At 46.5% G+C, this 52,936-nt stretch overlaps 3 protein-coding genes across 4 annotated transcripts; 2 read left to right on the forward strand and 1 right to left on the reverse strand.

Annotated features, from left to right (window-relative positions):
• Positions 1-8,495: 8,495 nt before the first annotated feature.
• Positions 8,496-21,946, reverse strand: LOC310747927 (keratin, type I cytoskeletal 17-like). The gene is made up of 9 exons (XM_083583361.1): positions 21,210-21,946; positions 17,665-17,793; positions 17,244-17,326; positions 14,326-14,482; positions 13,402-13,563; positions 11,967-12,092; positions 10,662-10,870; positions 10,382-10,410; positions 8,496-8,751 (listed from the first exon to the last, which is right to left on the reverse strand). The coding sequence occupies exons 1-9, from the start codon at positions 21,447-21,449 to the stop codon at positions 8,654-8,656; spliced, it is 1,233 nt and encodes a 410-aa protein (XP_083439487.1). The 5' UTR covers positions 21,450-21,946; the 3' UTR covers positions 8,496-8,653.
• Positions 21,947-35,729: 13,783 nt separating this feature from the next.
• EIF1 (eukaryotic translation initiation factor 1) lies at positions 35,730-38,964 on the forward strand. Its single transcript, XM_083583737.1, has 4 exons — positions 35,730-36,243; positions 37,527-37,690; positions 37,881-37,982; positions 38,254-38,964. Exons 1-4 carry the CDS (start codon positions 36,213-36,215, stop codon positions 38,296-38,298), a joined length of 342 nt encoding a protein of 113 aa, XP_083439863.1. The 5' UTR covers positions 35,730-36,212; the 3' UTR covers positions 38,299-38,964.
• A 4,399-nt stretch (positions 38,965-43,363) lies between these two features.
• On the forward strand, positions 43,364-47,703 carry LOC310747232 (gastrin/cholecystokinin-like peptide). 2 transcript variants are annotated; one of them, XM_083581569.1, is made up of 3 exons: positions 43,364-44,019; positions 46,067-46,315; positions 47,472-47,703. In XM_083581569.1, the coding sequence occupies exons 2-3, from the start codon at positions 46,075-46,077 to the stop codon at positions 47,564-47,566; spliced, it is 336 nt and encodes a 111-aa protein (XP_083437695.1). In that variant the 5' UTR covers positions 43,364-44,019; positions 46,067-46,074; the 3' UTR covers positions 47,567-47,703. The 2 variants fall into 2 exon arrangements, with proteins under 2 accessions (XP_083437695.1, XP_083437696.1); XM_083581570.1 differs by lacking the exon at positions 43,364-44,019 and adding an exon at positions 45,066-45,235.
• The last annotated feature ends 5,233 nt before the right edge of the window (positions 47,704-52,936 follow it).

Genomic DNA, 52,936 nt, shown 5'->3' on the forward strand with positions numbered 1-52,936 from the left:
TGCCATTTTGCAAAAGAGGACTGGTTCCCACTAGCCCACAAAGGACAACTGCCAAATGCCCAGTGACCCAACATAGATCATCCTCACAGTCCATGGTCTGCCGAGTGGCGTAGCGTGGAGGGTGCAGGGGGGGCCGGCCACACCGGGCGCAACATCTGGGGTTAGGGCAAATCCACGGGTTAGGGGGTGCAAATTACTTGCCTTGCCCCGGGTGCTGACAACCCACGCTACACCACTGGGTCTGCCTCCCTCTGCTCTGCAGATACCTTGGCTGGATGCATCTATTTTAATTATTTTGTTTTATTTTAATCCTGGCCACCACACCTTGTTGCCAGAAGGGCTATAATACATCAGCCTGGCCCCGATCCCTATGACTGGGGCTTCCTACCTCCCATTCCAGGGGGCAGAATCGCCCTCTCCTTGAGAAAGAAGTAAAGGTGCTGCCCTGCTAAGGAGAAGAAGAAGGGTCATAGCTCGGTGGTAGAGCATCTGTTTTGCAGGCAGGAGGTCCCAGGTCCAGCCCCCAGGATCTGGGACTGTCCCTTGCCTGAAACCCTGGAGAGCAAGTGCTCTTCAACCTAGGGTCCCCAGATGTTGTCCAACCACAACTTCCCAACCCCTGGCTATGAGCTGGCTGAAGACCATGGGAGTCCACCAACACCAGGAGGCCAGGGTCAAAGGGCCCTGGTGCAGGGAACACTGAACTAGAAGGGCCAATGGCCTGGCTCAGTGTAAGCCAACTTCCCACATTCCTAAATTTATGAAATGGTCAGCCGAACCCTTTCCATATCTCAGCCTCGGCATCTGCTAATGAGGAAGCCTCTCAGCAGCTTCTCTTTGCCAGGGTTGGGGTTGTCTCCTGCAACGCCCTACTCAGAGGAGAACCACTGAAATTAATGGGCACAGCTCAGATAGGTCCATTAACACCAACTGGTCCTCCTTCTCTCTCTGAGGAGAAGGGAAAGAGGAACGAGGCCAAAAGGACTTTCCAAGCTCTTTTCGCCCCTCCGGACAAACAGGCTGGAATAAGCAAAACATGGTCGTGCAAATGACTGGACTTTTTTTTTGCCTCCTCTTTTTTCGCCTTTGCTCCAGTTTGGCATGATCCAGGCAGAAACAAAGGGTGTCTGCCTTAACATGCAAGATGAGTTGAGTTCTTCGCCATTCCTGCAGGGCCTGGCTGCCAAGGAGGAAGGGAAGAAAACTTGGCTCCCACCCACACAGCATTTTCCCCCCTCAGGGGCAAATAGTGGCAGCCTGCCAGACACTCCCTTTTTGCGAGCTCTTGTGTGTGCAAACACCAGTCCCGCCCGGCGTCTGAGGAGAAATGCGCGCAGCTCACCAAGAGTCCGCTGAGGAAGGCTTTGCGGCCTGTTTTTTCCTCCCACCCCGTGTTTTTCATAGATAGCACTTGATGTCCCTGGTGTGAAATGGTATTGTGGGCTTTGTTAAGGAATTTTGGAAATGAAAACTAAGAGCATAATAACACTAAAAGGGCCTGCTAGATTGGGCCTAGTCCAACATCCTGTTGTCACCGTGGCCAACCAATGAAAACCCAAAAGCAGGAGCCGAGCGCAAGAACACTCTGCTCATGTTCAGAAGCACCACTGCCTCAGGCCGCAAATCAATCCTCGTATTGTGGGAATAATCTGCTCCAACTGCGCAGCTAGCTGATACGGACAGCAAACCAAGCTAAAATTGCAACTTTGCTTTAACACTGCCATGGTGTTGCAAATGCAAATAGGATCATGCTTCTGTAACCAATGGAAATGTGCATATGTGCTGATGGTGCCTCATGTTGCTTATGCATAGTCATAACATGTGCTGTTCTCATGAAACTTTTGCAGACGAAATTGAGCTTTTGTGCCTTTGCGTGGTGCGCAGAATCTTGGGAGTGTTAACTCTCTGTGCCTCTTTATCGCTTAAGCTTGAAATAAACTTTTCCCCCCCTATCTTTCTACCCCTGGCAGAGATTTTATTGGCTTTTGAGTCAGCCCACTACACAGCAAGGGGCAGCAAGCAAGCAGGGTGGGTGAGTTGCTTTGTGTTTCCTGGGGCCTACACAACTAGGGTTGCCAGGTCAGCAGCATGCCAGATACTTTAAGATTTCAGGGCCCAAACCTGAGAGCTAGGGGGAGCCCCTGGTGATGTCATGGGATGGACCCCGGAGGCTGAGAGGGGAGCAGAGGAGGGCAGACAAACAGACACACTCTCCCAAGTGTCTGTGCCATAGTTTGCAGCCGTCTCCTGCCAGGGTGAAGCTTGCGAGCCTTCCTAATAATTTTGTCGTTATGATTAAAGGCCCTATCTCTGGCCTGGAGACCCACCTGCCACTCATCCACTTCAGGTCAAGCCCAGAGGCCTGGCAACCCTCTACATGATACTGCCATTCAGTCTGCTGCTGCAATCAGCCGTCTGATTTCTGGCTTCTCCAGGTTTTGGAGGGGCAACAGGAAGCCAGCCTGAAGAAGCACGCAGAGCCCAAGGTTGACCAAGAGCTTCCTGTGTCCATCACAGTGAACCAGCTGTAAAGTGTGAGATTTCCACAGCATCCGAGGAGCAGCTGACTCCCAGGACTTCCAGAGAGGAGGGTGACCAGATTGCATGCTTTGCATCTGAAAGTTTCATATGTGGTCTGGGCTGTGTTTCCCTTGCCTCCCTGCTGCAGAAATTTGGGGAGGGCCATAACTCAGTGGAAGAGCATCTGCTTTGAATACAGAAGGTTCCAGGTTCAATCCCCAGCATCTCCAGGTCAGGCAGAAAATGCCCTACCTGGCTGAAACCCTGGAGAACCACTGCCAATCGCCATAAAGACAATTCTCAGCTCAATGGCCTGACTCAGTATAGGGCAGCTTTCTATGAGGCCACATCCACACCCTGCATTTAAATTGCACCTAATGCACATGGCTTCCTCCATAGAATTCTGGGAATTGTAGTTTGTTGGGGGCACTGTGGGAGTAAACTACACTTCCCAGGATCCTTGCAGGCATCCTAGGGATTCTGCTTCCATAGGGAATAAATGGGGACGGCAGCAACAATCTATAGGAAAAGCTAGAAGGGCTGTGACTCAGTGGCACACCATCTGCTTTGCATACAGAAGATCCCAAATTCAGCCCCCATGACAGTCTCGCTCTGCAGTTCTGATTTACTCAATGGCATTTCCGAGTTGCAGTTTAGGCCCTCCGTCCGTTGTTTTCCTGAGCAACTGGAGGCTCCCTGGCATCTGCAAATGGCTGGCTCTGAGAGGGCGGGCAAGCAGCGCCAGGCCGGGCTCTGCAAACACTCTTGGCGCTTTCCTAGCAATCGGTCCAATGCCAAAGCTTTGACTCAGAGGCACCGGCTGCCAATTAAAATATTGACTCAGAGATGCAGAGAGTGCCCCAGCTCTTCGTCACCCATCTCAGGTGCAAGAACCTTGTCTCTGCCGCCAATTTAGCAAGAACGGCCACCATCACCTTCCTCCTGGCAATGGCCTCCAACCTCCTCCTTGACCTTTGTGTCCAGGATCCTCAGCAGAAAGCTGTATAGAGCAGGGAACACACCAGGCTTGCAGCCAAAGCTCCTTTGTAACCAAATACGAAACTGGGAGAAGGTTGTGGCTCGGTGGACGGACCGCCAGCAGTGCAGAAGGTTCTCGGTTCCATCCCCAGCATCTCCAGGTAGGACTGGGAGAGAGACCTCCAGTCTGAAACCCTGGAGAGCTGCTGCCAGTCAGTGTTGACAATACTGATCTAGATAGAGCAATGTTCTTTGGACTTGCTATAAAGCAGCACCCAACATTCCTATGTTCACAGCTTGGGTCAGCTCTGGGAAACGTCACACGTTTCTATGTGCCTTAAGAGTAGCCAAAGGAAACCCACTGCCATGCTTACTTTGCAAAGAGAACCCAAGACAGACGCTCCAAGTGTCCCTGCTTTCCAGGGACATCCCTGATTTAGAGAAGCCGTCCCGGTTTCTGATTTGATCCTGGAATGTCCCGCTTTTCCTTAGGACATCCCTATTTTCATTGGAGAAAAGTTGGAGCAGATGGAGTTATCTGACCCCCGAACCATCTGAAGGCAGTCCTGTATTAGGAAGATTTTTAAAAAATGTTTAATGTTTTATACAGTATTGAGTCAGTAGCTCATGTGCTTCTGGTTTGCACTCTTTATAAAGATTTGAGGAGTGAGGTTATTACCCCTCTATTATTGTCCATTCCAGGTCGCTCAACCATTGCTACTGTTTCCTTTCTTTTAGCAGATCAAGATGATCAGGTGACAGCAAAAACTGCAAGGTTTTTAGCAGGGCCAATTAGAATAAGATTTGTTATTTGATTATGGATGTAAACCCCCCCCCCAAATGTATTTTCTATAGTTAAGTTTTTACCTCTTATCTTCAGTACATTTTATTTCATTTTATTGCTATGGCTAGTGACTGATGCAAATAAAGATTCTTCTGATTCTTTAATGTTTTATCATGTTTTTTATAAATGTTGCAAGCTGCCCAGAGTGGTGGGGGCAACCCAGTAAGATGTGTGGGGTATAAATAGCGAAATTATCCTTATGGAATAGGACGTCCCTATTTTCATCGGAGAAGTGTTGGAGGGTATGTCAAGATGATCAGAGGCAGCAGAAACCAGCTGTGGGTTTGAGGGAGCCCTCACCAAAGTGCCTTCTAGTGAGCCCCTTCCCACATGGCTGAGCCTAACATGGCAGCGGCAGGCAGCAAAGCGACAGCCGCTCTCCAATCAGCAGCAGGCAGCTCGGCCTGGGAGCTGCCATTTTCATTTCCCACAATGCCTGCAGTGATGTGACTGTGGAGCCACCGTGGGGAATTAAAATTGTGATTCCTGGACCCAGCTGCCTGAGTCTACTAAGAGCGTGGAGAAGAGGGGCACCTCATCTGTTCAGAGTGCCTTGTTGGAGAGTGAATTAAAGTGCCCTTGCAGCTGCCTGGCCCTAGCAAGTGCTGGTACATGAGAGAGAGAGAGCAGAGGAGATTTCCATTTTCATTCTTCTCTCCTTGCAGGCAAAGAGTGCGTCTTTCGCAGGGACCTCCTGGATCCTGCAACTGCCCAGCCAGAACTAACCAGGTCTCAGTAGGGGCTGGGCTGGTTTCAGGAAGAGGACATGTCTGAAGCACCAATAAAGCGACTCAGGATCGGAAGTCCTGTCTGTTTTAACTTGCTTTTTATCATTTAAAAAACAGCTGGGGGGAGTGGCCTCCCAAATTGGATCTTCCCTTCCCCCTCTGTGCGGTTCCGTTGCAGAAGGTAAATCCTTGGGGGAAAGAGGGTGAGATTTAGGGGAGAGGGTGCGATGCAACGCGAGTTCCCCCAACAGCTGCTTTGAAAAGGAATTATTAGACCATTGACTGGTCTTGTTTGGCTCCGAGAAAGTCTGCTCGCTTGAGTCCCGTAGGTGTAGCTTATTAGATGCATTCCTTGTCCTATTGCACCCCTAGATGGTGAGCTGTCCATGGTACAGCCTGGTTTCCATCGGCACTTCCCCCCACCCTCCTTAACATGCAGGCTGCACTGACATCTGGTGGCCACACATAGAACAGCACCCGACGACTCTATCGCGGATTGTATTTTTATTTCTTTTTTTTCTCCGGGAAGTTTTTGAACTTCTAGATGCTTTAAGAACACTGAACGTGGAACAGACTCAGAATGGGTCATCTAGCAGTGCAGTGACTTCCAACGGGGGTCATGTTCTTGCCTATAAAAAGCTCATGCTGCAGGAATCGTGCAACTTTTTAGACTTTTCGTTGCTTCCACCCACCCCCACCCAAAGAGAAACTTTTTAAAAACCAAACCATTCTTCCATCTACCCCGTTGAAAGAACAGCTGTTTCAAGCCAAGAATGTTGCAAAGAAACTACCTTTAACCCTTGCAAGTCTGTGCAGCAGCAAAGTGCAGTGCAGACTCCATTGTTATATCCCAGTTGGTGGGTGAGGAATCTTTGGTCGACCTGATGTTGCTGAACTACAACTCCCATCATCCCTGGCCTTTGACTAACTTTCTGGCGGGAGTTGTAGTTCAGGTCCCTCTGCACCTGCTAGAGACACTCTCAATTACCTAGAGATTGAGCGGGTTCCTAGGATGGATTTTGGAGCTTCTACTGCCACCTGGTGGCAAGAAGAGTATATGGCCAAGGATGGTCGGAATTACATTGGGGTTTGCCTATGACGCACAGGGAGCCGAGGTGCTGATCTCAGATGTCTGCGGCGCATCATAGTTCAACAACTACTCCCTGACCTACAGTAACTGAGGGCCAAGCCAGATGCCACAAGACTATTAATCGCATGACTGCTCAGTTCACATATAGTGGGGGCAGGGAGGGGAGAATCTTTCTCCCTTCCCAGTTCTGATTTTTATTCATTTATAGTTGGAGAAAAAACATAAACAGCTCCATCTAAAGCTCAAAAACAACAATGTGGTATATCAATTAAAAATACAGATAAAATCCGTGACTCTTTAAAATAGCTATATAAATTATGTGTCTGGATAGGCTTGCTGAAATAAACTTTTTTGTGGGCCTCTAAAATATTATAGCAAGGGTGCCTGCCTAACATTAATATCTGGTATCACTGCAGAGAAGGTTCCCCATGCTCTGTCAAAGTAAGTCCATCCACTACAAACTTTATATGTGAATGGCATGGGAAGTGTGTAATGGAACCGTTCTGTCACTGTCAACAGTGTGACGCCGCAGCAAAAACAGCTAATACTATTCTCTAGGCTGCATCAACAGAAGTGTCCTGATCAAGCGAGGTAATAGCGCCACTCTATTCTACTTTGGTCAGACCATACATGAAATACTGTGTTCAGTTCTGGGCACCACAATTTAAGAAGGATACAGTGGTACCTCGGGTTACACACACTTCAGGTTACAGACACTTCAGGTTACAGACTCCGCTAACCCAGAAATAGTACCTCGGGTTAAGAACTTTGCTTCAGGATGAGAACAGAAATCGTGCAGCGGCAGCACAGCGGCAACAGGAGGCCCCATTAGCTAAAGTGGTGCTTCAGGTAAAGAACAGGTTTCAGGTTAAGAACAGATCTCCAGAACAAATTAAGTACTTAACCCGAGCTACCACTGTATTGACAAGCTGGAACGTGTGCAGAGGAGGGCAACCAAGATGAGCAAGGGTCTGGAAACCAAGCCTTATGAGGAACAGTTGAGAGAATTGGGTATGTTTAGCCTGGGAACGAGGAAACTGAGAGGAGACATGAGAGCCATGTTCAAATATCTGAAGGGCTGCCACGTGGAAGATGGAACAAGTTTGTTTCTCCTGTTCCAATGGATTCAAATCCCAAGAAAGGAGATTTCGACTAAACATCACGAATAACTTTCTGATGGTAAGAGCTGTTCAAGGGCGAAATGGGCTGCCTCAGAAGGTGATGGACTCTCCTTCACTGGAAGTTTTTTAAACAGAGGTTTGATGATCTTCTGGCGGAGATTCTTTAGGTGCGATTCCTGCAACGCAGGGGCTGGACTAGATGACCCTCGGGACCCTCTCAACTCTACAATCTCACGATCCCTAAATCAGATTTTAAAGCAAGTTACCACATGGAATAGGACCAGCAAGTCTGGTGTTCTCTCCTGATTGTTGGACTCCTACTAGCCCCAGACAGCGTCACCAATGCTCAGAGATGATGGGAGGTGAAGTCCAAACATTATTTTTGCCCAGGGAATATAGAAACCTGTCAGACCATTAGTTCATCCAGCCCAGCATTGTTTACACTGATTGGCAGCAGCTTCTGGCAGGAGTCTCTCCCAGCCCAACCTGGAAATGTCAGGAATTGAACCCGGGACATTCTGGGTGCAAAGTAGATGCCCGACAATGGACCTACAGTCCTTCCCCTGTGATGTTGATGGAAGAAAGGTAGTCAGGTGGGAAACACCAGAAGGTGCCTCATTCCAAGTCAGGCCTGTGGCCTATTGAGCTCAGTATTGTCAACACGGACTGATAGCAGGGTTTCAAGTCAGAAGCCCCTCCCACCTCCCTACCTGGAGATGTCAGGAATTGAACCTCTGCAAAGACCATGTGCTCCATCATCAAGGCTCAGTCCCCAACCCCCAGATAAAAACATAGCAGTGGAATATAATGGAGGAGACAGGACCAGAGAGCTGGGAAGTCAAAAGGGCCAAAGAATGACCCAGGAAGAAGAAGAAGACGAAGAAGAAGAAGAAGAGTTTGGATTTGATATCTCGCTTTATCACTACCCGAAGGAGTCTCAAAGCAGCTAACAATCTCCTTTCCCTTCCTCCCCCACAACAAACGCTCTGTGAGGTAAGTGGGGCTGAGAGACTTCAGAGAAGTGTGACTGGCCCAAGGTCACCCAGCAGCTGCATGTGGAGGAGCGGAGACGCGAACCCGGTTCACCAGATTATGAGTCCACCACTCTTAACCACTACACCACACTGGCTGTGCAGGTAAAGGAGAAAATGTCACATGTTGACTTGAAGGCCCTCCCCCAAACCCCATCTCAGAAACCACAGCAAAGCAGGTCCTTCAGCAGAAGCGAAAGACTCATTTTATTTGAAGACAGAAGTCTAGGCTTGTATATAATCAGCTCGGCAGAAAAAGTCATGCAGAATCGTGGCCCCAGCGCCACCCGCCACCATCACCCGTCTTCTGCCAGCCCTTTCTGTGGCCAAGATAGCCTCGTTCAGAGCTGGTGCTCCACCTCCTCCACCCGGGAAGAGACCACCTTGCCATCCACCAGCTCTTCAATGAGAGTCTTCACCCGGCGGCTCGAGCAGGGCTCTGTAAGGATGGGAAGAACAGCCAAGTTAAGTTTTTCTCATTTTTTCAGCCTTAAGTCTAGTTCTGAAAGACCTACATTGGCTCCCAGTACGTTTCCGGGCACAATTCAAAGTGTTGGCGCTGACCTTCAAAGCCCTAAATGGCCTCGGCCCGGTATACTGAAGGAGCGTCTCCATCCCCATCGTTCAGCCCAGACACAGAGGTCCAACGCCAAGGGCCTTCTGGCGGTTCCCTCACTGCGAGATGTGAGTTTACAGGGAACCAGGCAGAGAGCCTTCTCAGTAGTGGCGCCCGCCCTGTGGAACGCCCTCCCATCAGATATCAAAGAAATAAACAACTATCTGACTTTTAGAAGACATCTGAAGGCAGCCCTCTTTAGGGAAGTTTTTAATGTTTGATGTTTTATCATGTTTTAAATATTCTGTTGGGAGCTGCCTAGAGTGGCTGGAGAAACCCAGTCAGATGGGCAGGGTATAAATAATGAGTTGTTGTTGTTGTTCACATTGCCATGTCAAATTGCAGGGGAATATTTTTCTTTTCTTTTTTAAGTCCTCATGAAAACTCATCAGCATTTTAGTGTGAATTCCTCCAGCCATCTGCACATTTGTATGCAATTTTGGCTAATGCACAAATTTATTTATTTTCCTCTGATCAGTGCATCGGCGTGTGCTATTTCCACTGCAGTGTGCATTTCTGTCCATGCGTCACCCTGGCAGATGCGTCTTCTGACACATCGCTTGGCTGGAGAGCTGCGATGCAAAATCCAGAGAAGTGTGTGCACTGAAGCTATTGAGAGACCTGTCCCTTTGGCTCATGTTCCAAGTCAGGCTGTCTTTAGAGTCTGGAAAGATTCCCCACCCCCCAACACACACACACACAACCCCAGGACAAACTGCTTAGATAATGCCTGATGGCTTGTTGTTGTTTTTCTCTTCTCCTTCCACAGACGTGTGGCTTGACTCCCTTGCTCAAACCGTTGTGCTGCCGTACTCCTGATCTCAGCTTGGGTCCTAGACCAGTGTTTCCCAACCTTGGGCCTCCAGCTGTTTTTGGACTACAACTCCCATCATCCCTAGCTAGCAAGACCAGTGGTCAGGGATGATGGGAATTGTAGTTCAAAAACAGCTGGAGGCCCAAGGTTGGGAAACATTGTCCTAGACTGTGTAACTGCAAGGGGCTGACAGAAGGAAACGGCTGCCTTTTAAGGTTGGCTGTATAACATGGTCTTCCCGCATCTTCCAGGTATGATGCTCATATGATGCTCATAGGCAAGACCAGGTTGGTAGAGATTGCACTGCCATCCTATTTGGAGTGGGGACACGCTGCCCCCTGGTGGACAGACAGTGTTGCAAAAACACTGACTACTATGATCTGATTCATTCCAGGCCGATTTATTTATATTGTGCAGGGAAATCACCATACACTGATTTCATCAATGGGCTTTAGGTGTGCCGTGTGTTTTACTCCAGACCAAAGACTAGGGCTGCATTCCTAGCCCCGTTTAAATGGGAGTAAGTCCCGCTGAATTCATTTGTGAAAGATATGCTGTCCTGGTTTGCAGTTTCTATGTATGCAAAGATATGCAGGTTTTCCTAATGGGCAGCCCTAAAAGCCAAGTTTTTCTGCTTACCTGGGGTAGGCGGTGGCTCAGGCTCTGACCTAAAGGGAGCAGAAAAGAACACTGGGTCAGTTAAAAGAGGCTAGTTTCCCCTAAAGATCTTTTGCACTTCTTCCAACCCTGGAGTTCTCCCGAACCTGCTGCTACCTCCCTCTTGCATGGGGGGGGGCTCCTGTTTCGGCGACATAAAGATCCACCCTCACCCCTGAACTTCAGAAACAGAAGGAATGATGACCAGCAAGTCCAGGGAGACGGACCCTTGTTTTTGTTCCCCACCCCCATATCCTCATACCCTTCCAGGAGGTGCCGATAGGTAGCAATCTCCTGCTCCAGCCTGTTCTTGATGTCCATCAGTCGCTTGTAGTCCTCCGCTTGGTTCTGGGCATCAGATCTGAGCTGGAACAACTCGGCCTCCCTGGCGCTCACCAGATCACGCAGGCGCGAGATCTCTATCCCGTAGCGGGATTCGGTCTCAGCCAGGGAACCTTCCAGGGCCACTTTCTGGAAACAGAGAAGGAAGTTGCTTTGTGAAAGTCCCAAGCAGATGGCCTTTTGTTGTCTCAATTATATATCCTGTCTTTCCTGCAAGGCGCTCAGGGCTTGAGAGCACCACAGCACCCCAACCGATCTCTGGTGTCCAAAGTTGTAGGGACACATGAATGGTTGCACACTCCCATCATGCTTACAAGGGAACATGTGACGGACGACTCTCCTTCTCCGAAACCAAATCACTTCCCCAAAGTTGCCTAAATTCTGTGCCAAGGCACCTTCTGGGACCCGTATACATTGTGCGAATTGAATTATGTGTCCCCTAGCCATGGGGACAGGCTGTCAAGGACTGGGCTGAAGAGGAGGAAGAATGGTGAGGGGTCTCCTCACCCCCTTCTCCTGTAGGTTCCAGAGAGGAGGAAGGCAGTGTTGATTTACAGGAGGGCTTGGAGGGAGATAACAGCTCAGAGATAGGTGAACAGCAGAGTTAGGCAGAGTTAGGAGAAGGTGGAGGGGAGACAGAGCAGCTAACTGACACGTCTCTGGACAACATAACCGACCCCCCCCCCTTTTCCCAAAAAAGTGGAGTTCATTAATGGTGTAAGACCGAGAGACAATTGTCCACGGACGGACACCATAGAAGCAGGTGTTGTCGCTAGAGGGGGAAGGGGGAGGAGCTCAGTGTGAGCAACTCCATTATGGAGGAATGACCGAATTCCTTGTCTTTGGCGTGATGACTGAATAAATCATACATAAGAACTTTCTTGTTTCCTCCCTGCCTCTTGGTGCCATCAGCAGGGAGGGAGAGGATTCCTCAAGCCTGACACAGACTAAGAGATATGCAGTGTGCTGGAGTTCTGTCTCTCTCTCCTAACTGGGAACTCTGTTCAATGCACACATTCACACACCCAGATTGCACATAGACAGTCGAGGCTGTGGTAGCAGACTTAAGGGCCAGAACTTGATTTTGCGTTAGTTTAAAAAAAAGAGGAAGCGAAAACAGAGATTTCCAAATTCATTGGCCAACATGAGCAACCACGAAATCCACTCTGGCAATGCTTTCCAATGCGCAGCCTCTGGGCAGCATGGGAAAGTGGCTGGTACTGACCATGCTGCGGAGAGACTGCAGCTCAATCTCCAAGGCCTGAGCCAGGCGCCTGAGCTCCGTGATCTTCTGCTGAGCTGCCTGCAGAGCTTCGTGGCTGACAGCAACCTCCTGGTTGAGTGCATCCATCTGCAAGACAGAAGAAGACCTTGTTTCTGGTGCAACCTCCCTGCATCCTCTTCCAGCCGGACAGCTTAGGTAGAAGGGCCTTATGTGTTTTTTTTAATCAAATCAAAATTCTGCATCAATGTTAATTCAGCGTATTTTTTTAAAATGGCAGAGTAATTCAGCATTCCGAGCCAACCCATCTCCCCAAGCTTCCTCACACTAAACAGACAATGCAAATTAAATGCATTTGTATGTGTTTGTTTCTCTGTAATTTTGCTCCCAGGGAACAATGGAGGAAACCGAATGCAAAGCGCTTAAACTTATGTTATTCATCAATTCTGTCTGCCCTTCCTTCCTTTGGCATCAGAGATTTTGCAAAACAGTGGGCACTGCCCAAACATTCTTAAGCTTAAACTCAATAAGGACCAGAAACTTTGGGAGGCGTAGGAAGGAGGGGGAAGTTATCTGAATACTCAGCATTCGAATATGTAAATGTCAAAGCACAGAAAAGGAAGCTGGAGCTGGAGCAGACTTCAGCACATGACGTTGCTACTCTTATCTTCCAGAAATGGAAACAGATCCTGAATCAGATCTGAAGTTTGTGGAATCACAAGGTCTTGCCATTCCTGCCAGGAGAAGCCCACTCTGAACTTCATCCCTAAAAGCTGCACGGAAAGAAAACAAGATGTTCTTGCCAGCTAGATTTCTGGAAGGGAAAAGTATGCCGTGTTGTTTTGGAACAGAACTACACTTCCTTAAGGTAACGGTAAAAGGTAAAGGGACCCCTGACCATTAGGTCCAGTCGTGGCTGACTCTGGGGTTGCGGCGCTCATCTCGCTTTATTGGCCGAGGGAGCCAGCGTACAGCTTCCAGGTCATGTGGCCAGCATGACTAAGCCACTTCTGGCGAGCCAGAGCAGCACACGGAAACGCCATTTACCTTCCCGCCGAAGCGGTACCTATTTATCTACTTGCACTTTGACGTGCTTTCGAACTGCTAGGTTGGCAGGAGCAGGGACCGAGCAATGGGAGCTCACCCCGTCACGGGGATTCGAACCGCCGACCTTCTGATCGGCAAGTCCTAGGCTCTGTGGTTTAACCCACAGCGCCACCCGCATCCCAACACTTCCTTAAAAAGGATGCTAAACCCATGCCTTCCTTGGCCAATAGTCATGGATGATAGGGGCTGTTGCTCAGCAACATCCAGAGGGCACCAGGTTGGCATAGGCTGAATATTTACGTGCAAATGCATCCCATTAGCAAGCCGCCACCTCCACCACCTTTTGCCCCTGAGCCGTTTGACCATCTCTCCTCGCCGAGCCTCTCCTAACCTGGGACTTGTGCAATGCCTCGGCTTCCCGGCGGTTCTTCTCCGTGACGTCCTCATACTGGTCTCGGATCTCAGCCAGCACTTTCTGCAGGTCGGCGCCAGGCATGGAGTCCACTTCCACGTTGACGGTGCCCCCCAGCCTCCCCTGGAGAGAGGTCACCTCCTGTGGGGCAAGAAGAGAGGCGAGTAGGCACATCCGTGGGGAACCAGCCAGAAGCCAGGAAGGGCTGTGAGTCTTGAAGGCTGCTCCCTGCAAGGCCCTTTCCACCTGGCCTAGGGGGCGAGGCCCACACTCACCAGCTCTACCAAAGAGGCTCCTGGTGAGACCAGAGGGACGTTGCCATGCCTGACAACAAACCCTAACTGATTCTTTTGCCCCATCTTTTTGTGCCTGCCAAACAGCCGTGTCTTGCTTATGATAATATTCTATTCTCTTGTTAATTATGCTGTTTTCAACGTGCAGTTTATATTTGACTTCACTTAGCAATGTCATTGTGTGTGTTTTTTGAAATGTTTAAGTTTTTTGTGTTAAATTTGTTTGTGCTAAATATGTATTCTGCAGTTGACCTCCTTTGTAATGTTTTATTTTGAAATCTTTAAGATAATATTCTAGTCTTCTGTTAATTATGTTGTTTTGACTGTATACTCTATATTAGACTTTCTTCGGTTTGTTTTATTGATCTTTTAATATGCTGTAAACTGCTTTGAGATTTTTCTTAAAAATATAAAGCGGTATAGAAAATAAATAAATAAGGGCAGAGACTCAGAGGGAGCAAAGGTGAAATCTGCATCCATTGCTTTCTCCGCTGTTGCCTCTGGCTTCAACCACCGCTGGCATGCGGCTCTCAGAATAGTTGAAAAAGCTTCCTGCCGCTCGTGTGAAGGCCCTGTTGTTCCTGAGTCCCTACGCCCACCCAGCTCTCACCTCCTTGTGGTTCCTCTTGAGGTAGTCCAGTTCCTCTTGGAGGTTGTCCACTTGCACCTGCAAGGTAGCCCGGCTGGTGTTGAGTTCCTCCAGGGCCTTGCGCAGCCCACCGAAGTCCCCCTCCACGGACTGCCGTATGGCCGCCTCTGTTTCCAACCTGAAATGGGCAAATAGGGTCTGTGCAGCATTTTTCCAGCCAAGGCTCTGCAAAACCACATAACTGAGGGTGTACTGGGACAATGCTTGAGGTTGGAAGCTGCCCAGAGTGGCTGGGGAAATCCAGCCAGATTGGGAGGGGTATTAATAAATTATTATTATTATTATTATTATTATTATTATTATTATTAGCCCCTAATCTCAGACCCTCCAAGTGTCCCTATTTTCCAGGGACAGTCCTGAATTTTCAGAAACTGTCCCAGTTTCTGATTTGATCCTGGAATGTCCCGCTTTTCCTTAGGACGTCCCTATTTTCATCGGATAAATTTTGGAGGGGATGGAGTTATGCGACCCCCGAGCCAAGGAGATAAGTAACCATACAACCTCCCTAAATCCCTAGATCTGGAGCGGCCCTAAATCTGCTGTTCAGCCTTAACCTACAGCAACGTGGATCATCTTTCTTTTTCCCCCGATGGTGACTTTTCAGCATCTTGAAGTTTTTATTAAGCTGGATAAATTGCTATAGAATAAGGAAAATTCTAACAAGGAAAACCTCTTTTTAACTTGTGCCTCTATGGCAGCAGATCCTTCCCATCTTCCAAGGCCCAGGGCCGATATATGTCATCAGCTGGGTGGTTGACCCTACGGGGATGTGGGGTAAACAGTGCAGCCAATTTGTTTCATTTCTTATTATTTTTACTCCCAGGCCAGTTGCCAGAATTTTTCCTGTGAAAGCCTGGATTTAATCCCTGCATCTCTGGGTGCCGGCAAAGGCACTGGGGCCGTTAAAAAAAACACGTTGCAGGCCACCCTCCTTTTAAAAGGAATAATACTGTGTATAAGATGTCAAAGAGGTGTAACAGATGTCAAAAAGAAAAATAACTACCAAACTTTTAGAAGACATCTGAAGGCATGTTCCCTGTTTAGGGAAGCTTTTAATGTTTAATAGGTTATTTTATTTTAGTGTTTTGTTGGAAGCCGCCCGGAGTGGGCAGGGTATAAATAATAAATTACTATTATTATTATTATTATTATTATTATTATTATTATTATTATTATTATCATCATCATCATCATCATCATCATCATCAACCTTTTGGAGTTCATGGCTCCCTTGACCAACTGCATTATTTCTGTGGCACCCCTGTGGAACTCAGGAGCCCAGTTATGTCACCCCTTGCCTGCAGAGCTGGTAGCCTCTCAACCCTTTCTTGAACACCCTCCCTTGTGGAGTGTTCTCTCAGCCTCCTCTCCTCTCCCCTCCCCTTGGGAGTCCTCTGGACAGCCACAGCTGCCGCCTCTGGTCTCTGAACTGCCCCGCCCCAAAAAGAGATGCCTCCTCACACTGCCCCACAGCAGCTGAGAAACGCACCCTGGCCAGCCCCAGAGACACCATTCGCCTGGGGAGCTTGTAGCCAGGGCTGCTGCAACCAACAGCTGTGCAAGCCTTTGGGAGACAGAGACGCTGTATATGCATGATGTGTATCCAAACAATTTAACTCCTGTGTTGCAAACAATAGTCAGTAATAACCAAACCAACACGATGACCAAATACAATGATCCGATATCAATATACACTCTTTCTATAATATGAAATACAGTATATTTTGCTCTATAAGACTCACATTTTCCCTCCTAAAAAGTAAGGGGAAATGTGTGTGCGTCTTATGGAGTGAATGCAGGCTGCGCAGCTATCACAGAAGCCAGAACAGCAAGAGGGATTGCTGCTTTCACTGTGCAGCGATCCCTCTTGCTGTTCTGGCTTCTGAGATTCAGATTTTTTTTTTCTTGTTTTCCTCCTCCAAAAACTAGGTGTGTCTTGTGGTCTGGTGCGTCTTATAGAGCGAAAAATACGGTATATGAAATTGCATGAACAGAAAACTTACGAATCTCTGAAAGTCACAAAATATGCACTCTTGATGGATTCTCTTGAAAACATAAAACCAAATAAACTTATAAAGTCTTATAAGTCTCTGAAAGTCTTTGAAGACAATGCAAGTCTCTGAAAGAAGCAATGTATCAGATTCTTATCTGGGGAAAACAGGCTGTAAAGCTTTGTTTATGGCATCCAACGCCGCCGAAGTAGTTCGCAAACAGACATTGTGAACAGTGATCCTGGATATACCCACTGTTTCGTGGACTTCTTCTTCAGCACAGCAGGAGGATACAGAAATGCTTCAGAAACCCATCTATATGGCGAATGGAATTGTATAACAACAATTGCTATGGAGCAGTGGTCATAAAGTTATGTTACGTTGCTTCTTTCAGAGACTTGTATAGTCTTCAGAGACTTTCAGAGACTTCTAAGACTTATGTTTATTTGGTTTTATGTTTTCAAGAGAATCCATTAAGAGTGCATATTCTGTGGCTTTCAGAGATTCATAAGTTTTCTGTTTATGCGATTTCATGTATTTCATATTATATAAAGAGTGTACAGTGGTACCTCGGGTTAAGTACTTAATTCGTTCCGGAGGTCCGTTCTTAACCTGAAACTGTTCTTAACCTGAAGCACCACTTTAGCTAATGGGGCCTCCTGCTGCCACCGTGCCGCCAGAGCACGATTTCTGTTCTCATCCTGAAGCAAAGTTCTTAACCTGAAGCACTTTTTCTGGGTTAGCAGAGTCTGTAACCTGAAGCGTATGTAACCTGAGGTACCACTGTATATTGATATCGTATCATTGTATTTGGTCATCGTGTTGCCTTGGCTATTACTGTATATGCATGATGGACAGAAAGAGGCAGCTAGGATGAAGAGTCCTTACTTCACTCTGAAATCATCAGCAGCAAGTTTGGCATTATCAATCTGTAAGAGCAGCCCAGCGTTGTTCAAGGTCTCCTGCTGGATCTGCAGAGGGATGAAAGAGGTCAGTTAGTCTCCATAATCTATCCTAGATCTAGGTATGGGGATCTTCAGGCCACCAAAGAACCAAGCCTGGATACTGACCATGCACGAGTCCAGTGTTGGAGGTATAAAAGAGGCCCAGTTTCCACCACCCAGAGGACAGGCTTCTGTTAGTGCAAGAATAAGCCCATCAGTAGGCAAAATCATTTTGTTTTGCAACTGAAAATCTTGCACATCCCTGGAGATGCCAGGATTAAATCTAGGAACTCCTCCATGCAAAATGCTCTTGCCACTAAGCTATTTCCCTTTGGAAGAAGAAGAATTGGCAATAATCCTGGTACCTTAGACTTCAGGTCAGTGATGGTGTTGAAATAGCTGCTCAGATCGGGAGCCTCCGTTGATGCTCGCTTGAGGTATATCTCCCGGATGTTGTTCTCTAGCTGACTGTTAGATTCCTCAAGGGAGCGCACCTAGCATATGGCAGAGGAAATCAAACAGGGTGGTGAGGATATCAGAATAAAGGGGTTGCTGAACCCCACCAAGGACAGGTGTGCTCTCCTGTAAGCTGTTTTTACTTTTCAGTCTACTCACTAGAGAGTACAGTGGTACCTCGGGTTACATATGCTTCAGGTTACATACGCTTCAGGTTACAGACTCTGCTAACCCAGAAATAGTGCTTCAGGTTAAGAACTTTGCTTCAGGATGAGAACACAAATCGTGCTCCGGCGGGGCAGCAGCAGCGGGAGTCCCCATTAGCTAAAGTGGTGCTTCAGGTTAAGAACAGTTTCAGGTTAAGAACGGATCTCCGGAACAAAGTAAGTACTTAACCAGAGGTACCACTGTAGCTTGCAATAGCTTTGGGGTGTAAACAGAGAAATTCCTTCTTTATCTTCCTTTTCTCAGTTGACACTCTCCACTTTCTGTAGGTCCAGGAAGCTAATGAGCGCAAGTCCTTGCCTGGTTGATTCTGGGCTGTTGCTTTTAACTATTCCACTCAATTAACAAACATACTTCCACAAACCTAAAGAACCCTTCCAAGAATGCAAAACAACAACAACTGTCTTACTTTTTTAACGGTCTCGTTTTGCTTCCAAGCTGATCGGCATAGGACCCACCTAAGTTTGATATTAGGGGGAATTATGATAGGGTATAGATCCTTGCCTTTTTAAAAAGATCCGTAAGTGACGGTCATGGAGGATAGTAGCAGTGAAAGAATTATGAATGTCGTGGAGGGTTATTCACAACATCTGACCCAGGGACAACAGCGGTGGTGGGGTGTTACAGAAGGTACACATGGACCAGGCCCTTAGTCAACAGGGGACCCAGATTCTTAACTTTCATTAAAAAAAAAAAAAGTAAGTCAGTTGGAGATTTCTGAAGAAAGTTAGAGCACAAAATGCGGAGGCAGCTCTAAGGCTTCAGCGTCATTAAGGACACTTAACAGTGGTTGCTAAGCTATTAGAGCAAGAGATACAGACCATCCCCACCTGGGACTCAGGAGGGACCCTCCCAGAGCAGCAGAAAAACTAGCAGAGGCTACTGCAACTGCACAAATGCTGGACAGAGGAAGACACTGGGGATGTCTGTGCTTAATCACGTTCTTCCTTTTCCATAATATTTCGTTCACTCACAAAATGCACTGCCTCTACAGAATAAAATAGAATTGGCTGGCTTTGGTTTGCTTTCCTCAGAAGTAATTCTCTTGAAATAATGGCCAGGTGCTTCCTCCCTACTTAGAAAAAATGTCACTAATGCAATGTCCGCCACCCAGCCACTAGTGGTCTGCTTGTCATGACTGGGCTGTTATTAATTCATATGCAGTAACCATAAGTAAAAAGAGAAAAGAGAAAATGAATCGTCGAACACCTCACAGCTGCAGAAAATTAAAATCTCTGTGGGCTGTACTATAGCGCAAGGCTTGTTGGTCAAGGCTGACCAAATGGTTTGTGTATGTGATTCACGGAGAGTTGTGAAATCGCATGTATATCTTGCTTCCTGTTCTATATTTGGATATTGATTTCACTCCCAGGAGCTGAGGGCTTCACAACAGCCTTGTGAGGTAGGCTAGGCTGAGAGTCAATAATTCAGATGCCAAAGTTTGAAACTGCACATATTCAGAGTATTTTTTATGTTTTTATTTTATTTTTTTTGCATGTTGCGATTTATCAGGGTTGGAAGCCTTATGTATATATTCCTGTACATGTCAGGACTACGAAACATTGCAGTTAAAACAAGGGGGCTGCTGCGAATGACATTCCATATTTGCATTTTGCTTTTCTACGCAGGAGCTCAACATTGTGTATGTTATCCTCCCTCTCCTTCCACTTTTGTCTTTGCAATAGGATCCTGCCTACTCCTGTGAATTGTTGTTAAATTGCTTTTAATAATTATTATTTCATATTGCTGCAACCTGCCCTGAGACATTACAGTGAAGGGTGGGTAAGAAATCAAATAAGTACAGTGGTACCTCGGGTTACAGATGCTTCAGGTTACAGACTCCGCTAACCCAGAAATATTGCTTCAGGTTAAGAACTTTGCTTCAGGATGAGAACAGAAATTGTGCAGCGGCAGCGGGAGGCCCCATTAGCTAAAGTGGTACCTCAGGTTAAGAACAGTTTCAGGTTAAGAACAGACCTCCAGAACGAATTAAGTTCTTAACCTGAGGTACCACTGTACAAATAACAACAGCCTTGTAAGGTAGGCTAATCTAAGCTAATATATGCACATTTAGCAGCAGCTCTTGCCAGTAGTCGGGGGGGGGGGGGAATCCACGTGGAATGCACTGGGTCCAGGAAATCCTACCCCCAAATCAAGTACAAGCTAACACAGAAATCAAGCAGTTTATGTTGTAACTGCTCTGAGACCTGGAGGTATATGACAATATACAAATTTAAAAATTGAGAGATAGATAGAACCCCAAAAGTACTTCCAACAATGTACAGTGGTACCCCGGGTTACATACGCTTCAGGTTACAGACTCCGCTAACCCAGAAATAATACCTTGGGTTAAGAACTTTGCTTCAGGATGAGAACAGAAATTGTGTGGCGGCAGCGGGAGGCCCCATTAGCTAAAGTGGTGCTTCAGGTTAAGAACAGTTTCAGGTTAAGAACGGATCTCCGGAACAAAGTAAGTACTTAACCAGAGGTACCACTGTACCGATCTCAATAAAGGAATAACATTTTGCACTAACAGTTCAGTCCTTGGCCTTTCTAACTGAGTAAGTCCTATTTTCCCATGTTTCCCAGTTATGCATTATGTTGGATTTAGAGAATGGTAGGGAGCCTAAACTTGTTATAAAGCAAATCCCTTTGGCAAAAAAGTGCTCCCCCCCCCGTTATTTATTGAAGTATCTCACAGTGTTGAACTGACTGCATTTGCAAACGTTTGACATTTCTGAAACAGTTGCTGAATGCTGAGTGTGTGAATTTGGGGTTTTCTTCCAGGGAAGATGGTGAAGCAGATCCCGCCCAAGCCAAGCCGTTTTATTGCCTGAGGCAGAAGGAGCAAATGATGGCCCTCCCCACCGTGCCTGAGTCAAGGTGCAAAGTGGCCAAGTTGTTTTAGCACCACAAGAGCTCTTCTCCCTGGGAGTGAAGCTGTGATGATCTAAATAAAATAAGCAGCAATTCCCTGCCCTTTCGTGCACCTAAAGTCAGCCACCCGAGGCACGTGTCTCACTCTGCCAACGGCAGGGCCGGCTCTGTGGGACAGCTGCCAACACAGACGGAGCAACAGGGTTCCCTTTAGAAATCAAGCCCTGCCCCTGTTTCCTCTGCCTTCCGAAAGCGAAGCCTGAGGTAGACAGAGGGACATTTGTACCACCCGTGTACCTTGAGGCCAGTTCTCAGCACCCATTTTCCCTGCTAGGAAACTCCAGCTACTCACCCTTTCCAGATAGGCAGCCAGGCGGTCGTTCAGATTCTGCATGGTGCCCTTTTCGTTCATGTCAAAGATGTTCGCCTCCGCACCGCTCTGCCCGTAGCGCCAGGCCAGGCCGTTCTTTGCTGGGGTGCCCCCATAGATGCTCGATGCTGTCGGAGACCTGCCTAGGCTACGCAGGCTCCCCCCTCGGGAACCCTGGATCCCTCCAGAGAAGGACTGGCTGCGGCTGGAGTAAGTAGTCATGGTTCTTTCTGGCCGCAGGAGGCAATGCAGAGTGGGAGAGTCAGCAGGGTCAGTCCTGGAGAGCTCCCTTTATATAGGCAAGCTGAGGGGCAGGGCTAACTCTTAGCCGTTCCCACATTGGATCATCTCGCTGTCCTTCACAAGAAAGGCATTTGTTTTGGAAAGGGAAATGTCCCTGTAGTCCTAGCTCCCCGAGGCAGATTTGCAATGCCATTGCAACATCCATTGATCAGATTTGGACCCGGGCCAATTTGTCAATGCCAGATGGATGCCAAGATAACCAAGATGCAATGTCCCTTTCCCGCCTCCCTGCTAACAGCCCCTTACAATCCCAGAACCAGATATGAACAGTGGGTGCAAAAATCTCTGGAGTCCATGTGAAAGGAACCCTTGGCAGGTTCAGTCCTGCAAGAACAGGCTGGAGGAAGCAGCTTGTCAGGCAAGAGTCCCCGACCGTCAGGTGTCTTTAGTTTGAAAGAGAACTTTCAGGTAGTGCATATCTTCATAGCTGTCAAACGTCCCTTATTTGGCGGGACAGTCCTTTATCCCAGGGCCATGTCCCGCTGCTGTCCCTTATTGATTATGTCCCTTAAATAAGCTACTGAAGGTAATGGGGCCCTTTCTATGTCCAGCTGTGCTTTGTCAACAACAAATTGTTGCTGTTTTTTTTGTGTTGAATATATGCTATATGGTAATTTATAGGACCTAATAGGTATCTAAAGCCATTTGCATGCAACAAAATATGTATTTTATCAAAGTAATTGTTGATCCGTTATTTTGGCTGCTGATCCCTTATTTTCGAGGCTGCTGGTCCCTTATTTTCAAATCTGTAAGTTGACAGCTATGCATATCTTGCAACTTCCAGCTGAAATCCTGGAGCTTCTCATGCCACAAATGTTCTGGGCAAGGTTTCCTGGACAGGCTGTCCCCTTCTCTGGACAGCAATGACATGGTAGGATGGAGAAACCATGACAGATTCGCACAACTGCTACTAAAGGAGACTAACTCCTTTATTATAGCATCATTTATTATAGCACTATTATAAGCATATAGCACAGTGCAGACTAAGGAGCTGAACACTCTACTCTTGCAATTGGAGGGTAGGTATTGTGTTTGTTCATTAGTACGTTATGTATTTTTGTGTTTTTATATTGTAAACCTTCCTGTGATCCTCAGAGGAAGTGCAGTATAGAAATTTAATAAATAATACTAATAATAATATAGTAAGGCTGTGGCACTTTGAAGACAGATCGTTTTGATGCGGTTTGGTTCCTGTTTCTAGGTTATGCAAACAAACATTCAACGATTATTCCCCCACCATTGCTCAGCTATCACTTTGGAGAGGGTTACGTAATCTAATGCCACCTGAATCAACCTGCTTGTTTTGATATTTCTTCCCCCCCCCCCCACATCATCATGTCATAAGTGTTAGAATTTGCATATTCCATCAATGTTAATGCTTTTTGCATTTTTCTTTTATTTACCATTTCTTGTTTTTCTTTGGCCCTGTCACTCCAGTATTTAAAATTTATGCACTTCATTTTATATGTAGCTGAAAAAAACAATAAAAAGTACAGTCATACCTTGGTTCTTGAACAAATCTGTTCCAGAAGTCCGTTCGACTTCCAAAAACATTGGAAAACCAAGGCACGGCTTCTCATTGGCTGCAGGAGCTTCCTGCACTCAATTAGAAGCCAATTCGGACGTTCGGCTTCCGGAAAAAAGTTTGCAAACCAGAACACTCACTTCCAGGTTTGCGGCATTCAGGAGCCAAGACGTTTGAGTCACAAGGCATGCATTCAAAAACCAAAGTATGGCTGTATTTGGGAGGGGAAAACATGTTGCAGAATACATCTGCAATAAAACATTGCCGGGGGGTGCTTGGAGCCCCAGTCCCTTTTTCATACAAGATCATGGAGCGTATTTGAGTTTGGATTCAGAACCATAAGATTGGCACACAGCAAAGCCTTTCCTCCCACCAGCCCACCCCACCCCACCCCCCGCCGCACTCGTGAAGTCCAGATCACAATGTTCCCCAGTCAGGGAGGGTGGCTGGGTGTAAGGAAGGAGAGAGATTTCATGACTGAGGCAGCATGTATCTTGCTTTATTAAAACCATAAAAAGTAGATAGAAAGCTCTTGCAATACGTTGATTCCCCACCCCCACTCCAAACTGTGAACGTTCCAGGATTTTGCTCTCTTCAAAATTCAAATGCACAATATATATTTTTCCTGAAAGCCATTCTTGGCCCACACCCAAGTTAAGAGCTCAGTGGAAGAATGCTGAAAGTGAGGACAGATCACAAGAAAAAATGCAGACATTTCAAGATAGTAGAGCTTGGTGAATAGAGGCAGGCAGGGTATTGGAAACATCAGCACAGGTATGTGGAATTTTCCAGTGCCCGGAATGTTCCGTGGGTTTTTCCACAAAGTGGCGTTCTGAATATGGAAGAAAGAATACGGAAAAATCCCTGGCCATAGCAGTTTCGGCAACACATTCCAAAACACGGGTATGCTCACATTAGAAGCTTAAAACAGCAAGGTCATTTCCCCCACAAACTGCATTTTAAGCACTGTGTTGTTCACATCAGAAGAATGTCTTTGCCCAACACACAACACCATTTTGGTTTCCCTGCCCCTACAACCCCCCTACTACTGAAACTCCTATTCACAAAGTTATCATCTGCACATGTGCAACAGCTGTCTCAAATTTTGCTTCACTGTTTCCTCTGCATTTGGTTTTCTAGCTGTACTGAAACTGGTTTTTTTGGGGGGGTGCGGGGGACACACCAAACAGCAGTGTTTGCCAACAAACTACAGAATCGATATGGATCGTGGCTGTAATGGCTTTAGGGGTTGCTTGTGCGTAAATAGCCGCCGCTCTGGGCTAGGTTGGCTGGTTAAACCATTTCTCGCTGGACAGCCATCCACTCCGTGGCTGTTCAGTCGCTGGCAGAATCCGTCAGTGGGCGTTTCTTAAACCTTTTCCAACATAAAAGTTGTTTGACGCCCAGTCTCCTCCTACTCTCCCTGCGCGGAAGTCTTCTGCGCAGGGAGGGCGTAGGTAGCGGAGGACCTGTGCTCTCCCCGCTGGTGTCCAGTGAAGAGTCCCGGAGCCTGCTCTCTGCTTCCCCCATTGGCCCCCCTCTATCCCTGGTGTAGCGCTGATTTTCTTCCCCAACAGGAGACTTGCCTCTCTCCCTGCTTGGCCCCTCTCCAGCATCGTTGTGGGGCCTCGCCTCCTCCTCTAGTTCCGATGGCAGTTCCCTGACAGTGGCTAATGCTGGAGGCAGAATTAGTGGTAATGTGAACATACCCTACATCTTTGTAAGTGTAACACGCTAAAGACACTAGTCAAAATAAACAGCCACAACCTACACACGTCAAAGTAGCCCTAAAGCAAAGCAATAGCTTTCAATGGGGCAGTTCAAGAATACATAGGCGTGCTTTCTTTTTCTTCCCTGGCATTTGTTATTTCCTCCACCATAGAAATTGAGACTGTAAGTGCTTTGGGGCAGAAAGCTGTTTGTTCCTTAGATGTTCCTTTGCAAAGCGCCATATACGCTGATGGTTCTTTTGATGGTACTATGACACTGTCCCTATTAAATGGGTTTTCCTGCGGAAAAGGCAAGAGTAGGTCTCTGCTGATGAAGGGGAGGTGAAGATGGGACCCTCAAGCTGTACAGGTCAGGGGTATTTAGTAATTTAATTCACTGAAATTGCAAATGCTTGTATGCATTACTATGTCTTTACATTTGGTTGGTTGGTAACTGAATTCTAGAGCGTTCTCTAGTAGTTCTCATGCGATTAGGAGCACTGCTAAATTGAATAAAGTTTTGCAGTGCCTCTTCTCTACTTGAAAGAAAGAGAGCAAAGCTGCAGGAGAAGGTAAAAGTGGAAATCTCTCATAGGAGCTGCAAGGCATGGCCTAATTGAGATACAGAAGGCTGCGTGCTGAGCTCTGGAAAGGGAGGGAAATAAGTTGCTTGGACTTTAGGAGAAGAGACCGAAGGCCCATGCTTGGAAAAGCATGCAACTGTAAATATTATGTTTGAATTCATCTATAGGTTTCCACCACTTGATGGCAGAAAGTGAGGAGGAATTAAAGAACCTTTTATTGAGGGTGAAAGAGGAGAGCGCAAAATATGGTCTGAAGCTCAACATCAAAAAAACGAAGATCATGGCCACTGGTCCCATCACCTCCTGGTAAATAGAAGGGGAAGAAATGGAGGCAGTGAGAGATTTTACTTTCTTGGGCTCCATGATCACTGCAGATGGTGACAGGAGTCACAAAATTAAAAGACGCCTGCTTCTTGGGAGAAAAGCAATGACAAACCTAGACAGCATCTTAAAAAGCAGAGACATCACCTTGCCAACAAAGTTAAAGCTATGGTTTTCCCAGTAGTGATTTATGGAAGTGAGAGCTGGACCATAAAGAAGGCCGAAGAGTTGATGCTTTTGAATTATGGTGCTGGAGGAGACTCTTGAGAGTCCCATGGACTGCAAGAAGATCAAACCTCTCCATTCTGAAGGAAATCAGTCCTGCCCTGGAAGAGTGGCAGATGAAGGTGATGGACTATATGGAACTGGCGGAAATGACTGGCAGAATCCGAGACCAGGGAGAAGAGTTGGTGGAAGAAGATTGGAAGAAATTTAAAGACTATCTACAGAAATATTGTAAAATTAATGAATGTTAAAATGATGATTGGATTGAATAGGGGGTATTAGCAACAAAGTTAATAAGAATATGCAAAAATGAATTGATAATGGATGAAAATATAGAGTTATAATATGTTAAGATATAGAGTTAAGATAAATGAAAGAGGGTAAGGATTTGCTGATTTGATTATCTAAATGGGAATACAAAAAGGGGAGGTGAGAGGAGGTCAAGGAAACAAGTTAATGAGCATAAAGTTATAAAAAATGGATTTGTTTTTAATTCTCTTTTACTTATTCGTTTTTTGTATATTGTATTTTTATTTGTATTTTTTCTTTTTTATGTATTTTTTAGGGTTTTTTTTTTTGTTCTTTTCATATGTTCTTTTTTGTATTTTGTAAACTGATGTTTTTGTAAAATTCCAATAAATATTATATGGGGAAAAAAAGGGAAATCAGTCCTGAGTGCTCACTGGAAGGACAGATCCTGAAGCTGAGGCTCCAATACTTTGGCCACCTCATGAGAAGAGAAGACCCCCTGGAAAAGACCCTGATGTTGGGAAAGATGGAGGGCACAAGGAATCATAGAATCATAGAATCATAGAGTTGGAAGAGACCACAAGGGCCATCGAGTCCAACCCCCTGCCAAGCAGGAGAAGGGAACGACAGAGGATGAGATGGTTGGACAGTGTTCTCGAAGCTACGAACATGTGTTTGCCAAGCTGTGGGAGGCAGTGGAAGAAAGGAGTGCCTGGTGTGCTCTGGTCCGTGGGGTCACGAAGAGTCGGATACAACTAAACAACAACAACAAATAGGTTTCCACAAGTAAATTTTTTGAATGTTAATGTCTGGACATTGATTTAATTCCCAAAGAAAGGTGCCAGTCAGATATATGATTTGAGGTTCTTAGCTGTGATTCTGCTACTCTTGCATTAACAGGGGGTGGGGGGTTAAAAAATGGAGGAAATTACCAGGCTGTGCACATGGAACTGGAGGATTTGGAAGATGATGAATGACTGCTTCAGGAAGCAAAAAGCTGAGCAGAATGATTTGCTCACATTCTGTTGAGCATCTCCAAGTAGCATGGTGGTGGTGGAGACCGAGCTGGAGGCAAGCAAAGTAGGGAATCCAACTCCCACCACCACCACTTCAGGAGACTTTCCACTATGAAGGTAAATGTTCTTTTGAAGTTCTAAAGGAGGAAGCAGGGTGTGTCATCAGGGTGTCCCATTACACACACATGCATCAGGGTGGTAATCAGGATTTGCTGGGAGAAATCTGGGTGATCTCATAGAATTGAAGAGTTGGAAGGGACCCTGAGGGTCATCTCGTTCAAACCGCCCCCCTCAATGTAGGAATCTCAACTAAAGCATCCGTGACAGATGGCCATCCAACCTCTGTTTAGATACCTTCAATGAAGGAGAGTCCACAACTTCCAAAGGCAGTCCGTTCCACTGTCAAAAAGCTCTTACTCAGAAAATTCTTATTTGGATCAGTTTGGTTTTTACTGTATTGTATGTTGGAAAGTTATAGGGACACGGGTGGCGCTGTGGGTTAAACCACAGAGCCTAGGACTTGCCGATCAGAAGGTCGGCGGTTCGAATCCCCGTGACGAAGTGAGCTCCCGTTGCTTGGTCCCTGCTCCTGCCAACCTAGCAGTTTGAAAGCACGTCAAAGTGCAAGTAGATAAATAGGTACCGCTCTGGCGGGAAGGTAAACGGCATTTCCATGCGCTGCTCTGGTTCGCCAGAAGCGGCTTAGTCATGCTGGCCACATGACCCGGAAGGTGTATGCCGGCTCCCTTGGCCTACAGAGCGAGATGAGCGCCGCAACCACAGAGTCGGCCACGACTGGACCTAATGGTCAGGGGTCCCTTTACCTTTACCTTATGTTGGAAAGTTTCAGAAAATGTAAAATTATTTTAAAGTTCTTCATGGTGTTCAAGTCAGAATCTCCTTTCTTGTAACTTGAAGCCACTGGTTCAGGTCCTATCCTCTGGAGCAGGAGAAAACAAGCTTGCTCCATCCTCCTTGTGACAGCTCTTCAGATATTTGAAGATGGCTATCATATCTCCTCTCTTTGAAGTAGATCAGCAAATATTTTGGACTCTCGGTTATTTAATACTGACAACTGATTCACTAGATTATAGCAGAATAAAGGGTAGCTAGGACTGGATTTCTGTGCAGAAGGGCTGTGAGCTCTGTTGTTCTGGTGCTCAAAAACCATTCCAGGGTTTAGAATTTAATGATAAGTATGCCACTTTTGCACCTGGTTCTGGTGGATCTCAGGGTATAGATTCCGCAAACCTGAAGTCTGCCTTTCCCTGCCATAGAGTAAAAAATAGGTAAAGGACCCTAGATGGTTAAGTCCAGTCAATGGTGACTATGGGGTTGCGGCGCTCATCTCGTTTACAGGCCAAGGGAGCTGGTGTTTGTCCACAGATAGTTTTCCGGGTCATGTGGCCAGCATGACTAAACCGCTTCTGGCACAACAGGACACCATGATGGAAACCAGAGCACACAGAAACACCGTTTACCTTCCCACTGCTGTGGTATTTATTTCTTTACTAGCACTGGTGTGCTTTTGAACTGCTAGGTTGGCAGGGGCTGGGACAGAGCAACAGGAGCTCACCCCATCGTGGGGATTTGAACTGCCAACCTTCCAATCAGCAAGCCCAAAAGGCTGTGTTTTAGACCACAGCGCCACCCACATCCCTGCCATAGAACACCCACCACAGCATCTCTATTCAAGCAGAGCTCTTTCATCTCCAGCTGAGAGAGGCTGCAGCAGCTATCAGCCAGCCAGTCCTACTAAACCAGACTCTTCCCCCAAGTAAAGAGGCTTCTGAGTATTGCTGAACTGAGAACCAGTGTTAAGTCAGATGCATAACCCACCGTGCATCAAAGTGTGGCTGCAAAGCCTTCATTGGAGGCACATTTTGATGCATGTCTCCATCCACATTCCGGATGAATTCTGTAATAATGTTATGAATTTGGGGTGGGGGAAGAGTAGACTGTATAAAGAGATCCTTCTAACCCCTGGATCCAGCAAGTGTTAAAATATAAGCCAGACTAGCTTCGGTGTTGAGGTAATCGCCTGGGTGATGGGCCATTAAGGGAAACAAAGTGGTTCTGTATGAGATGGCAGATGGGTGTGTGGTAGTGAGAAAAAGGCAAAGGTGAGAGTTGAGAGGGACCTAGAGTAAAGCAGCAAGCTGGAGAGAGAGTCAGAGCAACGTTTGAGAGCCATGTTGATTTCTGTTTGAATCCAAGGCTGCAACGATGGGAGAAACAAGACCCTTTCGGGGTGCTGATGCTGTGAACCCCTCCATTGCAGCCTCAGGTTGTATATATGTGTAAATAAACCATATATCATAAAGACTCCACAGTCTCCGCTGTGCCTCATTTCCAAAAGGAAACACGAACCCTGGGTAAGCACCTGGAATCTTGCATCGCTCAGTGATTGGGGCTGAGCAGTTCAATAACAATAATAATTGCATTTGTATCTCACCATTTTCTCCAAGGAACTCATGGCAGCATACACAGTTCCTTTACCTCCCCATTTTATCCTCATAACAGCCATGTGAGGTAGGTTCAACTCTTACAAATATGGAAGATCGGAAAAGAGAAAGTCTTCTTTTTGTTGATGAGGATCTTGGAGTTTGTTTGTCTCAGATTAGACCCTGTGTAAGTGAGATTACCCACCAAAAGCAAGCTCACACCTCCCAACGAGTCTGTATACATACTTAAGGTGGGTATGTAAGAGGCGTGTATATTTTGGGAATGATTCGTGTTCTTGTGTAGCTGCATTGTTTTATACTTTCTGCCTGTCTCGTGGTCCTATTATAAGGCAGTTGTGTTCTATGTTATAAATCAAGCACTGCTAGGAATTGTTTCTTTCCGTTTATTGTATTTCTTATCAACAAAAAAATTGCTGTGCCACAAACCAATTTTTATTCTGAGTGGCCCAGAGGAAAAAAGAAGCACCGTAATCTGACTGAATGTGAACTCCTGTGCAAAGATAAGATTCACACCTGTTGCTGCTTCGCTGTTGCCTCTGGCCCCATCCAATATTGGCATTTCCCATGAGTGAATGCCCCCCTTAGGCAGGTAAAGGTTCTCTACTCTTACTGGATGGCCACAACCAACTTGGTGTGAAGTGGGCCAAGCTTGCCCTCAGCTCCAGAGAAACAAAGGGCATAGTCGGGCACAAATTGAAATCAGTGAGCTTTCTGCCACCAAGTGCAATGGAGCAAGCATTGCCAACCACCAACCCGCCCAACTTCTCAAGGCTAAGGCCATGGGATGAAATAATGTATGTTGACTTCCAGGACCGGCTTAGCCAAGTGTTGCAACCCTGAACTCATCCTTCGGACCTGACAACAATCATCTCTAGCTTATTTCTGCAAGATATTCCGCCACCACCCCTACAAATTGCGGTGATTGCAAATGGAGGAATTTCAGAGAAGAAAATCTGGTCGGAAGGAATGTTTTGCCTGGAGGCAGTTCTGGAAAGGTGGACAAGACACAACAGGGGCGAGCTGCCTTTTAAGGTCGTTCCAGGATATTCCCTCTCCAGTCTCCTTTGCAGTTTGCAAACTGTGGGGCGGGCCCTGGCAGGCCATGACGCAACATTCCAGGGAAAAATAGGATCCCTCCTGACACAGGATGCGCCTCTCTCCCAGTCTCATTGGCCAAGACAGGAGAGCCATCGGGGATGCACAGCTCCGCTTCCTCTCGTTGCCCCAGCGTAGGGTTATTGTGCCACAGATCCTTTTACACAGCCATGGGCTGCATGAGCAAAGATCTCACAAGGACGTATGGAACAGCTTATTGGGGTGAACTCGGGGCCCAATAAGCTATATTGGAGGAGGGGGGCAAATTCAAAGTATTTGAAACAGATTGCTGTATATCACACTCACCCTTCTTTTCCTCCCTGCATTAGGTTTAATTTGAAGCCGGCTCATCAGGGAATAGATCAAAAACCTCATTTCCAGAATACAACATATAATGATTCAGGGATGGGGAACCAAATGCTCCCCTCCAGACCTCTCTATCTGGCTCTTTCAACTCCCCGCAGGCAACACCCCTCCTCATCTACACACCTCTGCTTTGCACCCTCTCTGGGAGCTTATTTGCATGGCTGTACCCTTGACAAGCAGGGATGCGGGTGACGCTGTGGGTTAAACCACAAAGCCTAGGACTTGCCGATCAGAATGTCAGCGGTTCGAATCCCCACGACGGGGTGAGCTCCCATTGCTCGGTCCCTGCTCCTGCCAATCTAGCAGTTCAAAAGCACGTCAAAGTGCAAGTAGATAAATAGGTACCACTCCAGCGGAAAGGTAAACGGCGTTTCCGTGTGCTGCTCTGGTTCGCCAGACGCGGCTTAGTCATGCTGGCCACATGACCCGGAAGGTGTATGCCGGCTCCCTCGTCCAATAAAGCGAGATGAGCGCCACAACCCCAGAGTCGGTCACAACTGGGCCTAATGGTCAGGGGTCCCTTTACCTTTACCCTTGACAAGTAGTCTAGTACCACTTTTGCTAAAGCTGCCATTCAAAGGGTGAACCCAAATTTTGTTATCGTCAGACACATTTCTTCCTGCCTGCCCTGCACATGGGAAATTTCAACCTCATGCAATGTATGCACGAGAAAGGGAACATGTTTTGCACTGGGGTTGTGTTCAGAGGGTGGTGCATGCACGCAAAAATGTGTATACCTGTACCACCCCCTTGGAACTGCCCCCACATGGCTAACCTTGCCTTGCTTACCAGTCTCTAGGAGGCTCTGTTTGAGTCCCCACAAAATCTCATGAGAGCCTCCCAGAGCCTGGTAAGCAACTCTGAAAGTTTAAAAGCTATTTCCAAGCTGGGGAAACTCAGAGCAAAGGGAGCTTTTAAGATCTCTGCCTTGTGGGCAATTAACTTGTGGGATTTCAACCAGCCAGCTTTCAAGTACGCGAGGTTGAAGTCGCACAAATTTATCACATGTAAGGTGCAATCATAATGCGTGGAGAATACCAAATATTTGGGAAGGTTGAACGTACAAGCGTGTATACGCTTGCAACACACGAGTTGATCCAATGCGAAGCATCACTTCCCCTTTTGCATAAAATAATCAGATCAGACACTGGGGATGAAAACAGCCACCAGGCATTTAAACCATGACAAACAGAAAGAGTTAATCCATTCTTAAGCTTTCACCTGCATTGACTGACTGGGCCACATTCCTCTGTGGAATGGCTTATAGACAATCTGGTGCAAGGTCATCCAACGGAGTCTATGTTTGAGAGCCTGTTTATGTGCTCTGCACCGCACAGAAAATACAAATCAGGTTTGGGCAGGTATGTTCTGGTTCCAGCTGGGGAGTCATAGTCATAGGAAAATAACATCCAGATGTTTCTCTGCATTGCTTTACTATAGGGGTCAAGCACCTAGGAGCCCCAGGGTCAAAACCAATTCAAGGAAGATCTGGCAACTGGCGATAGAAAGCAGGTTATGCCGTTATAAGGTTCAAGTAGCTTCCAGCCTAGTAGCAGGTGAAAAAGAAGAGTGAACATCCCAGTTAAGCAGCAGGAAACACGAACAGACCCTCCAAGTGTCCCTATTTTCCAGGAACTGTCCCGGACTTACAGAAGCCATCCCAGTTTCTGGTTTGGTTCCAGAATGTCCCAATTTTCTTATTTTCATTGGAAAAATGTTGGAGGGTAGGGCAGGATGTCCATGTTTTCATTGGAGTAATGTTGGAGGGCATGGAGTTATGCGACCCCTGAGCCAAGAAGGTAAGTAACTATACTAAGAAGACATCTGAAGGCAGCCCTGTATAGACAAGTTTTTAAATATTTAATGTTTTATTATGTTTTTAAATATGTTGGAAGCCGCCCCTGAGTGGCTGGGGCAACCCAATCAGAAGGGCTGGGAATAAATATTAGTATTAGCATTAATATTAGTATTAGTATTAGTATTAGTATTGAACAGGACATCCCTATTTTCATCAGAGAAATGTTGAAGCGTATGCATGAAGCTCCAGGAGCATTATTTTTTATTTTTATTTATTATTATTATTATTATTATTATTATTATTATTATTACCCACCTTAACCAACAGGTGCCAGATGGTTATCACAAGAAAAATGTTAAAACGTGTTACATTCACAATAATAGGGTGAGTTCTGAAAACACCTATCTCAGGTGCCAAAGAGGTGTGTCTTTAGCATTCGTCAAAAGCCGCACACTATCGTGAACACCTTGAATGCGGCCTGCAACTAACAAGCAGCCAATGCATCTGTTTTGGAACAAGGATTATTATGAGTTCTAAAGCCAATAATCTGGCTGTTGCATTTTGGACAAGCTGAAGTTTCTGGGTCATCTTCAAGGGCAGCCCCAGGTCTGAGCACCCTACAATAATCCAGTCTGGAAGTTACCAGAACATGGAGTGCCATGTCCCAAGTCAAGGACGATGGAGGCGAGGGAGTTGCAACTGAAGAGGAGGAATTCACAGAGGAAAGAATATGGGGTGAATGCTGCCCCATTAACTGGTTCATTTCAGTAGTAGTTTGGACAAACTGGACATCTGCAGTATTTTGGAAATCTGAAATATGCGCAGTGTGAAAGAGAGGCCCTGGTATCACGTGATGGCAACAGCTCATGCAGAGGCAGAGAGCCAGCTCTGTGACATTCCGCCCCCCCCCCCCGAGTAGGGGGAGATGTCCAGTCATCAAAGCTCCCACACATGCATGCATGCTGCAGCAGCGGCGGAAAAACAGGAAACCATACTTTTGGGGCCTCACATGAATTCCAGACGGTCTGGAATCTGTTCTAAAGTTACTGCTCAGAAACTCACAAAATTCACTGCAAAGTCCAGGCATTTCTGCAGTATTCATGTTGCATCATTTTCCCAGCTAATTAATTGCTGACTAAGGAGGTCTATTATTTTATAGAGGAGCCTACACATAAAAGGTTTTTTTTTTGTCTTTGTTTTGCTTGTCTCTCCTGAGAAACTGAGACAACAAAATCCCAAGTATCGCCTCAGCTGAGGTACATCTGGCTTTCAAAATGTTTGACCTAAGGATAAAACTTTTATTGGCTTAATACGCACAGACAGCACAAATCACCAAGATAACTGACTGGATTAAAAGGACGAAGGAACGGGATTAGGTGTTTCTATTTCTGAATTGCACTGAGAAGGCCCCTCTGCCATTATGGATTCATTGTCATTCAATCCATAATAATCCATAATGAATTGAAAAAAATGTTTTAAAGTACTTCTCCCCACCCCCCAAAAAAGAGTCCTTTTTGTTGGGGATAATTCAGATGGAAATTCCCAGGTGTCAAAAAATGTTATTTATGTATGCCACTACTGCGGCCCGTTTTTTGTTAGCCCCAAAATGGAAAACGAGAGAGGACCCAACTAAATAAGAATGATGACTTAAGCTGACAGAATATGTGCAACTCGCAGAGTTAACATATATTGTAGAATAAGAGAACAAAAAGAACATCCATTTAGAGAAGATTGGAAAATGTTTATTGAATATATGGGGGGGGGTTGTGTACACTTGAAAAGATAAATTCAACAGTGTAAATAAGTTTTGATGGATGTAATAATGGAATACTGAATGGTTTATTTAATGTAAAATATGCAGGGATTTATGATATGCAAAATGAACCATGGAAAGCGAAGAAGGGAAGTCACTGATATTTTAAGGATGTTTAAATTAGTATTCTAAATTGTAAAACAGGAAATTTAATAAACATTATATATATATATATAAAGAGAAGGCCCCTCTGCCCAACTCTGAAGAGGGTTGCTGCTCTTCTGGAGTTCTGTCTGCCATAGATGATGATTAAACTCCCACGAAATGTTAGATGCTAGGGTCCAAAGACACTGAGCCAGAGCTGAAGCTCAGGTAGAGCTGCCATCATTTGTTGTCCTTCTCCACAGCAGGCAGAAGTTCAACTTTTTTATGGTACAAGGGTGCGCTTCACTTGTCAAGTTTCTGCCTGTTGTGCAGCCCTTGTAAGGACAGGTAATCTGCCGGGGAAAGGTAATCAATGAACTGGGTCACATTTATTTGGAGAAGTTGGCTGTTGTTTTGTTTGATAATTTCAGACATACTGGTACTAATCTGAATCTTGCGAAGGGTCGATTGAAATGGGGCGCTATTCACCTCAGCCCCAATGGAAACAGGCTTGGTTTGATGTAGCTACTGAACTCCGTGGATTACTTAAAATATTGTTTTCCTGCGTAGCAGAACGTGATCTTTTCAATGATAAAGGGGGCACGTACAGAGTGCCTCTGGGCACGTACAGAGTGCACTTCCTACTACCAAGGAATAGGCTTCCCTCAGAGAGACTTCACATTTCAGGACCCTAAAATGCTCTTTATTTTTTTCTTTTAAAAAAATGATGACACTGGAGATTAGCATGACTACCAAACGCAAATAACAAGGAAACAAAGCACACACAAACTCACACCCAGGAAAAAAAAATTCCTCACGCAACAACGCGCATGCGCCAAACATTCGCTTCCCTCCGCCTCCACAACTTTTTCCCTTCCCGCCTGCCTTTCCCCCCTCCCCTTGGAAAGTGCGCAACACCCCCTCCCCGCGCTACGTTCTTTGTCGTCCAATCCCCCTCAAGCCCTAGCGCGCGACGACGTCACAAGGGGGGGAAATCCAGTCGTGTCCAGTTTCCCGTCGCCTCCCTCGCTCCACTGCGCAAGCGTGCTGGGGCTGCACAAATACGCGGCTACGGGCGGGGCAGGGGTGGAGAAGGAGGAAAGGGCCTGAGCGTGACGGCTGCACAGCCGCAGCCTTGATTCCTCCCATCCCCCTCCAGCGGAGTTGTGCGCTTTAGTCCCCCCCCCTCTCACAACACACCCCGTTCCCCTTTCTAGCCAATCCCTTCCCTCGCCTCCCGGTGCGCGTTGACGTCACAAAAGCCTACCCACTATATAAACGGCCGGCCGTGTGGCCCCGCCCTTCCTGCTGCCTTTTCCTTTTTTTGGTGCCCCCTCGCAGAGGTTGAAGAGCCGTTTACTTCGTCGCGTCTGCCTTTCGCCGTCGCTGCAGTTGCCTCCGACCCGGGAAAAAGCGAAGCGAAGCGCGTCGTATGTCCGCTATCCAGAACCTCCACTCCTTCGGTGAGGACACCGGCCAGAGGGGGGGGGGGCAAATAGGCAGGAAGCCTCAGGTTTCTGTGGGGCGGGCAGAAGGGGGGGGGTCAAAAACGAGCCTGAGGGGAGACGGTTGGGGCGGGGGTGTCGTCGGTTGGTCCTTAAGCGAGGGAAGGCCTCTGAGGAGGCGAACAGGCCTCTAATGTCGGGACAAAGGGCGAGGCCCGAGCGGGGCCGGAACTAGGGCGAGAGAGGAGAGACTGACTGGAAACAGCGGGTGAGGGAGGGGGGCATTTTTCGAAAAGGGACGGGGGGGGGGCGAAGAGTCTGGGGCGGAGCCATGGCTGCGGTAGAGGGGGCGGAGCCTGTTTCCGCGTGGGGAGGGGGGGTAAATGGGGAGGAGCCGCTTGACCGCGGTGTTGTTGGGGGTTTTTTTGTGGGGCGGAGAGATGCGTAATGGAGGATAAAGAACTTAGATCGAGGTTGGCATGAAGCCAGAATAATGGGGGGGGGGAGCGAAATACTTTCCGATAGGTGGAAAGCGGGGCGGGGGTCGCATATCCTTAGCCTGAGTTGCGGGGGCTTTTGGGGTATTGGAAGCGATGGGGGGGAGGGAAGTGCGTTTGGTAGGAATTGGGGGGGGGGGCTTAGCGCAAGTAATGGGGTTTTTTTCTAGTGGGGAGGGGTGTTTTTATGTTAAGAGGATTGATCGGCCACGGGGGCTGCGGCAAAGGCAGATTTGGGGGGGGGGCGGGAATCAGGATGCTTGTTTCTTTCTATGCGTCTCGGTGAGGCCCCGGGATGTGGCGTTTGCTGAGCAGCCTCTGCCATCTTCGCTTTTCTTCTCTTCTCTCTCTCATCCGCCCCCCCCCCCGGCTTTACTGACGCAGTTGCTAATTCTTGGCGGTTGCGTCAGCCGGAGACGAGGGAGGGGCTTCGGGACAGGGAGAGGCGGCTCGACGGGTGTCACGTGGCCCGAGAGGAAAGGGCCTGTTTTCAGGGCCTGCAAGAGGAAGAGAGCAAAGTACTGTGTAACTGGGTGTCAAGAAAGAGGCCCGCATCAGTGGTGGAGTAACACTGTGGCTCTCATGCCAACTCCTTTCCTTGTGGCTGAGCAGTTAATCGATGGCACTTTGTTTGGTGCGTAGTTCATAGCTCTTGGGCTTTTGAACAAGAATATGAAGTGTTGTGGATGGTGTTGAGAAGGAGGCATTTTAAACTTACCCAGCAACAAAAATAAGCACCTTTGCGTTTTTAGCAAGGGTGCCATGTTCTTTGTGTAGCTTTTAACACTTTCTTTCTCTTTCCAGACCCCTTTGCTGATGCAAGTAAGGGTGATGACTTACTTCCTGCTGGGACTGAGGACTACATCCATATAAGGATCCAGCAGAGAAACGGCAGAAAAACCCTCACCACAGTCCAGGGCATCGCCGATGATTATGATAAAAAGAAACTGGTGAAGGCCTTCAAGAAGGTGAGTAGGAGAAGCTTCAATCTTTCCCAGAGAGAACTTGGAGGTGTGGCAAAAGAGGCTTGTGCTTTGGTTGATAGAAGGCGATCTGTTTCTTGGACATCTCAGTGTATATTGTGGCAAAGCTCCTCCTCCCCCCCCCCCATAAAATGCTCTGAGATTTATATTTAATACATGATTTTTATGTCTGTAGAAATTTGCCTGCAATGGTACTGTGATTGAGCACCCAGAGTATGGAGAGGTGATTCAGCTTCAAGGGGACCAGCGGAAGAACATATGTCAGTTCCTCGTTGAGGTGAGCATTTCAAGGGAGTCCTTAAAGCTCCTGTTTGGCTTATTGCTTCTGTTCTTGCATTTTAAGATGGGCATAGGGTTGAATAGGTTCGTGATGGATCGCAGCAACTGAATTGAGACAATCACACAGCCTGTAAAGTAACTGGTTTTAGCTTGTGTTGGTGTGTGTGGTGGCTATCGAGCTGGTGAGTTTTTAAAGACACCCTATTGTACAGACTGCATTCATGAGTTGGTGTTTGAAGCCACAATCATTTCTCTCTTTCCTTCTGCAGATTGGACTGGCTAAAGACGACCAGCTGAAAGTCCATGGGTTTTAAGTGCCTGTGGCTCGCCAAAGTCTCAAGGGGGCAGACTTCCCTGAGATGAAAAATTCCTTGTGCCCCGCATCACTAGTTTAAAAACAAACCAGCTTGCATAATGTAATCGCATCAGGTTCCCCTTAGTCTGGACTAGTGTAACTCAGCAATGTAATAAACTGACAAGAGCCCACGTTGTGTCGTCTTCCTGTTCCTCATTTAAACCAGGCCCAGTTATGGTGTAAAGCCAGAAGCTTACTCTACACAAGACACTTCTGATAAGAGGCCATGAATGTTTTGGCTTTGTTGGGGACTTTCTAAAAAACTTTCAGGCCACTATGTCATAGAAATTGAGGCTAATAACTAGAGGTGCTTGTCTGGAACGAACTGTGACACTAAGTGGCAGAGTGCAGAGCTGGGGTCTGAATTGCCTTTGTACATCTGAAGGAATCTTCCTTCAAAGGTATTGGGGGATGTGGAAACCAAAGTCCCCGTTCCCAGACGGATCAATAGCAGACTCAATCTGTGGCTTAAAGTTAAGGGAGCAGTTTTAAAATAGGTTTGTCATTGTGGAGTGCTGCTTTTAACAACTAATGACCCTGTGAAGCAACAGCTTTCTTGGTTCAAGTCCTGATGTTCTGTGAAATGTATTTAAACACTTATTTAAATAAAAATGATTTTCAGAAACTGTTTCCTTGTCATTTCAGTACCCTGCTAAAGGATACACCTATAGGTTTTTTATCAGCTGAAGTAGCAGTTCACAAACTACATTTCATCTGTGCCACTCTGGCCTAAAGTTGTAGGCATCTCCAGAGGAAGAAGACGTTCTGACTATAAACAGACTTTTAAGCACTGTCCAAAGTAGAGGTTCAGGAGATAAATTCTGAGTTTAGGTGGAAGGGGCAGGAAAAGTACAAAGCAACACCATGCCCTGGTATCCCCAACATAATTGGCCTGCTGACCTTGGAGTTGCATCACAATGCTAAGGGATGATCTCTGTAATATACTGCATCATTATATTGGTTAGACCTTTTGTGTAGCAGTGTACTTGGGAATGTTTGTGTTAATGCAGCCTAAAGAGACTGAGGGCTGAGAGTTACTTTAAATGAGTACCAAAGTTTAGTGAGCTTAATATGTAAAGTGCTTCAGTTGGGCTTTACAGATAGGAAGTTCTGCTTGTGCCATTGGTAAAAGATAGGGTGAAGACGCTCATGGGTGCATTCCTGCAATAGTAATAACAAGGATAGCTAGAGGTGGTCCTGATACACTAAAGACTAAAGAGATCTGGCCCAGGGTAGAGCTTGTAGATTCCACTAAGGGGTCAGTTTCCACACAAACACTTAAATTCTTTCAAGTTTAGGCATTTTGAGCTTGGAATTTTTCTTTTCAGGGTGCGACAAAGTCCTTATAACAAAGGGGCCTATCCCACTGTATAAGTGGTGGTTCTAAATCATTTATTGGTGCCAAGTGCTTCATTTGGTGCCCAAAGGTTGCATTTATGGTGCTAATTCCAAATAGGGAAATGGCTGAGGTAAACAATTATGTAACTGACACTTGCAGGAAGTGCCCCAGTTTTCTAGCCTAGTCACTGTATTTGCAGGGAAGATAGAGCTGGGAGTATTTAAAATCTAAGCACAGGTCAAAAACTTAGTAGCTGGTATGGGGCATATATTGTGTGTGTGCGTAGCAGGAGCTAAAATCTAGTGTGTGGACGAACGTATCTTGCAGGCTGATGGGCAAAGCCAATCTACTAGAACATACATCAGTAACGCTAATAACTTGTGCTTATTCAGGTGGTGGTTATGTACAAAAATACTAAGCATGCGTACACAAGTCTCATGAATGTTAAAAAGATGCAAGTTTTCCTTAAGTTCCTCAAATACTTAGCCAGTATGCAATCTGGAACAGTTGGCACTGTATAATGTGTAGCGATGGAATTGATTTTTTAAAATGGGCTGTCTCCATTCCACAATATTTATTAGGTCTCACACACTTGGCTTGTCAACACTTTATCCTGTGGATGTGACTTTCCACTGAGTGACTCCTTGTTAATACTTTCCTATCAATCCTTTCCTCATCTATTAAAAGTCAAGAGTCGATTAGTCTCTTTCCTTTTTTATGTGAGTGTTAAGAGAGCCAATTTGGTTCTGATACATTAGTGGCAAATAAGCTCCCTGGCTATTGAGTTTGAACTTGACTGGTTGATTGAGTGGATTTCCATGCCCATTTATCAACTTGAAAAATTGTACTCTTTCAAGAGAGAAATAGTCAAGTAACGTGACAGCAGGCAGCTACTGTGTGCCCACAGTTTATTTTGCTCATGTTGATAGTTTTATATACAATGACATGTCTACACTCTAGCCATCTTACAACTGAACAAGGAAGGTAAAATGTACAGCATAAGTACTTTACTTCCAGATAAGAGAAAATAGAATGATCTTATTTAGTGAAGTGGACTTCCTAACACCCGCTTAGTAAGTTTGTTCAATCTTGTGTAGTGTAGAAGTTTGTTCAATCTTGGCCGCCTTGCAATTTTCAGTGCACGCTTTGGAAAGACAATGTGGATGTGCGCATGAAATAATTGCAGTGCCAGTGGTCAAACACAAGAGGGAACTTGCTTACTGCTTGAATCACACTGAATTCTCCTAGCCGTTGCAGGGAATTCAACTATGGCAAAGTTTCTTGGACTGCTTTCTGGGGACCACCAGTATTCCCTTGTGATCCCAAAGACCATGCTGGAAATAATGTAAGAAAAAGGTGAACAGTAGAAATTTTCACTATGTAGTGAAGAGGCAGACTGCTATTTTGAGACTTCACTGAGTAGCAAGTTGTCTGAGCAGGTGTGGGCAACAGAAACTTCAAAGAACAAGGGAAATTAATAAAGGCAAATGGGAAGACTTGGATCATAGGAAAATAAGATAAGGAATGTTTTGAGCACCCTCTCCACATGAAGGATACACACACACACACACACATATACACACATATACACACACACACCACCAATATAGGCCATATAGAGCAATCAAACTAATTGTGATCCTGGGGGGGGGGGCAACAAAATGCAGGAACCTCCTGCCCATAAAGTTCAAAATGGTTCATACTGGCATGAAATATTTCCAGGTATTTTGTAAGCTGCTGTGGATCTTCAAGTGCAAAGAGCACTGACCTTCCTGTTTTGTTTTTAAATCTTGAATTCTAATGAAATGTGTTCCATAGATCCACATAGTTTTTCTGTGAGATGCCAACTTTAGCAGCATAGCATGCAAAAATTCTATCGGGGCTGCTTTCTCCCCATCTGTGGCATGTGCAAAATTGATACTTGACCACATTTTATTCAGCGAAAAATCCAGTCGTGGTAGAATACACTGTGATGCAAAGCTTCCCTACTAGAATTGCTGCCTGTTAGTCTGCCCCTTTAGAGTCATAGCCTCAGTCCAGAGAAGTGGAGCGGCTGGGCAGGGAAAGCAGTAGCAGCCCTACCTCCACATCTGACACTGTTTAAACTAGACAGGATGTCCAATTGGAAAGTCATAAATCAAGCGCAAATAGGTAGCATGGTCTTAGCAGGAAAGCACGTCTTCCTAATCTTCCAGTAATGGTAGAATAAATTGTTTGTGTTCCTCTCGGAAGGGAGTGTTGAATCGGTTACTTTCCCATCTAATTGCCCTTTTCCCTTGCTATTATTCCCAAGAAAAGGGTTTGTTTAAACAACAGCCTCATGGGCTGATGCATCCATCTTACGCAAGATGCTACAGGAAGGAGAGATGTCAGAGGAGATGGGAGGGGATGGAAATCACCAGTGAATCTAGGCAACTTTGTGATGACTGCAGCACAGGGCTTGGTAACGCAAGACCAAACCTTCCTCTTGTAAAGTTACTCCGGTGCCCATGTGGTCTATTTTGAGGAGTGGGTAAAGAGGCATGGCATCCTCTCTCCACACTGGCAGGCTACTAACTGTGTGGACCAAGAGCAGGCATAGCCAAAATAGTGTTCTCCAGGTAGTCCTACAACTCCCATCGGACCCAGCCGATGTAGCCAATGGTGAGGGATTATGGGAAATGTAGTCTGCATCTTTGGGGAGCGGGCACTGTGTTTGCTGCCCCTGGCCTAGAGACTCTGCAAATCTGAGACGTGACTTTCTCATAGCTAAGATGAACCCCACCTGGGCATCTCTCTAATTCAGCCAGGCTGGAGCCCTTAGCATTCTCAGCCAATGACACTGCCACTTACTGCCACTGCCCCGATGCCTGCCATTCTCACCCCTAGATGGTGCCAGGCCCTGTTTGCTCTGTGGGTAAATTCTGTTTGGTTTGGGGTTTTTTAAGCGTTGGCAATTCTTATAATACAACATCCTTACATGCAAACTATACTGTTTCAGCTGAATGGATATCCTAGTTTGACCAGTTTTCTTACCTGTTCTGGATGCATGGCAGTAAACAAAGACCAGAGAGGGAGCTATTTTCTTGTGTTTTGTGTCTCGTGTATTTTTCTTTCCCATTCAAAGATGGTTTTGGGACAAGATGGAGAAGGGCAAGCTAAGGAAGCACAAATCAGTTGTGCATCCCATCATCCTTTTGCTGTGTTTGAAAATGGCTTTGCGTTGTGTTATTTTGATCAAAGTACCTGAAGTTGAACCTATCCATTCTTAAGGAAATCAGCCCTGAGTGCTCACTGGAAGGACAGATCCTGAAGCTGAGGCTCCAATACTTTGGTCACCTCATGAGAAGAGAAGACTCCCTAGAAAAGACCCTGCTGTTGGGAAAGATGGAGGGCACAAGGAGAAGGGGACGACAGAGGACGAGATGGTTGGACAGTGTTCTCGAAGCTACGAGAGACAGCTACTCGAAGCGGGAGGCAATGAAAGACAGGAGTGCCTGGCGTGCTCTGGTCCATGGGGTCACGAAGAGTCGGACACGACTAAACGACTAAACAACAACAACCTGAAGTTGTTTCTTATTGGACTGGCAGCCTCCTAGATCTTCAAAACGGCTTTGGTTTGTATGAGGCTGGTGTCCTATGGTAGGAATTCAATGCATTTTCTGGCATTGAAAGATGAGAGTTTGGGGATGGCAGCAATCTGGGGAGCTTTTAAGCTCAACATGCTATTTCAGGAAACCAGAATGGCAGGCAGCGGGTAGCGGGAAGAAGGTAACAAAATACAAATTTATTGCCTTACATGATGGATGTTATGAGGCTATGTTTACAGTCCCACTTTCTTAACAGCTCTTATGGTAGGAAGTTGACACTTTTTAAGATGATCTATCTATGCATCATCAAAGTATTTTTGCTCCACAAAGAAGATGGGAGGAAACAGCAAGAGGATGATCAAAGGATTGCATCTGAAAAACAAACTTCATCTTTACACAGAGAGCATTTGTAGCTGAGGTCCTTCCTTGCCACGTAAGACTTCAAAGATGCTTTTAGTGGAGTGTGGTTTCTTTTCCGTCGCTGTTAGATTGTTCTCCACCTCCTCCGGTGGCATTGTGATGGCTGATGTGCTCTACTTATAAAATAAACTATTTTAATGCGTGTTTTGTTGTCAAGTACCCTTGGTTTCCATTTAAATTCCGTCCCCCTCTCTCCTCAAACACCAAGACTTCGTTGTGATGTTCAGACAGTTGCTAGGTCAGGTTTACCCCTCTGTCAAAACTGGTTCATATGTATCTGTATGTGCTCAGAAAGTTATACAGCTGCAGGACTTTTTCCACATAAGGACATAACATGAGACGGCTGGATCAGGTCAGTGGCCCATCTAGTCCAGCATCCTGTTCTCAAAGTGGCCAGCCAGGTGTCTGTGGAAACGGGATGCAGGTGGTGCTGTGGTCTAAACCACTGACCCTCTTGGGCTTGCCGATCAATCCCCGGTTCAAATCCCTGTGACGGGGTGAGCTCCTGTTGATCTGTCCCAGCTCCTGCCAACCTAGCAGTTCGAAAGCATGCCAGTGCAAGTAGATTAATAGGTACCACTGTGGCAGGAAGGTAAACAGCATTTTTGTGTGCTCTGGTTTCCGCCACAGGGTTCTGTTGCGTCAGTAGCGATTTAGTCATGCTGGCTACATGACCCGGAAAGCTGTCTGGACAAATTCCAGCTCCCTCGGGCTGAAAACAAGATGAGCACTGCAACCCCATAGTTGCCTTTGACTGGACTTAACCATCCAAGGGTACTTCACCTTTTTACCTGTGGAAATCCTGCAAGCTGGAGGGTTTGAAATACTTTCCTTGACGCTTGAATTTGTTTTATTCTGGATTGTTTGATTCACTGTTTTAATGTATTGTGTTGTGGTATTCTGAACATGATTTACGTAATGAGGCAATTGTGGTGTGTGTTGACCTGTGATTCACAGCAACTGGTATTCAAAGGCATATCCTCTTTTAAAGCTACCCAAGGAAAAAAACTGAGATTTGAGGAGGCTTGGGGGATGATCACTCTAAGAAGATAGACAGGGGCTTGACCTATGCTACCACCTCCCACTGTCCCCTTAAAACAGACCCCCAAGAAATCTAGCTCCTGTCGAGTTGCCTTACACCAGCCTTCTCCACCCGGTGCTCTCCAGATGGTACGGAATACAACTCCCATCATCCCTGACCATTGGCCGTGCCAGCAAGGGATGATGGGAGCTGGAGTCCAAGAACATCTGGAGAGCACTGGGTTGGGGAAGGCTGAACGGTCCTCAGAATGCTGGGCTTTTATTGAAATGGCTTATCTGAGTTTTAAGCGGCTGCAGGAAAGCAGCTTTCACTGGTGACCAATAAAAGATAGGGAAGGAATGGGCGGAAAGATATCCCTTGCAGGAATTGATCCTGTGCCACTGATGTAAAAGAGAGTAGGAGGAGCTCTCTCCATCAGGGGGAGGAGCAAGCCAACAAGCCTTTAAGAGGGCACCTCGCTGCTTTGGAGAAGAAGAGAGAATCCTGTTGAGACAGAAGCAGAGCACTGACGGAGGACGCCCGACAGGTAAGGAGAAGGAACCCTTGAGTCATGCCTTCCCCAACCAGGTGCCATCCAGGTGTTTGGGATTATAACACCTATCCATTGAGACTGATGGGAGTTGTAGTCTAAGACATCTGGAAGACGTCCAGTTGGGAAAGGCCACTTGTGAGTAGATAGGGTTTTTTAGATGCTCGATCTAAAAGATTCAGGACAGGCAAAAGGGCATGTTTCTGCAGAGTGCAGACTGAAACAGAGAGATCTGTTCTGATGGCCATCAACGCGGCTTTAAAAAGGGGTTGGAGGAACTACATGGAAATAAGGCAAATAAGAACTGTTTGACGATGGAACCGTCTCCATCAGAAGGTTGTGGACTCTCCTTCCTTGGAGGTGTTTAAGCAGAGGTTGGATGGCTACCTGCCATGGATGCTTTAGTTGAGATTCCTTCATTGCAGGGGCTTGGACTAAATAACTCTTGGGGTCCCTTCCAACAATTCTATGATTCTAATGGCTACTAGAATCATGGCAGAGGTGTGCTGTCTCTGGTATTGAAGGCAGTGCCTCTTAACACCAGTTCCTGGGGCTGCCTAGTAGAGAGAGCGCTGCTGCACTCCTGAATTGCTTGCAGGCATCTGGTTGGCCGGCACTACAACTGGTGGGTCCTCAGTCCACCAACTGGGAACCACTAGTTTAGACTTTAAAGGCTAGCAAATGCATGATGGCATGAATGTGTACATTCGGTTAACCAAAGGTAGGTAAACAGCAATCCAGGCTATGCAATAGAACTTAATCAGCTCCGTAATTTATTTGATGCTGGGCAACGCCCCCCCTAAAGTCCTCCTCTTACTATCTTCCAAGTTCCAGGCATGCACACCAAGGTACTTACCAGCCTGCTGCTGACCACCTTCATAGCCGCAAGCCTCTTGAGATCTGTGTCCACATCCTATCAGGGGGGTGGCAGGCTCAGCAGGCAAGCCAAGGCTGGACCACAACAGGAGAAGATGCAGAGGAGCAGCAGTGGCGGTCCCATCCGCAGGGAGTGGCCAGGACATCTGTCTGAGGACCAGAAGGATTTGGTTGCCCAGTTCCTGCCTTACCTCCGTACAGGTAGGAGAAACTGCACACACATGCTTCTTGCATTCTCAGTAAGACCTTTCCGGATGATGTTAGTGGAAGGCTGGGCTCCTTCAGAGCGAGAGAGGCACTCCCAAAGTGTGAAGAGAACTAACAGGTGTGCATCTCCCTCCGCCAAGCTGGCCATGCAAATGAAATAACAGGCGAAGCATTAAATAAAATATTTGCTCAGCCCTCCGTCTTGCTCCTCCCCACATGCATGGTATTAAATACATGCAAGTATGTTATGAATATTCATGCATTCACTCACCCCTCATTAGTTTTAATGGGGGGGGCTTAAAGTGTTAAATGCAAAACCCACTACAGGATGAAGGAACAGGTTTATCAACGACATCTTAGAGGGTGCTGCCGATCAGTACTGTGCAGAGCGAGCTTCAGCTTCAAATTTGCACTGCCATCCCCCCCTCCCCCAGTCCTCAACCCTGGACAGGGAAGGCAGATTTGAAGTGAGCCGAGTGGGGACCCTCCAATCTGAATGTAAACCTGCCTCCTTATTGATTGAACCAGGAGTGACAGACCTGTGGTCCTCTGCTGTTTGGATTCCCATCAGCCTCAGCCAACATGGCCCAATGATCAGGGGAGATGATGGGAACCATACTTCCAAAAAGATCTGGAGAGTCACAGGCAAACCACTCCCTGGCTTCAATCTTTAAACTGTCTGGGTGGTTTTCAAGTGTTTCCATACTGCTCTGAGAGCACAGTTTAAAACCTCTAACTTTTGGAAACTCGGGATGCCAAAGAAGTACTTTGTGGTCTCCGTTGGTAGTGGAATTGCTTCCAAATTGCGAGAGAGAGAACGGTACATTGTATTAATGAACTGAATGTGACTAACTCGCTTTGTTTTAAAATGACAGCAGAGGGTAGGCAGTCAGAACTGGGGATGCTGGAGGCAGAGACAGGGAGGGGTGTTTTTTTCAGCCATCTCCCCCCCCCCCCCGCCAGGGTCTTGATGTACCGTAAATCCCTTGCCCTGAAGCTGCTATTAGCCCTAGGAGGAAAACTCCAGTAGACCCCATCAGCTCTTGATGATCTGCAGAGAGTGGGCTGGCAGGACTGAGATTGAGGGCAGGTTTTGCCAATCCACCGCCTGCCTTCAGCTAATTTCACCGTGTCTCGTCCCCAACTGCAGAATTTGCTGGCAGAGTGCAGGACCCAGAGGCTCATTACCCCAGCTGGATGGACTTTGGACGGCGAAGCTCCGAGGACTTGGAAGGAGAGGCCTAAGTGACCCGTTTCCCAGGCCAATCCAGGCGGGGAAGGAAGAGGCAGCGATGCAGATTTTAAATAAGTTTTGAGCGTTTTGTAAATGTCCAGACCCATTCCTCTCGCGTGTCTGTGCCAATAAAGCTGTGCCACTGCTATCTCTTCTGCCTGAGCGGCTCATGATTCCGCAAACTGGGGAAGAGGGCGGAACCAGCGGAGCAAATTGGTAATGTCCCAGTCGGAAGTCCTGGAGGGCTAGACTAGACAGTTTTAGGATGGTGCTGTTAAACGCCCAGTTTAAGAGTCATTGGTGGTTACTGAACTTTGTCCTTTTCTTTTTTGAAATCATTTTTATTTGATTTTACAACACAAAATTATAAAAAATTCAAAAATATAACGGTATATAGAGATTCCTCCAAATCTCAGGACTCCCCACCCCCACCCCGGAGTCCCGTTTTAATCATTTAAAACTGCATCTTTTTTCAAACTGTAAGTATTATATCAATCTATATTTTCCATGGTAATTGATACACTACAAGTGAAATCAAAATCCTGCCAATGTTTCCATCTGCTTACAGTGGTCTTTTAAATAGCTTATACATTTTCCCCATTCTTTTGTAAAGTTTTTATCCTCTTGAATCCTGAGTTTTCTAGTCAGCTTTGCCATTTTAGCATGGTCCATCAGCTTGGTTTGCCATACTTCTCTGGTAGGGACCTTGTCTTCATTCCATCTCTGCTAGTAGCATCCGAACAGCTGTTGTTCCATACATAAAAAGTATTTTTCTGGTCCTTTGGGATATTGGTACCTGTAATTCCTAATAAGAAAGCTTCTGGGTTTTTTAAACAAAGGTTATTTTAGACATTTTTTTTTCATTTCATTGTGTATCGTTTCCCAAAAAGCTTTTACCACCTTACAAGTCCACCACATATGATAAAAAGTACCTTCTTTTTCTTTACATTTCCAACAGACATTTGTACTTGTGCTATACATTTTTGCCAGCTTAGTAGGAGTCAAATACCACTGGTATTTTCTTGGGGGGGCACTAATACATCTCCTTGCCAAGGATGCAGGGGAGCCTAGGTACCCCTCTATATATGAGATGAGAAGAGGGAAAACCCAGTCTGACCAGTTGCCCAAGTTCACTCTGTTTGCTTCATGACTTGATCCTCAGTTTCCCACAAAATTCAACTCCACCTACACAAAACCACAACCTTTTTGTCTATGTTTGTTCCGTTGGCATCCCATAAGGGTCTTTGTGCAGCCTTCCACAGATAAGCCCACTCTTTGCTTCTAGGTGGGCACAAGACACATCAACCCTCCACCTGAGAGACTCATAGAACCGTCGAGTTGGAAGGAACCGCAAGGGTCATCAAGTCCAACCTCCTGCAATGCAAGAGTCTTTTGCCCAACGTGGGGCTTGAACCTGCAGCTCTGAGATTAAGAGTCTTACCAACTAAGCTACCCCATCTAGAAACTTAAGGAGGGGGTTGAGTATCAGAAATGATCATTTGCAGGCACAGGAAGTGCACCTTGACAAAGGTAATTGAAAAGGCAACCACCAAAACCTTCCACAAAGGCAAAATGTGGGCAGTGATTTATGAGGTACCAGTGCCAGAAATTAGGAACTGTATCTGGAAAACAGGGACATAATAGTAATAATGATAATAATAATAATAATAATAATAATAATAATAATAATAATAATAATTTATTACTTATACTTATACCCCGCCCGTCTAGCCAGGCCACCCCAGCCACTCTGGGCGGCTCCCAACAGAATATTAAAAACGTGATAAAACATCAAACATTAAAAACTTCCCTAAACAGGGCTGCCTTTAGATGTTTTCTAAAAGTCAGATAGTTGTTTATTTCCTTGACATTTGATGGGAGGACGTTCCACAGGGTGGGCGCCACTACCCAGAAGCCCCTCTGCCTGGCTCCCTGTAACTTTCTTCTTGCAGTGAGGGAACCACCAGAAGGCCCTCGGAGCTGGACCTCAGTGTCTGGGCTGAACGATATGGGTGGAGATGCTCTTTCAGGTATATAATCCTATACCTGTCTACTCAGAACTGAACCTCACTGAATTCAATGGTAAATGTGTACTACAGGTAGTGGGTGCCATGGCTCAGGTGCTGTTTATGGACTGCAGGAGGCATGGCGGTGAGAGGGGCTCAGACTCAGCTCATGCACAGACTCTTGGGCATCTTTGGGGTGGCTTGTGGGTGCTGAACGGGTCCCAGACACACTTCTTCTCCCGCTCCCTGTGGCGAGGTCCATTATTCAACCCAGAGGGCAACTTCCACAGCCCTTCCACTCCACCCAGCTCCTTTCCAACTGCCAAGTCAAGACTTTCTGAGGACTGCAGCCTGAATGAGAAGAGGCCAACACATGAAGGAGAAGCCTGCCTGATCAATGAGAAAGGCTGTCAAGTCATCTTCCACAGTGGCAGTAAGATGGAGAAAGTGTGTGTGTCGGAGAGAGGGCAGATCCACACTATTCATTTAAATAAAATTCATTGCACGGTTGCAGGCGGTGAGAGATGCCAGGAGTTCCTGCTGCTTACCAGTGGCGTAGCGTGGGGGGTGCAGGGGGGGCCGGCCGCACCGGGCGCAACATCTGGGGGTTAGGGTTAGGGGGCGCAAATCCACGGGTTAGGGGGCGCAAATCCACGGGTTAGGGGGCGCAAATTACTTGCCTTGCCCCGGGTGGTGACAACCCATGCTACGCCACTGCTGCTTACCTAGGATTCGTGTTTCCTTCTGGGAATAAGACACGGAGGAGGCTGTGGTGTCATTAGGATATATGGTTTACTTATATGCAACCTGAGCCTACGATGGAGGAGTTCACAGTATAATCATATATAATAATAATAATAATAAATAATAATAATAAATTTATTATTTAAAACCCGCCCATCTGGCTGAGCTTCCCCAGCCACTCTGGGCGGCTCCCAATCGAGTGTTATAAACAATACAGCATTCAATATTAAAAACTTCCCTAAACAGGGCTGCCTTCAGATGTCTTTTAAAAATAAGATAGCTGCTTATTTGCTTGACACCTGATGGGAGGGTGTTCCACAAGGCGGGCGCCACTACCGAGAAGGCCCTCTGTCTGGTTCCCTGTAACCTCACTTCTTGCAATGAGGGAACCGCCAGAAGGCCCTCGGCGCTGGACCTCAGTGTCCGGGCTGGACGATGGGGGTGGAAACGCTCCTTCAGGTATACAGGACCGAGGCCATTTAGGGCTTTAAAGGTCAGCTCCAACACTTTTAATTGTGCTTGGAAACGTACTGGGAGCCAATGCAGGTCTCTCTTCAACCAGACTCTCCTGCTTGCGGCTTTGCTTCCAGGTCACATTACTGCAAACTCAACTCAGGCTTTGTCCTTCTAACTATCTAAGAGGCGAAGGAGGGGCCCCACCCATTTGTGACCTCGATGATGTGTTCAATAGTCCAGTTATCTGACAGTCTCCCCACTCAAATCTTCTCCTTACACATGATTGGTGTAAGTACGCAACAATCTACAGGTTTTGTCGGACTTGATGGGTGTTATTTCACTACAAATTAATTAAAATATTCTGGAAAACAAAACCAAGTCAGTGGGACTTACTTCTAAAGTAAACCTGCGTAGAACTGGGATGCATATGTTACAAGCGCTCAAGAGTGCTGTGACCTGCGTCTGCAACAAAGGCAGTCAGAGAAGTCGGGATGATTTTAAACCCTCTATAATGGGAGCGCTTGACAAAAGCAATTTAATGCAGGATTTCTGCAGGAGGAGGCAGTGTTTGCAAGGAAAGCTGTTTTGTATTCTGCCTGCCAGATCGTAAATTGGAAAGAATAAGAGACTATTGAAATGCGCTCCACCGGGCTGTGGCTTTCAAGCAGGAAGGGGCTAAAAAAACCCTATGCTGCCTACCATACCTTAAAATAAGGGACAGATGGGAGCTCTGTACATCATGCCAGGAACTGCAACCACGCTTTGCCCTCAGACAATACAAACTCTCTGACCTAGTTTTCAAGTTCCTATTAAGAGTACAGCAGAGGACGTCGTCCATCTCTTTCCTGGAGTTTAGGATCAGTGCATTTTTCAAACTGACATTTTTTTTCCATCCAGAAACTATTAAAAAGCGAGATCAAGGCAACGCTACAGCCACATATTTGGATGGCTGCAGCAGAAAGCAAAGAAGATGCAATTCACAGACTTTCTCTGGAGGCAGAAAGCCAGTGTGTATGTGTGTGTGTGTGTGCGTGTCAGAGGGTTGTGGTTGTTGTTGTTATTTTATACCCTGCCCATCTGGCTGGGTTTGTTAGTAAATCCCACAGGGTTTCCCCAGCCACCCTGGGCGGCTCCCAACAGAATATTAAAAACACAATGTGGTGCCAATATTGTTGGGATGCCAACTCTGCCATTAAGCCCCAGCCAGGAGAGCCAGTGGTCAGACATGGTGGTCACCACACTAGATATCCTGACCCAAAGTATTCCAGGTGCTCAAACTTTTGTTAGAATTTGTCCAAACTTCCCCCATCCCCCCGCTAAGCGGTTGTTTGTGGAGCTGTCCATCTTGAATATGGCAGCAGCTTTTTGAGCTCGCAAACAAGTTTTTACAACCCCATCCACTGAGCTGGAACAACAGCCTACAGTTTGTAAAAACTTTAAAAGCAGGAAATATGTCTGAAAAACAGCAAAGGAGATGATTTCTAATGCACAAAAGCTCCTGGCAGGAAGAATCCTATTTCCTTCAGGTCCTAGTGCTGGAACGGCCACTTGCCCCTTACACAGCAGTTTTCTTTTGGACCAATTTTCTAATGAGCCCCAAATGAAGGTGCTCTTTCTCTCCAGGAAGTTCTCTACAGGCTGTTATGCACCACGGTAATACTTTTTTTAGAAATAAAATAAATATGCAAGCGATAGCCACGAACTGGACTGCTTGAGGTCTATCCAGACTGGTGTTTGGGGGCAGATATGTTTTGCAACACATCATGGATCAATCATAGTGCATTAGTTGCAGATGTATATGAATGTATTTAATGTATTTCTAATATATTGTTGGAAGCCATCCAGAGTGGTATAGTGCCCAGATGGGTATAAATTATTATTATTATTATTATTATTATTATTATTATTATTATTATACCACCCACAGATCATTCTGCTTTTATTAGTTGCTTGCTGTGTCTGTGGTGCAGAAGAGCACTAGGTCCAGTTTACTGGTGCAGCCTGGATTTGCGATTGAATCCCACCTGCAAAACAGCCACAGTTTGGAAGTGCCTGGCTTGCCTATGGGGTGCAGTGGGGGCTGGTCAATTGTGCAAAAAGGGGCACTGCCCCACCAACCGCAGGGCACATCCACACCATACATTTAAAGTGCATTCAGTGTGCCCGACTCCCCTA

Source organism: Podarcis filfolensis (assembly GCF_964270895.1).
Source record: "Podarcis filfolensis genome assembly, chromosome: 13".
In the NCBI taxonomy this organism is placed as follows: Eukaryota; Metazoa; Chordata; class Lepidosauria; order Squamata; family Lacertidae; genus Podarcis; species Podarcis filfolensis.

Bases quoted from the DNA above. Each gene is read 5' to 3' on its own strand.
- LOC310747927 (XM_083583361.1), bottom strand. From the start codon at position 21,449: ATGACTACTTACTCCAGCCGCAGCCAGTCCTTCTCTGGAGGGATCCAG. The intron at 17,794-21,209 runs GTGAGTAGCTGG...GCCATATGCTAG, and splicing joins TGGCTGCCTATCTGGAAAGG to GTGCGCTCCCTTGAGGAATC. The intron at 14,483-17,243 runs GTAAGGACTCTT...TGCCCATTTCAG, and splicing joins GCTGATGATTTCAGAGTGAA to GTTGGAAACAGAGGCGGCCA.
- EIF1 (XM_083583737.1), top strand. From the start codon at position 36,213: ATGTCCGCTATCCAGAACCTCCACTCCTTCG. The intron at 36,244-37,526 runs GTGAGGACACCG...TTCTCTTTCCAG, and splicing joins CCAGAACCTCCACTCCTTCG to ACCCCTTTGCTGATGCAAGT. The intron at 37,983-38,253 runs GTGAGCATTTCA...TTCCTTCTGCAG, and splicing joins TATGTCAGTTCCTCGTTGAG to ATTGGACTGGCTAAAGACGA.
- LOC310747232 (XM_083581569.1), top strand. From the start codon at position 46,075: ATGCACACCAAGGTACTTACCAGCCTGCTGCTGACCACCTTCATAGCC. The intron at 46,316-47,471 runs GTAGGAGAAACT...CCCCAACTGCAG, and splicing joins CCTGCCTTACCTCCGTACAG to AATTTGCTGGCAGAGTGCAG.